Source organism: Cervus elaphus, chromosome 13 (genome assembly GCF_910594005.1).
Source record: "Cervus elaphus chromosome 13, mCerEla1.1, whole genome shotgun sequence".
NCBI classification, from domain to species: Eukaryota; Metazoa; Chordata; class Mammalia; order Artiodactyla; family Cervidae; genus Cervus; species Cervus elaphus.
Genome location: NC_057827.1, coordinates 18,131,491 through 18,203,579, shown reverse-complemented (window position 1 = coordinate 18,203,579; position 72,089 = coordinate 18,131,491). Strand labels below are relative to the sequence as shown.

General features: G+C 49.5%; 1 protein-coding gene across 1 annotated transcript; it reads right to left on the bottom strand.

Annotated features, from left to right (window-relative positions):
- Positions 1-22,955: 22,955 nt before the first annotated feature.
- FAM174B (family with sequence similarity 174 member B) lies at positions 22,956-63,944 on the bottom strand. The gene is made up of 3 exons (XM_043922235.1): positions 63,410-63,944; positions 42,148-42,279; positions 22,956-24,600 (listed from the first exon to the last, which is right to left on the bottom strand). Exons 1-3 carry the CDS (start codon positions 63,751-63,753, stop codon positions 24,597-24,599), a joined length of 480 nt encoding a protein of 159 aa, XP_043778170.1. The 5' UTR covers positions 63,754-63,944; the 3' UTR covers positions 22,956-24,596.
- Between the last annotated feature and the right edge of the window lie 8,145 nt (positions 63,945-72,089).

Below are 72,089 nucleotides of genomic sequence, written 5' to 3'. Positions count from 1 at the left end.
TTTTAATGACTCTCCCCTGGGTGTATTAATGATGGGGCTGGTGGCACTGGGAAGGCTGGGTGGGGGGGGGTGGTTTCTGTTGGGGCCAGCCCTTCCAATCCAGGACCTCCCAAGGGAGTGTCAGTTTCTCCTTTTTTTTTTTTTATTTCTTTGCTCTTCTCCTCCTCAGCCTCCTCTCCTCCCAACCAGAGACCAAACCCACCCACTTGGGTGACCTTGTTAAGCCATGGCAAAGGTTCCCCCCACCTGTCCTAACCCTCCTGGGGCTGGGAGGTCCCACCTTCCTTCCCCTCCATCTGTCTCCAGCCCAGGTCAATCTTGACAAGAGAAGCCGTGAAATACTGCAATCTAAAAACAGCAGAAACCTACGCCGGCCCACGTGGCAGGGTGTGGGAGCTTATCATTTCCAGAGATAAGTTTTGAAGCTGTCATTGAGCACATGGCCCACCCCTGACTGAGCAGCACCTCCACCCCGAGACACATGGCTTCTGATATCCCCGAGATACCACGTCCCCTCCCCACACCTGGAGACTGACCTCCTCCAAATTTCTGCGGCCCCTCCAGCCCTTCCAAGGATAGTGATGAGCAGACAGACTGGACCTCTGCCCTCAGGAGACCAGTCACCTAGAGGAACAGGACAGACACTGATCAATCACCCCGACTCATGTGAGCCTTTCTTGGCACCCGGAGGGAAACAAACACAATGGACAGGATCTGAGAATCAGCATGCAGGTTAGTGAGAAGAGGTGCTCCAGGAAACCCGAGTTCCCTCTTCTCCCAGCTATATTCAATGACTTGGGAGCACTGCTCAGCGTCTGATGATGGTTCCAAAATGTGAGATAACAGGGCCTCCCTGCAGGTAACTCAAAAGGTCCCTTGAGGGTTTCAGTGGTTCCTGGGGCTCCCAGGGGCCCCAGCAAGATCTCCTCACCCACCTGTATCCACGGGTTTCAGGCTAAACACACAGAAGCGTGGCGGCCACCCAACACAAGAACAGTCAACGGCCTTGTGCACGCATGGAGGCTGGGTCCCTCGACGGCTGTTTGTATTTTTTTAACCCTCCTCTGTTCCACATTTCTGTCACTTATTTCCAAAAAGGCCCAAGTGATTTTGAGCCTGGTTCCAGAAATGGAAACCCAAAAAGCACTTTGTAGCAGACCCTGAGAGGCCGTGCTGGCTTGGGTCTGCTTCCCGTCCCTCCGGGTCACGGAACAGGTGCTCGGAAATCCCTCCAGAGAGTCCAATCCCATCACCACGTCCAGTGTGCACTCCTGACACCATTTGCTGGTGTCAGGTACAATCCTGACCCCGCGGGCTACACGGCCCAAAGCAGACCCACCTCTTTTGTGGATCATCGTGTAGGTTAATTCCCAGCTGGCAGGTGACACTCCCCGAGGCAGGTCTAAATGTGTGTCTGCCCCCAAGTAACCCTTTAGCCGAATCTCTTGTGTAGCCTGTCTGGACCCCAGTCAGTTCACCTCTCGAGATGCACAAAGCTCATACAGGTCTGAAGGCTGTCTTCACTTCTCACTCAACACCCTTTCTCTGGGGAGATTCCTTGAGAAGCACCTAGGCTGACGAGAAAAGAGAAAGTCAAGAAAGTTCGGCTTATAGGAATTGATTCTCCCTGCTCTGCCCTTCTCTGATTGACTGGGCTTCTACAAGAGGACTGTGTTGACTCTTGCAAATGTTCGCAGGAAAGAGGAGAGAATGTCTAGCTCTCTCGGGCTGTTGGGTCTTATGGCCATAAGGTGTCGCTGTTGAACATTGACCCTGTACAGACCCTGCATGCCGGGCCTTGGTTGGTTGGCCCCAGAGCAGGACTCAGGCTTCTTAAGAGGAAAATGGTCCCATTCCCTAGAGGTTAAGTTCCTCCTAGGATTCTCCACCTTTGTGCACACACAGGCAACACACACACACAAACACAACACGCACACTCAGTCATTTTCCAAAGCACGTCCAATGCACCTGGCTGGTTGGGCCAAAGGGTTGCTTCCTCCCACCATCACCACAATGTGCTAGAATCTCACCTTCTCCCCCGGTCACGCTCTTTGCACCTTGCTTATTGTTGAGCCTTTATCAGCAGTCTTTTCTCAAGGGAGTGTCTTACTCCTGAGTTTTGGCACATCCTCACCTACCCCCAACGGAGTGCAAGATTTTTGAACATCGGGAATTGGGGGTGGGAGTCTTCCTCAGAAGACCCTAGCTCCTACACATATAATCCATGTCTTCATCTAATTGGTTTTGCATTCACGAGATTCAAAGCAAGTCACAGAAGGATCTACAACAATGAAAATCCATTTTTAAAAAATGACTACTTGCTCTCTCGCTGTTTCTGTATAACTAAGAAGGATGCTCAAGTGGGTTTTTTTAAAAGAAAATATTAGCTTCTTTAAATTTAAAAAAATATTGAAGAGGGTTATATTAACATTCCTTCTGTATGTGTGGTCCATTCTGTCTGCTTGGGGAATATGGTCACCCTTTGGCGATCTCTTATGTATTCTATATCTTCCACTAAAGAGTTAACTATCAAAACCTAAATTCCAAGATTTTTTTTTTAGCATAGGCAATGGGCCTTCCTTATTTAGAGCTGGAAAAGAGAATATTTTCCCATGGGCTGTTCTTCTAGAAAGACTGTTAATCTAAACAGAAAATCCCTTGACCCACTTACCCATAAATAGTACTGATAGTATTCAACTTGGTAAATGAAATAAGTCTGAAAAAATATTAATAAATAAAACCTAACCTCTACTCTAGGGCCACATCATAAATTGTACCATGTTTGCATCTGTTTGTCACTCTTCTTTGGCCTTCCCTGGTGGCTCAGATGGTACAGAATCTGCCTGCAATGCAAGAGATGCAGGTTCAATCAAGGGGTCGGGAAGATACCCTGGAGGAGGGCATGGCTGCCCACTCTAGTACGCTTGCCTGGAGAATCCCATGGACGGAGGAGCCTGGTGGGCTGCAGTCCATAGTGTTGCACAGAGTTGGACATGACTAAAGCAGCTTAGCAGCAGCAGTACCACTCTTCCTTAACCTTCTGTGATATTTGCTTGGGACGATTAGAAACCTGAATATGCCAAACTGTACTGGCCACCTATTCCCTTGGAGCAGACCCTCACCAGCACTAATAAACATCTCAGGCAGGGATTTCTCACCTCACTGCCTATCAGCCCTCTCTGCTCCTTCTAATTAACTCCTTGTGGCTGTTTTGTAATAACTGTTGAAGACCTCTCCACCATGACCCATCTGCCTTGGATGGCCCTACACAGCATGGCTCATAGGTTCATTGAGTTAGACAAAGCTGTGATCCATATGACTAGCCCCCGGCCAAAATAAATCTTTCTGGTCAAATACCACATCCAAAATCTTATTGAATTATTATTACAAATTTCTCTTTGTCCTAAGAAAAATCTCAGGTAAAATAAATGCTTGATGGAGAACCAGAATTTGCCCATCAGATCCAGGGAAGGGAGATGTATTGGAAAGAGGTAAGGGTGGGGTGCAGGTGAATCTGAGCATTAACTTTTTAATTACACATCATTTCAGATCATTTGACACTTCTACAGTAAGCAGTTATTTCCAAGCTTTACAACTGTAAATTTTTATGTTTCAGAAAATGCTGTTATAATTCTTAGTTAAATCCACATACTGCTGTCTTCAGCTCATGCTGTATAAAAGAAGAAGGGATTGAAGCAAAAATGGTCTAGAATCCAATTGGCTTATTTATCATCCCAAGGAAAAATCTTTTACAAATAACATAAGGCTTTAGCTTGTATTGACTCCATTGACAAGAAACACTTTGAAATGTGCTAAATGAGACCAATTCAGATCCCTGCACTGATGTATGTAGGAAGCCTGTACTTTAGTAACAAAGCAAGACGTATAGAAACTGTCATCTATCAGATAAAAAACTCTAGTACAGGTACATAAGAATGTAGTCTCATAACCATTCACATTTATTAGTGACTTAAGACCACTTCGAGATGAACCAGGCACAGGTCCTCCACTGTGGAGGGGTAGGAATAGTTGAACTCTCCTCCATGTACATGACATGATTTCACGGCCATTAATAGACAACTGGCCCTGTAACTAACTCCCCAGCAGCTATTACAAATTCTATCCCCATAACTTGGCTATATTCCCACACTTTTATTTTACTGGGGTGACTTTTTGAAAACATGCCTTTCTTGAAGGATACCGGAAACTTACCTTGCTCAGAGTTAATGGAGCATCTTACCTCAATTAAGTGATTTCAGAAATGTGTCTCTAGGCTAAGGGGGCATCAGGTTACACCTGTTCAGAATGATTCGAGGCAGACGAAAATGCACACATCAACAAATGTGAATAAACACGCATTGTGTTTGGTGTGGTGGAATCAAAAATTAAAAGCTAAGATTGAAATTTAACTACGTGTCACAGCTTCAAAACTAGACCACAGTTTTTGTTTTGTTTTTTTTTTTTAATTGTGTGAATTTTCTGCCAGTATTTACTGGCAGAGTTGGCAATTTCTAGGTTTTGTTTCTAAATGGTAACAGCGATCACGCACATTCCACATAAAACATATCACAGCAGAAGAATGCTTTTACTCCGGCCTCCCTGAAACCCATGTTCATCGTCCTCTTGAAAACGTCCTGGTTTTCAAGGCGACTCTTGATGTGAGAGCACTTCAGAATATTCTTCAAACTAAGGATTTTGATGAGATGCAGGCAACCCAGAGATTCTGGCAAAGGTGATCCTGCAAAGCACCTGTAGAATTATCTTCACTCTCACGCTCTCGTTGACTTGTAATCCAACATCAGGTTTCCCTTTGCTTCCCAATTTTAACTAACAAGTCCATTATGGGTCTAAAGCCAACACCAGAGGACTAAGAAAAAGTGTTTAAAGCTCTTTGTTGGTCAGAAAACACTTTGGCAGCTGGCAGTAATCAAGTGAGAGCTCGGCCCTTAATGACTAGGGTCCTAAAGATGCTCAGAGCCTCTGTGAACCTCCTCCTCCATATGCAAACAATACATGCACAGAGCATCCACACTTTGCCTTAAAGGGGAAGTGTTTAAATATAGCCACAGATTATTTTTTTTTAACCAGACATTTACCTCCTCTAGGCTTGCCAGGTGGCTCAATGAGTAAAGAATCCACCTGCAATGCAGGAGACAGTCCCTGAGCCAGAAACATCCCCTGGAGGAGAAAATGGCAACCCACTCCAGTATCCTTGCCTGGAAAATCCCATGGACAGAGGAGGCTGGCGGGCTACAGTCCATAGGGTCGCAAGGAGTCAGACATGACTGAAGCAATTGAGCCTGCCTGTTACTTCCTTTAATTTCCCCACCTGCCTCTCAGAGTTCAGAAGCCAGCAGCTGGGAAATGTCTCCTAGGGCACCTGACGGAAAGGCACAATGACAAGGACTCTGAAAAAGTTTCGAGTGTTTGTTTAGAGGTGCTTTTGCCTGTTGGCTTGTCTGAAGGGTGACACTGTTCCTACTGGCCTGTGCAAGCTTCCTCAACCTCATGCTCTTCCAACCTGTGGACCTGTTAGGATTCTCGACTTTCTCAGAAGGTCTCAAACCTGCTTTGATTGTTCTGCATGTTAACCAGCATCAAGAAGTGCCCGCATGCATGGGATTCATCAGGGATGACAGACCGTTCAGTTGAGAAAAGGATGGGGACCACCCTGAAATATAGGCCAGCTGATTTGGCATTCCAAAACTGCTTTGTTCAAACCCTGCCCTCATTCAATAAACCCCCAAATCTCATGTTATCTTGTAAAGTTATCTGAAGTTTCAAAATAATCAACCCTATAACTTGAAAACTCAACCCTCAAGGCAACAAGATAACATGCCAGCTTGTCTTCAAACTCTACCTTAGAAAGGAAGACACAGAATGTTAAATATCCATAGACTACAGAATGATATGGACCAAGATAATAGAAAAGCATCAACTTGAAAATTCTTAGTATTAATATGATATTAAGGAAGTGATAAGGTATAAATATGCCAAAATCTCCCAAATCAATACTTCTCCTATATTCCAACAACTACCAGACTATATGGGGAGGATTTGCATTCATAAGAATATCAAAAAATGTATAATACTAATGAGAAATATCCAAGACATATTAAAACACAAACTTCTTATAGAGATTAATAGAAAAAAATTAATTGGAAGATACAAACTTGGATTGAAACATTAGATATATTGATGCCATTAATCCTTGTTGAACTAGTTTTTAGGGTGAAATACAATCCTAATTAAATTCCAGTGGGATTTTTTTTAACTTGGTAAAAGATTCTAAAGCTCATCTGAAAGGAAAAACAAAGATGAAAATAGCTAAGAATTGCTTAAAGAGTATCAAGAGGTCAAGGAAATACTCCCCTAAGAGATTTAACTACGTTATTATTGATAAAGTAAATTAAAACAGTGTGGTGCTGGTGTAAGACTATGAAGACCAATCAATGAAGTTCTGAAATCTATTATATATCTAAAAAAAAATCTGAGGAATCACCAAAAAGCAATAGTTGGGGGCGGGGGCATAAATTAGGAGTTTGAGATTAACAGGGGGCTTCCCAGGTAGTGCTAGTGGTAAAGAATCTGCCTGCCAATGCAGGAGATTTATAATAAGAGGCGCCGTTTCAATCCCTGGGATGGGAAGATCCCCTAGAGTAGGAAACGGCAACCTGCGCCTGTGTTCTTGCCTGGAAAATTCCATGGACAGAGGAGACGGACAGGCTACAGTCCACGGGGTTGCAAAGAGTTGGACACAAGTGAGCAGCAGAAGCAGCAACACTGTCTAGCAAGGGAACGACATTCAATATCTACATATATCAACATCTAGTACGGAAAAGAGTCTGAAAGGGAATATATATATACACACACACACATCTGAACTAACTTGTTGTAAACTAGAAACTTACACAACACTGTAAATCAACTGTACTTACATTAAAAAAAAAAAAAAAAAAAAAGGAATAGTTGAATTGGGAAAAGGGGGGAATCAAATTTTATCTCTCCCTCATACCATACCCCCAAATGAAATCCCAGTATATTAGTAAAAAAAAAAAAAAAAAAAAATCCAAAACCTCTAGAGTTTTGGTAAAAAAAAAAAAAAAAAACACTAGTTTAAAAAAACAGAAAATCCAAAAAAAAATTAGTAAAAAAAATCCAAAACATCAGAAACTGAGTGAACACTTTCTGGGCAGGAAGCAAATGAAAGTGGTGATTGTAACAGAAGGATGAGTTATTTAAACACAATATCAAAAACACCCTGCACAAAATGTAAGGGATAGTGGTTAAAAATATTTGCGAGAAATGAACAGTAGGCTTAATATCCCGCAAATACTTCTCTGCATTGGTAAGGGAAAGAGTCAGGGACAAACTGGAAAGCCAGCCACAGGACGTGTTAGAAGAAACACAAGGCAGTAACTAAACGCGTGATACATGGTTGATCTCTGGTTAATCAGAAAAAGGCACATCAGCAAAACGGGACCATTTTTGCAGCTAATCAATCATTCCACACTTTGACGGTATTCACAGAGGACTGGGTGAGATGGGGTAGCCGAGGGTGGGACAGCCTGCCCGGGGAACAGCTCCAGCCTCCCACACCCTCGCTGCTCCTGAAGGGTCCCTAACCAAGGCTGGAGAGCCAGGAGGCTCCTGGAGCAGTTCTCTCCTGCCTGAGTCTCGGAAACCCGCCTGCTGGAAACTTGGGCTGGGGATCCCCATCCCTGTCGGAAACGTTCTCAAAGTCAGAGGGCAGTCTAAGACTGTCCTACCAAATCCTTTCCCCCCCTGCCTGGCCAGGCTTCAGACCCGAAGGCTCTCCCCCATGCCGGCTCCCCGCCACCGTTTCCCCTTCATGGGCACCCTCCTCCCCAGATCCACCTGGGCGTGTGTGTGTTTCTCAGACACCACATTGGCAGATGAAGTGACACAAGCACTTTTGCACATTGCCGAAGAGCGTGTAAATGAGCACTTCTCAGAAGCTTCTGAACAACGGACTTGGGATACTCCCTCATTCAAGAGACCACTGTGTGGTCCATAAAGGTCAGGTTCAGGGAGAGCTCTGACTGGGAAAATACTTATAATCTTAGCTGCGTAGACTGAGCAGCTCCGTTGACAGCATGATACCAGTGTGATAAATCATCACCTATCACGGATACATACACAGGAAAAAAAGACAGCTAATCCCCCCAGATGTACAGGGTGACTATGTTTGAGGACAGAATGATGATCTTTTTTCCCCCCGTTATACTTTTTTGCCTTTTTCATATTTTCTGCCAAAAGTATACATTCTTTTGTAACCAGAAGATGTTGCTTTTAAAAAAAAAAAATTCAAAGTTAAGCCAAAACAAGAGGGCTCAGTAAATCCGGAGCTTGGTGTTCCGTCTGGAAACCACTGTCAAAGGAAAGAGGATCCCCCTGCCCAGGCTGGGTGGAAAGGGTGATGACGCTGAGACAGGTGGAGTGACCGTGGCCACAGGGAGGCAATGACATGTGCAGAGCACAATCTGAACCCCCAGAAGGAGTGAGGGCTTAGGGAAATACTGTGAAGTAGGGGGAGAAAATAGTAAGACAGAGGTCCAAGCCAGACCAGCGGACAGTCTTCAAGGGAGATGCAAACGAGCCCATGGAAACTGCAGAAGGCTGTGGGCAGGGCCAGTTGACCAACGCTCCTTTCTCTTTAACTTTCCTCAAAATCCCCCAGTTAAACTGTTCACCCACAGGAAGCAAAGATGGCCCTTAAGAGCCAGAAGAAGATCGAGTCTCGATGGTCATGTCTGCTCCTACCTGACTCAAGGGCGGCCTCCGAGAGACTGCGCCCGCAGCCCCGGGAGCAAATGGGAACAAGACGGAGCAGAGCCCCTTCCAATCCAGGGACTCTGGGCTTCGCTGGAAGAGGCTATTTCTTAGGGCTTTGTGTTTTTCTCTCTGGCTCAGTCTGTCTTTCAGATTTGAAAGGGGATGTTTGGAGAAGATTTGGGAGTGCAGAGTACATGGTGGTCATGCATTCTAAGGACATGACTCTGAACATCCTCAAGTTGAAGGATACAGGCTTGTCGTTGCATCCTGGGGTGTGGAGAAACCCCAGGAACCACTGTGAAGGTGGGAGGTCATGAGCCAGGAGAGGTACTAATCTCTGGAAGGGCTCTTGCCAGAGCAGGTATGCCTCACATGGACAAGTAGACAAGCCCTGCCCCAGTCTGGCTTCCTGAACCAAGCCCTCGGAGGTGATCTGAGCAGAAGGGGGCCACTCCCCCTCCCCCGACTCCTTGTAAACACTGGTCCTGCAGAGACTTCTTCCAGCTCAAAAACAGGAGCAAACGAAAAAGAAGGGAAATGGGAAGAGAAAACAAACTCCCAGCCCCAACTTGAAGACTTGGAGGAAGAACACAGTTGTGGGAATGACCTAGGCAATATGTCTTAGCCCTGGTTTATAGCCTGTGGCTTGGGGGAAATTATGACTACGGATCTTCTAGAGATGCTGCAGCTTGGAAAAATAATAGCAAAGCCCTGCTTCCCGTGAGAATGCCTGTGCTCAGGGACCCTCCCTCGCCACCGGTTAGGCCCTTCTCATTTTCTTTTTTGACTCTTAGGACCCTTGAGGACCACCTCTGTTCTCTCTCTCCCTTGCTTTTTCTTTTTCACTCCTGTATCCTGTAGAGAGCCACACCTGTCACACTTAAGACTTCAACCAAGAGCTCCCATTCTGGAAGACTCCCTCCGCCCCAGGACCATTGCCACCCCCAGCCCCTTCACTGGATCTCCCTGGGCCACTGTGGGGTTGACCCACCAGGAAGAGAGCCCCAGTGGCCTCGAAGACTGTCTTTTCCAATCTGCCTCTGCCTGGAGGAGCGGGCGCGGGGCCAGTGCTCAACAGGGAGGGAGGGGTGGAGGGCCACGCCCTGTGGGGAAGACCCCAGGGAGAAGGGGCTTCTCTTCTTGCAGTCTGCACATATCAGAAATTCACAGGGATTCCCAGGATGAAGGAAAGTCCCAGGACATGTAATTTACACTCTCACAGCTGCTGAACGTCTTTTCATTAAATTCCCGAAGGGCGGCCACTCCTCCCCAGGTAGTCTTGGCAAGGCCTGCCCCAAGAAGGGGTCTCGCAAGACTCATGGTGGCCCCCCAGGCCCACACAGGACTTTAGACGCTCCGGAGGCAGGGCAGGTATTTCACATTGAGGCCCGGAAGCCAATAAGAAAGTCCACCCCTTCTTTTGGAAGCTTTTTTTCTTCCCCTCTCTCACTCTGGGCTTCCCTCTCACTCTGCATAACTCTAGGAGTAACCAGGACCAACTGAGATACTCTGGGAGAGTCGTTCAGATTTTTTTTTTTTTAAACCAGGACTACTGCAAAAGCAATAACCTCTTAGGTGGGCTCCCGTAAGAAACACCCGTTGGTGCACCTAAAGATGAAACAGAAGTTTCACCGAGCAAGACTTAACCTATGTGCAGTTCACTCTGTTTTCTATGGTTATTTCACATTGTCGGCACCTACTGAATTATTTCAGGCACATTCTCGGTTGGCAGCTGGCAGTTTTAGAAGTGTTACCCTCAGAGATGGGTGTTATCTATCCCGTGCGCCCCCAGGCACCCCGGCAGCCTCGGCACAGGTGTCAGAAAGAACCAGGACTAGAAGGGACTGGGGATGGGGCTGCCCTCCTTCCCTGTTTCCCGGGGTGTGTCGCAGGGAACCCCTGGGGCCCTGGCAGAGCTGCCAGGCGAGGTGGATGAGACGCTGAAAATTTGCTCCTGGAATCTGGACCGTAGAAAAGGCACGGGATGAGCTGCCTCGGCAGACAGCATGCAGTACAGATGTCATTCCAGAATTTCGTGTTTCTCCAACACTCACCCCTGCATACTTCCTGTCACTTTTTAGGTTGAGGAGGCAAAAATCTCACAGCCCCCAGGTTGGGCGGTGGGTGGAGGGCCAGGCCCTGTGGGAAAGGCCCTGTGGGGAAGACCCCGGGAGAAGGGGAAATTTCCAAGGGACACACCCTGCCTGGAGGTACAGCCCACATGCACATCCCAGGCCAGTATGCCCAGCAGAAGCACCCTTTCTGTTCCCTGATGAAGAAATACTATTCATCCCAGGAGAGGATCACTCAGGGAGTCCTGGGCTCCCGGACCCTGACTCTCAAATAGAACTGAGCTTGTCACCCACTTCCTAAGCGAATGGAATTTAGGGGTACCTGGACACCTTTAAATTCCAGCTTGAGAAGCGTGAGACCCCGACACCCTTGCACTTTGGACACAGGAAACAAGTGATGCCCCCTTCCTGCAGCACCCTCTCCTCTCTCGGGGCAAGGAGCATTGTCTGAGAGGTCCCTGTGGGGATTAAGCAGAAAGGGTGGGTGAAGCTCCTTCCCCAGCACAGACCCCTGTTTCAGCTGCAGCCCTTTCTCATCACCCTGGCTTGGCATCACCCCACCCCACCCCCCATCTCTAGGAATCTGTCGTCCTGTCCATTGAGGATGTTTCTGGTAACATCCCTCAGAGGGCCAGCACCCTGGCGTCACCCCAACATCTCCGAGCCCCGGAGTGCTTGCTGCATACCAGGGTCCGATCCCACCAGAGCTGAGTTTGCTGAGCGAAGTTGGGAGCCCATCCTTTTTGTCCTCTCCTCTTGCTGAGTCTCGTCTTTGGCTCCTGGACACCAGGGACCAGCCTAGTTAGAGGGATTTTTGTCAGCCACCCGCCATCCAAGAACTGAATTCATTTACGTCTCCAGCTCAAGTCACTGTTAGACTCTCCCCCAAGTTCTTAACAACCACCATCGCTCCAAGCATCCACAGAATGCTCACCACACCACATTCAAGCCCCAGGAAGCCTCCAAAGACGAGACAAATTCCCAACAGTCAAAGACGAGACAGATTTCCCCAGCACTCAAGGAGCTTACAATTTCACTTGGAAGACATGGTGAGCGTTGAAACCATGGACATGACAGTCCAAGCAACACAAGAAGTTGCCCACAAGTGCCCAAGATGCAGACCAAGACAGTGAGAGTTGAGCAGGGTCCCTCTGCAACTGTGGGTTCAAAGGCAGTGGTAGAAATGTGCAAGTCCCAAAATAATCAGAGACCTCCTCCCGCAAAGGCCAGAGCTGAAGGATTTGTGTAAGAAAGTTAATGGGATGAGGGGCTGGGGGTGTAGGCAGAAGGAACATGAAGAAGTGGGGTCAGCCAGGCTAAAGGCCTCTTTATGAGGCAGGCAGTTAGGATGCATGTTGCCTTCCCCACCCCCACCCCCAGCATCACAGAAAATAGTAGCCATCCATACAGAAGCAGCAGTGACGATTCAAGCCTCTGCCATTCCCAGGGGTCCTCTGACATCATCAGTGACCTAGCACATTCCTTGGGGGCCCGATGATAACCAAGGCATGGGGACTGCACCATCCCCCAGGACCGCAAAGAATGGGCTTCCCCACGCAAGCAGCCTCTCTGGATTTATTTTCTCCCTCCTCTGTGTCACTAAGTCAAGTGATCCAAAAAAAAAAAAATTTAAAAAGCGTCTGAAAGACGAGACCCCTCCTGTTTTCTTCCCCGAGTCTGGTGCTTATCATGGTCCTTGGAGCCTTTGATCAGAAAATCCACACAGGCATGACCCTGGGGGCCCAGAGCACTCCCAGCAGCAAGATTAGTGCTCGTAGTGGACCAGCCACTGGACAAGGAGACACGAGATCTCTTGTGACCCCCAGACCTGTAAATATCTCTGCTCCCACCCAAATCCAGCCCCTCTTCCGGGGCTGCTACGTATACGCGGCTCACCAGCTACTACTCCGTTTCCCAGTGACGATGGCAGGTGGGACCCGGGGGGCTGCGTTCTCTGCCAAGTGAGTGGACAGGGGGTGAACCTCCTCCAGGCCGCCATGACCCCTCCACATGTCCCTCCTCACGTGCCTGCAGGGGTGCTGACTGTGGTGGCGACCTGGGAAGCCCCCCGTCAGATGCGGCAGAGCCACCGGCGGCCTGGGTCCCTCAGGGAATTTCTAGAGCAGAGAGCTTCCTCTCCCCTCGCCCATGCCAGCCATGCCCGGCTACCGCACTGGACTAGCATGCGAGAAAGAAATAAACGTCTTTTGTGTTGGAGCCCTCATAGTTTGGGTCTATTTGTTATAGCAGTTTGGCCTACCCTAACATAACCTCAAAGGCCTGAGTCTTCCTTTATCAGTCCGCTAAGTGACTAGACACCTGATTCCTCATGAATAAGCAGGGGTGTTGGCAGCCTAGGGACAGAGGCTCCTGGGCGGTGATTTAAATGAAGGGTTACACATTCACACACTCTCTCCTGCACCTCTGGGAGGTGTCAGCCTTTGCCTCGGGTGCGCCTCCGGTCTGAAGGCTGGTTTGGAAGCCCATTCTCGGCTAAGAGGCTTCTCATCGGGTGGGCTGTTTTTCATTTCCACAGCCAGCTCCCTGGACTGGAGACAGAAGGCAGGAAGCCGCTGCCCTGGGCCCCAGCGCGGCTGCCATATCAGAGCTAAGTATCAACAGTTTATTGTAGGACTCCGCCCTTTCCCTCCTCTTGACCCCGCTGGTCCCGGCTCAGGGCACACACCTTGTTTGATTCTGACTGAAGCCGTTAACAGGACTGTGCGGAGTCTCGGGCGGTGCCGGGGCCAGAACCAGGCATTCAGAATGCTCAGCCACACGCCGGTCCTGACATTGTGACCCACGTGCGTGTTTTCAGGGGCCTCCTGGAAACAACAGCGCCCTTTACTGGGCTCTAACAAAGCGATCAAATAGCGAGACCCCACCGATTCCCGCCAGGCCCGTTCCGTCGGCCCTGGAACACACTGACACGGTGCTGACAGGACACGAATAAAAGAGAAAAACCAAGAAATTCTACAGGATGGGCTGGTGTGTTTCCTCTCCACGCTTAGAACGCGCCTTTGGAGGAGAATTGTGTCTTAGGAAGAAAACTGCCGTTCTCAGCCCAGCATCATCCATGACCAGTAGGGAAGCAAGCGGTGGTCTCTCCCAGCTTGGGAGAGACGCTCGCCCTCCGTCAGCTGTTAAGACGCCCTCTAGGATGCTTCCAGAGTTTATACTTTTAAAGCAACACAGTTTTTAAAAGCATGTGTCAGCATGCCATAGAACCTGATGGGATAGCCCCTCCCTGGGCCCCGTTAAAATATCCCCCCAAACATGCCCACACCGGGAACGATGAGGGGACCCTGGGGACCCTGCCTAACCATTCCATTTACTCACGGAGGCGGATGCAGGAGACCAGACAGTCCTCTTGAGTAGAGGTGTGCCTGCCTTGAGGAAGGCACGGGTCCCCCCTGGCCTCACCCGCCCGCCCCTGACTCTGGGATTCGGGAGTTTTACCAGACCCGAGGGGGCTCCCCCATCCTCCCAGGAAGCTGTCTCCTGACGGGCGTGGGAGGCGGGGATGCGGGGTGGGGGGTGGATGGAGCACCTGCCCTGCCCGCAGCAGTCGCCCACATCACTTCAGACAGAAGGGCTACCCGAGGGCCCACATCCGGGTTTAGCAGGTGATGATGCACCTTACCGGCCCCTGGGGGGTGGGGGTGGGCTGCTCTGTGAGTGGACAGCATCTCAGCATCTCACAGCATCGAGCGCCCCTAGGGGCTGGGATATGCCAGCTTAGACTTACAGTGGAGGACTTCTCCTCACAGGACAGGATTGGGGGAGGAGAAATGGTTATGGGGGGCTGGGGGGAAGGGCCCTGGTGACGGTTTCTGAGAACTCTGTGTGGCTCAGCCTGCCACCCTTCCCCCTCCCCAGCCTTGCTGAAGTCTTGGCCAAGTCTACAGAAGAGACCAAGAAATGTCTGGTGGGACTGGTCTGACTGGGGACAATGGGGAAGGAGCTGTGTTTCACGTTTGCTTCCTCAAGCTGCTGTCTAAGGCCAAGGGACCGTGAGAAGCCCCTTTGCGGAACGTGGCAGGAAAGCACAGGTGTGTTTTGGCCCTCTGTTGACCCCTGGCCCGGAGCGCAGGTGGTCACAGGACCCCGCAGGTCGCAGATGACACAGATGGGCGGGAAGGGGCCAGCCAGCAGGCCACGCCCCCACCCTGCCAGTGACAGGCAGGGCTCACAGGAGCTCAGTCACTCACACGCTGGGAGACGTGCTAGACTGCGATCATGCAAATACGGGGCCCATCCCATTTCTCAATGCATGTGATGTGACACAAGAGAGAATGCAAATGAATGCGTCCAGAAGACACTTAGAGGGCTGGATCAAGTCTTTTCTTCAATTGCTGCCTTCTGAAGACATCTAAACCCCAGTGGTGCCAGCATCTCAGGTCACAACACGAGGCTGAATGAACTTGTACTGAGTCTGGGCCGCCCAGGGAATATGCCACAAGCTGCATCTGACCCATGCCCAGGCCACCCCCAAGGCCCTGGAGCCCTGCATTTTCCCCCCTCACTCCACTGAAAGCCTGCTGGTGCCAATGCTAAGCTCTGGTTTCCCTGAAACTTGCCCCCACCCCTCCACCCTCAAGTCTAAACTAGGCAAAGGGGTCCCCCCAGCCCCCAAAGGCTAAGGATAGAAGCTAGAGAAAATGCACACACACTAAGCTGGGACAATACAAGCCCTGGGGGAGCCATCCTTCATCCAGGACCAAGCCAGCCTCATGGGGAGGGGAGGGCTCTGAAGCACAGGGAGAGGGAAGTCCAGCTCTGAGAGTGAAAGATTTTTAAGCTGACCCTCAAGCAGAAAAACGTGTCTGAGAATATGAAATCTGGACCGGCAGGGCTGCTTCCCTCTGTTTTGTTGGCTGGTGTGTCCCCCCTACCGCCCCCCATGCTCACATTAGGGCTTGATGCATAGTAAGTGCTCAGTAAATATTTGTGAAATGAATGAATCAAGACCTGTGCAACTATGACACTGAGGAGGGTCCCTCCCTGCCAGCCAAGCTGCCCAGGGAGGTTACCGGGAGGGCCGGCTGGCTCACTACCTAAGAGCCTCCTTCTCCCTAGAGGCCACAGGAGGACCAGAGGAGGCAGGAGGACCTCTGACTTGGCTTCACAGGCTCAGAAGCCTGGTTTTCTTTGGTATCCAAAACTGATCAACTCCAAGGCCAAACTAATCATTAAAATAAAAAACAAAAACCACCTCCTCCCAGGGGCCATTAGCATGGGCTGTAGACATACCTCCCTAGTATCCGCACCCTCCTCTCTGATCCTCTGAGGTCTGTAAGCCCTTCCAACAATCCTGACTCCTCTCTCCTCCTGGGCTGTTTCCAGGACACACGTACACTGGAGAGTCCGGTGAGGAATCACGGAATCAGAACAAGGCACATTAACAACGGTGCCCAGCTGAGACTCATGTTACCATCTGTAGCTTCTCGGCATGCAAGCTGGTATAAACTCTGTAGGAAAAACAAAAGCAATGGTATAAAATACACCGAAAGCTTTTGCCCTGAGGTCCCCTTTTCAGGAATCTATCCTTCAAAATGATCAGAAAATGCAATCATCAGAGGCTCGTGCAAGGTTTTTCAAAGCATTCATTGTAACAGTGAAAACCTGGAAGAAGCCACACAAAGGTCCTGGACTAGGAGAATATTCCGATAAAAGACAGTGATAAAAGACAGTGCATTCCTCAGGAAACCCCATCCATGTCCTCGGAAATGGGGGATTTTGCAAATTGGCAGGAAGGGTGGGTTTTTGTGGAGATGACTTACATTGCAGAGAGCGTGCAGCGCTTGACACAAAAGAGAAAATATTCCTGTCTTTAGTTTTTGTCCCTGTGTCTCCTCGGGCTCACCCCCAGCCTCCCGAGCACCTGGCAGTCATCTAGACCCTCTGGACTTGGCCTCCTCACTAACTCTCTCTTCCTCCTTATTTGATATTGGTAGTAAGAGAGGCGTAAATACAACACATCCTCTGTCAAATAAGGGACCACTGGCCCAGGTGCGCGTGAGACAAGGCAGAAGCAGACCCTGGGTCAGAGACACACGCTGAGCATCGTAACATAAATAGATAAATGAATGGGTAGAATACATATGTATGGGGAAATAATTGGAGTGAATTTGAACAAATGTGAATGTAATTTGATTTCCACTTGGGTCTCTCATAATATCGCCTAAGTTCAGGGAAAAAAAAAAAAACAAAACAGAATACCCTACCTAAAGGCTTAGGTGGGAGTCCCCTAAAAATCTGTGGGTGCCTTATATCTGCAGGCAATTTGATCCCTCCTCTCTGGCCCTCTGAGTCTGCAGGCCCGCCCAGCATGCCTGACTCTTCTTCTTTCCTTCTGGTTGTTCCTATCCCGAAGTCCCTGAGAAAAATAAGGACTCAATAGCCAATGAATGAAGAGGCCAGTGTGAGAGGCTTCCTTGGGTGGCCCAGCGGCGGGACCCTGCAAACCCTCCCGGGAAGGTGAGCGGGCCTCTGCCCCTGACCTGAGGCTGTCTGTCTGAGTTTTGTCTGCCCCAAAGACCCAGGGCCCAGCCACCTCCCTCTGCCCGTCCCCCACCACAGCTCTGCGGAACACTCTCCTCCCAGGGTGGGCATCTCTGAAGCTGGCCAGGAGCCCCATGGCAGGATGGTACCAAGACAAGTAACTTAAGACTTCCATTGGTGGAAATGGCCCACTAGGCCTTTGAAACGATCCCCTGGAGACAGTTACTTTAAAAAAAAAAAAAGCAAAAGCTAGAATATTATAAAATGGACAATCTTCTTAAAGGCATCAAAGAGATAACAAGATAGTGGGGAATTTACTGGGCAGAGTCATAGAGAACCCAGAACAGTAAACCCAGCTCTCGAAGCTGCTTTTGCCTTGAGGGCACTGGTGGATCCAGATAAATCTGCTCAGAAACGGAGCTGTGCATCCAGTGGGTTTGTAGACAAAAGCCACGGCCCAAAGCCAGGGAGCCCAGTGAGCCCTCCCTCACCTCCTTCAACCCTGACCCCGCAGAAGGGCTACCCTCTGAGCGTAAGGGGGAACCAGAATGAGCCAGCCCTCCACATGCTTGCAGCTCAGCTTCCTGTCATCGAGTTGGTTCGGGCACCTCCGACTGTGAATTTGGATTATGGTAGTCCCGTCTGTCACGGCCAGCAGGTACGTGTCCGCAGCAGAGAAGTCTTCTCCGGAAGAAGAAGACAGCATCATCCTAAGCTTCTAACGTTTCCTACAAAGAGACAGCCATCCTGGAACTTCTTCCCCACCAGGAAATTCTGGTGGGTCCCGCTGCCTAGAGACTCACGGGAGTCACCTGTCAGGGATGCTGAAATGTCTGAGCCTGGGGGCAGACCCAACCTGACACCCTCCCCTCACTGCAGCGGGCCCTCGCTGGGCCCTTTTCTGGGATGAAACTGGATCTAGATGCCTTGCAGGTTGTCTAGGAAATCAGCTAGATAACTTCTGGTGGGCTCATCCTGCCCGGGTGACAGTTGAAAGAATCCAAACTGGAACCATCGGCACCCATCCCCTCTTCTCCCACATTCCTCTCTGCAAGGGGTCATGAGGCACTCTCAGGAGCAAGGTAGCCCTGCCCTTGGAGAGAGGATGTCTGACACGGGGAAATCAGGCTCTCTGGCAGGAAAGTAGCCCCCGTGATGGTCTCTGGACACAGCCCACCTTGTAGCCATTCCTCCTGAGCCTCCCTCTGAATCCTCCCTCCTCCAACCAGAGTCCCCTTCTGTCCCTTCAAGTTCAATTCAGGGCTGGCTGACCACCGCCTGTGCACCATCACCCCTTCGCGCTTTCAGCAGGATGGCAGAATTTTTAGCTGCTGGTATTTGTCTTTTGCTTAGCATAAATTCCACGGCAGCAGAAGCTACGTCTGTCTTGTCCGCCCGGGTGTTCCCAGTTCCTAGAACAGTGCCTGGCAGAGTAGGGCAAATGAATGAAATCACAGCATCTCCCATAAGGCCCAGAGACTCGGGACGGCCAGTGAAGTACTGACCGCAGTGACTACTGCAGTGATGTACTCCCCCCTTCCTTTACAAAATACGGGGGCCCCTCCTCTTAGCTCACTTCATTTTCCTCTTCTTTTGTCTCCTCCTTTTGTGTGAGACTTTTCAGGTGACTGGATCGTGGCTGGGCTTTCAGAGTACTCTTAAAGTGAAAGGCTGGTTGACATCATCCTTCACTCTAAAACTATTTCCAAGGTCACTGATCGCCCAGGTCCTCATACGACCATCATTGTCACTATCAAAAGTGATCACTGCCCCCCCGACCAAGTGCCCAGACTTGGCACACACACATACACAAAGCATTCAAGTCCACGGCCACCCGGAAGCTAGAGCATCATGAGGGAGAAGCTGACTAATGAGTGCTGGCTGACCTTGTGGTTATGTCAACAAGTACGTGGGGGCAACATCAGAGTAACGGCCCCTTTTGAGACAAAGAGTGCGGTTTGCTTGGGGCAGGGGCAGCAAGGAAGGGTATGATCAGGACTCATGGAAGAAAGAGGTGAGGTTCCCCAGAGCCTGAGGGAGACCATCCCAAGGCTCAGTGAAGAGGGTGGACTAACTGCCCCCAACAAGCCAGGGGAGGGTCGATGCTTTTGATTGAGGGGAAGGAATCGGGGGGGCGGGGTGGGGGGAGAATACAGTCAAGAGAGGGTGGGCGAAGAGAGGAGTGTCGGCAAGACTCCATGCGAGGTTGGACGCTGACCGGGGGCCCAGGGGACATTCCAGTGGCAAGAGGAAAGAAGGTTTAAAAGCAGCAAACGTCTGAAGCCCCCTGTAGAAGTGTGTGCACGTGTGCCTGTGACACACAGGGTCAGCCCTCCCCAGAACACCCGACCCCGCCCCCTCGCCCCGTTCCTCCAGAAAGTCAAAGCGCTGCCCCTGAATATTTTATATGAGGAAGTCTTAATGGCTTCTCACACCCAGGGCGACCTGGTAAATAAATATAGCAGATGTGCAGAAGGCAGAAACCAGGAGGCCAAAATGACCCCATGGTCTCAAACCTGCAGGCGACCGAGGACAGTGCGCAAAGGGCGTTGGCCTCTGAGATCCTGCTATCTTAGATGCCTACAGGGCCCGGGCCACCTCGGAGAACAGACGCCTCTGCAGAGCGCCACCCCGGCCACCCAGCACGGTGGGTGATGTCACCACAGAGAAGCAGACCTTGAACTGGATCTGAACTGGAAAGGGACGGCGTGTGGCTCATCCAGGAATCACGGAGGAGGCTGGCTGGATGCAAATTGGGGGGGGGGGGGGGGGGGCGGGCAGGAGCGGACGCTGAGGTCGGCCGGGGAGTTGGGGGGGTGGGCAGCGTGTCGGGGTGTCAGGCTGCCAGCACCAGCCGCGGTGCTCTTTGGGCCGGCCAGGTGAGGTTCGGGGCTTTCAGACTGAGTCTTGGCTCCTGACTGCCTTCAAGAACGCCCTGACGGCGGTCTCCCTCAGAGGCACCGCGTTGTCAATCTGAGGTGTGTTTGTGTGTGTGTGTGTGTGTGCATTTATAGGGTGGCCCGAATCCACCCCCGGCCCCGAGGGCAGTCGCCACAGCCTCTCGAGTCCGGGGGTGCAGGGACACAGCCCCCAGCACCCCCCGCCGCCCCTGGCGGGGCGCCGAGAGCCGCTAGGCGGAGAAGGCGGCGGCCTCCGGCTGGGTCTTGCCTAGGGTTCTGGGTACAGATGCTTCGGGCTCGGCGGGAACTTACCGCCCGTTGGGGCGGAGGGCTGAAGCTCCCGCCAACTCCGGAGCCCGAGTCTCCTCAAGTGTGGACCGACAGTGCTGGACTCTGCGACCCCAACCTGACCCCAGCCCTACACATCCCCGCGTCGTCTCGCTCCGCGGCACTCCATCCCGGGGTGCGAACTTTGGGATCGGATCCGTCCAGGCCCTAGGACCTCGTCCCAAGGATGACCATCAGCACCGCAAAGGTAAGCTGCAAAACTTTCAGCAGAAACCTCTGATGTAGTACATAGTAGTGCGCGACGGAGGCGGCATCCCATGTCGGTGGTGCCCAGACCTTCTGAGAACACGTAAGACTGAACCCAGACCTCCCTCGACGGCCGCTTCCAGGACAGGGCAGCGGGGGCCAGTGCTCCGGAACCACCCCCCTGCGCATCCGAACCACCGGGAACACGTGCTGAGGCCACACCCACGACGGCTGTGGGAAGCCAGGTAGGGCTCTGATGAGTCTGCGGCGCGCAGGTCCGGAGCCAGGGCAGCGGCTGCCCTTTGTGAGCTCCGCTCAGTGACACACGGACGGTCCCCGAGCTGCTCGACCCGGGTGCAGACAGCCGAGGGTCAGAACCACACACAGCCGGGCCTGGGCAGCAGCAGAGATGATGCTACCCCGTGACGAGCCAACTCAGGTCAACCTCACCCTTCCCCAGGCTCCAGGCTGAAATACCGGAAGGGGCCTAAAAGGGAGGAAAGAGGAGGAGGAGAAAAAGAAACTAGCTCTTTGGGGTGCAGTTCAGACCCCAGGGGCCTCACTCTTTGGATTTGGCCAAGGGGCCCTTCCTGTCCTCTATACTTTTGTGGGTATCAGTTAGAGATGGAGTCCCTCGGTGGTGCAGTTCTCCAAAATACAATGCCAAATCTCTTTTTAAAGTTTTAAATATTTGTGGACATGGGGAAATGCTTATGATGGTAAGTGAAAAAATCAGGTCATATGACCCAAATGTGTAGAGAACAGCTGAAAAGGCATAGAAGTGTAAGCAGAGCTGGCTCCTTCCCTTGTCGAGGCTTCCGAGGCCCCATCCACCCCCATCCCTGCCACACCTTGTCACCCTGTAATCCCTCTAGGTCACCATGTCTGGTCTTCCCTTCAGACTCAACTTCCTGAGCCTTCCAGTTACAGAGCCCTGCATAAGTGGGTCTTTGCTAAATGCTTGCAAATGATAGATGCAGATAAATGACCAAAGGAACGAAGAGAGGAAGGAAGAGAGAAAGGAAGGGAGGGAGGGAAGGAGGGAGGGAGAGAAGGGGAAAACACCAAAATGCCATTCAGAGTTATCTGATAAGATATTTTATCTTCTTTATAATTGTCTTCCATAATGTCCCCCATAAAAACATTGCTTTTATAATAAATTCACTTTTAATCAAAATTCGCTTTTTAAATCAGTCTGAAATGTTTTTCTCATAACTTCCAGTCCTATTTTTTAAGTGAATTCAGAAGACACCACACTAGATTGTGTCTCTACAGCATTCACACCTTTCAGAGCTGATGCTGGACATGTGATGGGGCTTCCCTGGTGGCTCAGATAAAGCCTGGTAAAGAATCTGCCTGCAATGCAGGAGACCCCAGGTTCAATCCCTGGGTCAGGCAGATCCCCTGGAGAAGGGAATGGCAACCCACTCCAGTATTCATGCCTGGAGAATTCCACAGACAGAGGACCTTGGCGGGCTATAGTCCACAGGATCACAAAGAGTTGGACTGATGGACTAACACTTTCAATTTCATGCACTTGTTAAAGAATGGGAACTGGGTCTTCAGGATCGGGGTACCCCCATTTAAGGACACCTAAGCTTCCACTGAGGGAGGAAAGCAGAGATGCTGGGGGTGTGGGATCCTTTTGGACCATGGGCCCCTTTCACCATGAAGTCGGCCCCTCTGAAGTGCCCAGGAAAAGAACAGAAAGAGGAAGGAAGACAACCTACCAGGTCTGACATTCCCTCCACCCCAACTTTGCTTTTCCAAGGCCCAATTCACTCTGCTTTTAAGAAACAGAACTTATCTTCATGGAGGAGGGGCTGGATAATGCAGGTAATGAAAGGGTACCCCCGTAGCCTCCTCTCCCCACCCCACCCTCCCTTCTCCCCACTGCCCCGGACCCCACTCCCCCCAGCTCCTGTCGACACAAAGGTTGGCCTGCCTGCCTCACCTTGCCGCCTCTCCACCAGCGAGGGGTGCACAGTGGACAAAGCGGGGCAGTGTGCCGTGCCCCTGGGATTTTTTTCTAAACTCCCAGGACCAGGGACCTGCCCGTGGTCCACCATCTCTGCCCCTCCCAGCCCCAGGCACCCTGCTGGACTCCCAGCTCAGAAAACATCCAAGGCAATCAATGCACACAGTTTGTGCCAGAAGAGTTTTTATTTAAGAGCCCACGGTGCCAGAGCTCTGGCATCCAGAAGGTCATCCTTGGGGGCTGCCTCTGCCAGGCCCGGTGGCAAGCACCTGGTGTTTACGCATCAGGCAGAAAAATCCAGCTTCTCCGAGGATACAAAGGCGAGTGGGAGCCATGGCTCCAGTTCAAAGGGTACACAGCTCCCAGGTGAGTCACCCCCTGCGAGGACACAGTGGATGGCGGAGATAAATCCGGCCCAGTCCTCCGGCAAACAGGGTGGAGAAAGGGAGAAGGAAGGTCAGCGAAAGCAGTGCGGTCCTGGGAGGCGCCAAGGGGCAGCGGGCCCCCATCTTCAGGTTGGCCATCCCCAAGCATCGTCCTCTGTCCCCCACAGGCCAACGGGTCAGCCTGACGGGCCCAGTGGGGCTTGGGGGCCAGGGACCCCAGAGCAGGGCAGCCCCCTTCTCGGGAAGAAATTGAAGAATTTGAATAGAGGAGGCAAGTGGGAAAAAGCTGGAGTTTTCATCCCAAGCAGTGGAGGAGCCAATATACAGGCAAATATGGGAGCCCTGCAGAACGCCAGGAAAGAGGAGATAGAAAAATTTAAAAAACATCCTTCCAGAAAGAACAGAGTCCCCAGGCCCCCAAGGCACTGCCCAGAGACTTTAGCCAGAAGGACACTGGGAAGCGGGAGGCCTCTAGCGTCCTGAGAAGTCAGCCCGAGGCCCCGCTTCCAGAAGCCGGCAAGTGTTGAGCACTGGAGCTATGTGATAGCCCGCCGCCCGGACCCCTGGCCCCACCTGCGGCCGGGTAGGCTCTTGGACCACCCTGGCCTGGACAACAGCAAACACAGTCCCTGGCAGTGGGTTTTTTATCAGCCAACTAGATCACCATTCATTTAAATTATCACAGTGATTTTTTTAATTCCATTTCTAAGACCAACAACGTAAAACGGTGACAGGGTGGAGAAAAAACAGATATTACTAACTGAAGGGGACGAGCACTTTCTCTTCTCTTTGGAGATGGAGAAATGATCTCACGTGTATACACACACACACACACACTCACAGCAAACACAGGTATAGGTCTCTCCCTGATATTCAGAATTCTTTGTGAGCTAGCCATGGCCAATTCTGCTGAGCCCTTTGGAAAAGAAAGAAAAGGAACCACAAGGACTTGTTTACACCTGCTATGAGCTGAGCAGCTCTACGCCCCGCGCTCTAAAACTTGGACACAGCCACCACCAACGAAAGGCCAGAGCTCCAGCAAGCCCAGAAAAACCACACCTAAAACCTCGCTGATCCAGGAGAGTGGACTGTCGGAAACCCACTTCTGATCTCTCTCACTTTTGTCGACAGAGTTGCTTTAAAGTTATTTTAAAAATCAGCCTGTTTCTGCCCCTCAGCAAGGCAAAAGCCCTCTGGGGGAGGGAAGGAAGGGGTGACATTTTAAAGGGGCGTCCAGAGGGTGGTGTCTCCTGCAGTGACACGCAGAGCCGATGTTGCACAGACACACACAGGAGTGCGCCGCAGTTGCACAAATAGTGTTTGTTTTGGTTTCAACACCTCGGGTGGGACAGCTTCCAGATCCTTCACACCCCCAGCCTCAGCTGACCAGCTTGCCACAGGATGCCAACACGCTGGTGCACAGGTTTTACCTAAAAGAAGAGGAGGAACAGGTCAGTGGCCTCTGGCAGAGCCGCACACCCTCTGTGAGCCCTCCCTGACCACGGCCATCCCCCAGGCCACATCATCAGCTGTCAGCCTGGCAGGGCAGGTGGCACCCCCCTTCATGCCCCTCTAGCAGCGCCTCCCGAGCTGTCACCCCCACCTCTATTCCCATCACACCGAAAAGCTGTCTTTTCAGTTCTTGAAAACTCCACCCTCCTCAACCCCAGGACCTTTGAACGTGCTGCCTGCAATGCACACCCACTCCTCCAGGTAGGGCCTTCCCTCCGCTCAGCTCCCAGCTCAGCATCCTTTCCTAGGTCCCCACACAGACCTCTGTACACAACCCCTCTTCTCCTTGTAACCCTCCTTCCTAGCACTCCTGCGGGTATTTATACCAGCGCTTGGAGAAGGAATTGGCAACCCACTCCAGTATTCTTGCCTGGAAAATCCCATGGACGGAGGAGCCTGGTAGGCTACAGTCCATGGGGTCGCAAAAGAGTCGGACATGACTGAGCAGCTAAACAGCAACAATGATATAATCACATGAAAAAATAGTAGGGACTTAATAGAACTTATAAAATAACAAACTTCTCTGCATGATGTTGTTGTTGTTCAGTGGCTAGGTTGTGTCTGACTCTTTGCAACCCCATGGACTGCAACACATCAGCTTCCCTGTCCTTCACAGTCTCCCAGAGTTGGCTCAGGCGCATGTCCATTGAGTCAGTGATGCCATCCAACCATCTCATCTTCTGTCACCGTCTTCTCTCCTGCCTTCAGTCTTTCTCAGCATCAAGGTCTTTTCCTGTGAGTTGGCTCTTTGAATCAGGTGGCCAAAATTTTGGAGCTTCAGCTTCAGCATCAGTCCTTCCAATGAATATTCAGGCTTTATTTCCTTTAGGAGTAACTGGTTTGATCGCCTTGTTGTCCAAGGGACTCTCAAGAGTCTTCTCCAGCAGCACAACTTGAAAGCATCAATTCTTCAGCACTCAGCCTTCTTTATGATCCAACTCTCACATCCATATATGACTTCAAGAAAAACCACAGTTTTGATGTTATATGATCCCAAATATAAATATCAGGTAGCTAATTACTGAAAGATATGGACATCCTATTTTTAGGAAATCCACACTTTATTTGGGGGGAAAGGGACATGATAAATGTAACTTATTTCAAATGCTTCAGAAAAAAATAATCTGAACACACAGAGCCACCATAAGGCGAATGAGGCAAAATATTAAAATAGGAAAATCTAGGTAAAGTGTATCTGGGTGTTCCCTATACTCTGTTTTGCAACTTTTTTAAACTTTGAAGTTATTTCCAATTTAAAACAAAAAGGGTATCCTCATATTGACCACTAGGGTCCCCTACTCAACAGAGTAGAGAAGAGAAAAGATAAATCCCCACGGCCATGTCCACGCTGTGAAGGCTGGCTTTCTTGGATCACCTACATGCCCCCTTCTCTGGGTTGGGGAGTGGGCGGCTCACTCCCACTGACTGACATCCATAATCCGCAGAGCCCAGGCACTCACCCCCACTCTACAGACGCAGCCTGAGGACCTCCCAGCGGCCCTGACCCCCACCATCGGGCCCTCCACTGCATCCGGCTGCAAGTTCAGCGTTGAGCGTGAGGGGCAGGGGCCAGGACACTGGAGACAGAGCCACAAAGGTTTCAGAAAACAAGAATCAGACCAGAGTAAAGGGACCCAATTCCCAAGAGCTATCCCTGAGCAGACCTGCAGGTAAACAAGCATACACCAGCGAACCTGCTGAATCTGGAAAAAGCAGACCGTTAGCACTCTGTCAGCAGAGATGTGAACTTTACATATCGCCAACACGCTGAAAATTCCCTTTCGCTGGCATCCCCAAAATGCCATTTAGTTGAACTGCATCTTCCGGATGCCCTGAGGGCCCACCCCCTGATTCTCTGATAGGTTCTCTGCCTGCACCCCATCCCCCTGCCCCACATACACCATGTGCGGCTGTTGATCTCTCGTGCTTCTAGGAATAAACACCCATGTGTGTACATACACACAGAGCCAGTGGAACTGGATCAGGAGGAGGGGAGCCCACGAGGAATCAAGCACATCTCATTCCTCAGGCTCCCTCAGCGGAACTAAACCTTGGGGGGCTGCTCCCAGACAAAGGGAACAGATCCGCTCACCCACCCCACGGGGAGCTCTGGAGGCACGCACCAGCACCCCGGAGGTCACCAGCTCTGGATCTCAAGTCTGAGCACTGTGGTCAGCTGTCCTGCAGACTCCGGTGCTACCGGGACTTGGGAAGTTCTGGGGAAAACCAACATGGGGATTGGGGTGAGGAGGCTGGCGGAAAAGTCCCCGCTCTCTTCTTCCCACCCCGCTGTTTCCCTGAGGCCGTGAAGCTCTGGGGTGCTCCCCTGGGGAGGGTCCTGGGTTCACAGCTGTGGGTCATCTGGCTAGCTCTGTGTGCTTAAGGTGCCTTCCATTGTGCCCAACTCTTTGTGACTCAAGCTCCTCTGTCCGTGGGATTCTCCGGGCAAGAATACCAGAGTGGGTTGCCGTGCCCTCTTCCAGGGGATCTTCCCGACCCAGGGATCGAACCTGCATCTCTAACGTCTCCTGCATTGGCAGGTGGGTTCCTTCTGGTTGGCGCCACCTGGTTAGTCCTACATCTGCTCAAACCTGCACCCCTCGACATGCTATTATTTCTTCCACCAATGCCTTCACGCTCCTCCCTGCCCGTTAATCAGCTCTGCGTTCGCTCCCTGGTCCTCCCTAACCCCCTGTAAGCTTCATCTCCACTGGGAAGAGGTGCCAGGGAGATGAGCCCCTCCTGGCGGCCCATAGAGCTCTGTTCTTTCTTCCCGGAGGTGTTGGCCAGGTCCTCTTGTAAGAGTCCATGTTCCTGCCGTCTCCCCATCTCAGCCCAGAACCTGCGCTCACCGTGATCTGGGCACACGTACAAGGTGATGCGCAGAGATTTCCAAGAGGGCTCTCTAGGTCCTTTCCCTCCTCCAGAAGAGCCAAACCACTACTGACATCCTTGCTTTGTCATTAAGACCAACCAGAAAGGGGGTCCATTCTGACCCCGTCCCCACCCTCCCTGGACACTCCAGGTGAAGTGAAGGCATGTTTAGGCACCATGAGCAATGTTTATTCCCTTCAGATTGGTAACTACCCTGTATGACAATGCTGGGTTATAGCCATCCCAGAAAAAGAGAGAGACATTCCCCAACCTGTCCCTGTCCCCTGCTTCACAGGAAGCTCATCTGTGGGTACCAAGAGCCCCTCCACAGGGGAGCAGCTGTCTGGGAACCAGGATGCCTCTGAAAGACGGCGCGGCAGCCACGGGAACAGAAGATGGAGAAGCTGAGGGGGAAGCTGGGCTGCCCGTACTGAGTGCTCCGGAGACGGCCAGATGGGAGGACCCCAGCACCCCATGCCAGGGGCCCTGGGCAGTCCCCCTGCTTTCATGCCACCGCACCAAACACAGAAAAGAACCACCGAACAATGCGGCAAGCTTCTAGAAAAGCTCTGCTAGTTAGGATTATGTGTGTTCTTTCCCTTCCCCCCCCTTTTTCATGCCTGATTCTCACACAGCACTGTAATCTGTATATGCACGTAAGCAGCGCACTAAATCAGATTCACTTAAACACGGGCAGGCCTAGAGATTATCCTACGAGGTGAAGTAAGTCAGAAAGGGAAAGACAGACGCCATACAATATCACTCAAAAGTGGAATCTAAGAAAATGATACAAATGAATTTATATACAAAACAGAAACTGATCCACAGACACAGAAAACAAACTTATGGTTATCAAAAGGGAAAGGAAGGAGGGAAAAATCAGGAGTCTGGGATTAATATATGCACACTACTATATATAAGGGCTTCCCTGGTGGCTCAGAGGTTATAGTGTCTGCCTGCAATGCGGGAGACCCGGGTTCGATCCCTGGGTCGGGAAGATCCCCTGGAGAAGGAAATGGCAACCCACTCCAGTATCCTTGCCTGGAGAATCCCATGGATGGAGGAGCCTGGTAGACTACAGTCCACGGGGTCCCAAAGAGTCAGACACGACTTCACTTTCACTTTCACTTTCACTGTATATAAAACAGGGGTTCCCAGGTGGCGCTAGTGGTAAACAACCCACCTGCCAGTGCAGCAGACGTAAGAGGCGTGGGTTCGATCCCTGGGTCGACAGAAGATCCCCTGGAGAAGGCAATGACAACCCACTCCAGTATTCCAGCCTGGACAACTCCATAGACAGAGGAGCCTGGCGGGCTACTGTCCATGGGGCCGCAGAGAGTCAGACAGAACTGAGCACAAAGGTATATATAAAACAGACAACAACAAGGATCTGCTGGACAGCACAGGGAACTATACTCAAGGTTTGCAGTAACCTATAAGGGAAAAGAATCTGAAATAGAATAGATACGTGTATCTGCATAACTGAATCACTTTGGCCGTACACTTGAAACAAACGCCACACTGTAAATCAGCTATGCTTCAATAAAAGAGTCACTGAGCAGTAAATTTTCATCACCACACAAATTCCTGTTTGCACAGTCTCCCTCCTCATAGACATAAAACTCAACCAGTTTTAAGGGGCACAATACCTTAGCTGAGAACTGCCCCCAGAATGCCAGCATTGCAATTCAAACAAACAAAAAATGCCTCAGGAGACACTCATTTACATACAACAGGTAAGTTCCACGTTCTGCAAGCAAGAGGGCTGGCAGAGAGCTAGTCAGACTGCTTTGGGGATGGCCTCCGAGGCTGTTTCAGGTCCAGGTAGGACACTCTGGGGGAATCCACCTGCCAAGGCAGAAGATGCATGTTTGATTCCTGATCGGAAAGACTACCCTGGAGAAAGAAATGGCAACCCACCCCAGTACGCTTGCCTGGAAAATCCCATGGACAGAGGAGCCTGCTGGGCTACAGTCCAAGGGGTCTCGAAAGAGTCGACATGACTGACAGACTCAAGAACAACAAGGATGCCCCAGCACCGTTGTGGAGCCTGCAGGTCCTCGGGTCCCCTCGGATTCCTCCCAGGCCCCAGCAGCTCAGGGTACCCACTGCCTCTGCAGCTGTGCCCATGCTGACACGCCAACAGCCTCATTCCTCGTCCTCAGGAGATGAGGGCTCGTGGAGCGAGCCAATGGGCCTTCCCAGCTCAAGGATTCTAGAAGTCTTTGCCCTGAGGGCACTGAGCAGGGACTTAGTTGTCACTACCCTAGGGTGGCCATGGGGACCCAGGTCCCGGGCCTCAGTCGAGGATAAGCAAATCAAATCTGTTTTCCCCCTCTCCTACCACAGCCTCCAGGGGCCTCTGGCTGCAAACAGCCACTGAATGCGCTTTGTTCCAAAGATAAGATGATGCTAGGCACAGCCCCCAGAGGTGCAGGGGACATCTCGTGCATTTCTAATTATATTCCCTCCGGTAGCCCTATCCAGGAGAGGGTGGGTGGCAGGCATCTCTGGAACACACATCTGCACTCCCACGGGTCACATCTTTTCCAGACTTAAGATGCGGAGGGACTGAACCCTCCCTCCTGGCCCCGGGGAACCGGTGTGTGTTCTCCAAGAGGAGCGCCTTTGGGCTGCGCTGGTCACAGCTGCTGGTGCCGCCTACCAGGTGGAGAAAGAGTAGCATCCGCCTCGCCCCTGGGGTTGCCCAGAGGATGTCACATAAGGCTTCAGTAATAAACCGGGGAGGTACAGAGGCCCATAGCATCAGCTACCAGTATACGCGAGGCCAACCAAGCTCAAATGCATGCAACCAGGATGCAAACGCCTTTTGAAATAAGGAACCATTTCAAAGCCCCAGGGTTCTCTGCAGTCCACTGAGCCATCATTTCTCTCTTCCAATTAGCCTTTTAAAGTACAGAGTTGGAAACTCATCTCCAAAGACTCTTTTCCCTCCCCACATGTGCACGTACGTGGGCTTAGTCGCTCAGTCGTGTCTGATTCTCTGCGATCCCATGGACTGTAGCCCACCAGGCCCCTCTGTCTCTGGAATTCTCCACACAAGAATACTGGGGTGGCTAGCTATTTCCTTCTCCAGGGGATCTTCCTGACCCTGGGGTTGAACCTGTGTCTCTTACGTCTCCTGCAGTGGCAGGCAGGTTCTCTACCACTGCACCGCCTGGGAAGCCCCTGCCCCTCCCCACATCTGGCCCTAAACGTGGGGGCCTAACCTCACACGTTGTAACATCTCAGTGCCATGCGAGCCTTTGAGGAGGCTGCCCACGGAAGCCTTGCCCTGTCTGCCTTTTCTCCGCCCCACTTCCTGGCTGATGCTCACAGGCTCCAAGTCAGGACACGTTATCCGCGAGCTAAAGGTGTAATACAACGCAGGGTACCACCTCACTGCCGGGCGCCAAAACCACGCTTTTCCTTATTGCACTCATTCATAAAACCAACCAAGGTCATGATTCAGCCACATCCGATTTAAATGTAGTCTGTTTCCCAGGGCGAACCAAAAAATTAAGCTGAGCTCTGTCTAAACAGGAAAGACGAGGACCAGTGAGCAGACCATCACGTGCAGACAGAGAAGGTCTCAAAAACACTAAAGCCTACATAAAACCGGCCTTAAAATCCTTGTCCTTTCAAATGTATTGACCTGAAAAGCGGTTTGTGACATGCCGTTCAGGTGGAAAACCGTTCCAAAGCTGCATGTGTAACACAGTCCTATTTCTGTTAAAAAAAAAAAAAAGAGGATTCCACAGGTACGTACTCACACACACTCTAGTGGTTATCGTTAAGTAGTGAGATTAAACATCATTTTATTTTCCCTTTTTTTTAATCTGTAATCTCCATACCATACATTACATCTGTAATAAGAAAAGCTATGACCCAGTCTTTGTCTTTTTCAACAACCGAAGGTCTTTGAGCCCGAGGACTAGAGTGGTCTCGTGACGGGTGACTCAGCCCCAAGTTCACTCACATTCTTACAAATGGCACCACCTTCTCACAAGAACCACTTGAAGCCATTGTCCTTTACAACAAACAAGAAGGCAGGGTAGTGCCTGGCACTGATAAGGACAGCCTGAGGGAGGCAGCTGAAGTAGATAAGATTACAGAATACTGCTAACATCAAGGCAGCTGAAAATAAAGGAGCTAAACAGCCAACGGAAGAAGTTAGGAAAAAACAGAACAGAATGCACTCAAAGAAAGTTAAGGAAGAGAAGCAGAAATGAACTGAAATCAAAAATGATAATATAATAAAAAGGATCAAAGAAACCAAAAGTTGGTTCTTTGTACAGATGGATAAAATTAAATGTACAGCAAGACTGAACAAGAAAAAGGAGAAAAGGTAAACATAAGCAATATTATTATTGGAGAAGGAAATGGCACCCACTCCAGTGCTCTTGCCTGGAAAACCCCAAGGATGGAGGAGCCTGGTGGGCTGCAGTCCATGGGGTCATGAAGAGCCGGACACAACTGAGCAACTCCAGACCTAATGAGAAGGCAATGGCACCCACTCCAGTGCCCTTGCCTGGAGAATCCCATGGACGGAGGAGCCTGGTGGTGGTGCAGTGGCTAAGACTCCATGCTCCCAAGGCAGAAGGCCCGGGTTCCATCCCTGGTCAGAGAACCAGATCCCACGTGCTGCAAATAAAGATTACATGTGCCACAGCTAAAACCTGGCAGAGCCAAATAAACAAATACTTTATTTTTTATTTTTTTTTTTAATCTCATAATCTTCCAGGACATATGCACACACTCCAAATAGCACTTCATATCCATTAAGCAGACATATAAACTAAAGTATGTTAGTCTATGTTCTACATTTTAAAAATATTAACATGTTTTTCCCTCATCAAGCCAAAACCAGAGTGAGCCAAATTAGGAGTTTGTGTTTTTTTTTTAGTTGGCTTGGTTTTGTTTTTTTTTTTAATTTATTTATTTATTTTTTCAGTGGGTTTTGTCATACATTGACATGAATCAGCAATAGATTTACACGTATTCCCCATCCCGATCCCCCCTCCCCCCTCCCTCTCCACCCGATTCCTCTGGGTCTTCCCAGTGCACCAGGCCCGAGCACTTGTCTCATGCATCCCACCTGGGCTGGTGACCTGTTTCACCATAGATAATATACATGCTGTTCTTTCACAACATCCCACCCTCACCTTCTCCCACAGAGTTCAAAAGTCTGTTCTGTACTTCTGTGTCTCTTTTTCTGTTTTGCATATAGGGTTGTCATTACCATCTTTCTAACTTCCATATATATGTGTTAGTATGCTGTAATGTTCTTTATCTTTCTGGCTTACTTCACTCTGTATAATGGGCTCCAGTTTCATCCATCTCATTAGAACTGGTTCAAATGAATTCTTTTTAACGGCTGAGTAATATTCCATGGTGTATATAAGGTGAAAAGACAGCCCTCAGATTGGGAGAAAATAATAGCAAATGAAGAAACAGACAAAGGATTAATCTCAAAAATATACAAGCAACTCCTGCAGCTCAATTCCAGAAAAATAAATGACCCAATCAAAAAATGGGCCAAAGAACTAAACAGACATTTCTCCAAAGAAGACATACAGATGGCTAACAAACACATGAAAAGATGCTCAACATCACTCATTATCAGAGAAATGCAAATCAAAACCACAATGAGGTACCATTACACGCCAGTCAGGATGGCTGCTATCCAAAAGTCTACAAGCAATAAATGCTGGAGAGGGTGTGGAGAAAAGGGAACCCTCTTACACTGTTGGTGGGAATGCAAACTAGTACAGCCGCTATGGAGAACAGTGTGGAGATTTCTTAAAAAACTGGAAATAGAACTGCCATATGTTCTGTGCCCCCAGCTTTCCTGGGTTGTTTGGGCCGGCACCCAACTGGAAGGGGCCCCTTGGTCCAGCGTGAAGCCTGGGGGCCTGTGGGTCACAGGACCGTGCCCCCAGCCACACCCTGGCTGCACTAATCCTATGATGTGAGAGCCACCAGGTGGGGGGTCCCCATGCAGATGTCCAGTGTTCCCAGGAGTCCGCACGTCTGGGGCCAGTTTCCTCCGGGAGTCAGAGGTCTTCAGGAGCTGCGGTCTCTCTGCCAGGTGCACTTTGCAGGAGGCCAGGCAGGGCTGGCTCCCATGTCCAGAGGTCAGGGCCTTCCTGGTGGCTTGGGGGCTCCTTCAAGGAGCAGCAGCGTCACCCCCCGGGGCTGCGGGCCTGCCCCAGGGCCTGAGTGCGGCCAGGAGCCTCCTGGAGCGGGTGGGGTGGGGGCCCTGCTGGTGCGAGCATGTACGTGAGGGAGTGTGTGTGCGTGCGAGCGTGTGAGCATGTGTGTGGCCCTGTGTCCTTCCGCCCTCTGCGTGGCCCACCTTCTACACTAAGGTTTAAGATGTTGCCTCGTATTGTACATTCTGGGGAAAGCCTTGGGTGTAAATCAGTGTAAACTTGGAGGAGAGATTTTTCTATCATGTAGAGTAGGTATTTTTTATAGATTGAAGGTTGATCAATTTTTTAATACTTCCAAGAGAGAAAACTATCTGTGTATACACATGAAATATATATATATGTACAATAATAAAAAAAAAAAAAAAAAAAGAACTGCCATATGACCCAGCAATCCCACTTCTGGGCATACACACTGAGGAAACCAGATCTGAAAGAGACACGTGCACCCCAATGTTCATCGCAGCACTGTTTATAATAGCCAGGACATGGAAGCAACCTAGATGCCCATCAGCAGATGAATGGATAAAGAAGTTGTGGTACATATACACCATGGAACAAATACTTTAAAACAACAATGAGAAAGAATGAAAAGGGGACCATGACTACACATGGGACAAAGAATACAAAGATGATAAAAAGAGAACGTTGTAAGTAACCTGAGGAGGATACATTTGAAAACTTGTATGACAAGGACAAAATCTCAGAAAAATAAAACCCATCAAAACTATCCCAAGAACAGGACCTCCCTGTGGTCCAGTGGCTAAGACTCCGTACTCCCAATCCAGGGGGCCCAGGTTCCGTCCCTCGTCATGGAACTAGATCCTACATGCCCCAAGTAAAGATCCTGCATGCCCCAACAAGACTGGGCACAGCCAAATAAATAATTTTTTTTTAATTGCCCCAAGAAGAAATAAAGACTAAATAGTCCTGTAACTATTCAAAGAATTAGACATCAATAGTGTTTTCCAGTATTCAAACAAAGAAAGCATCCGGGCCCAGACAGTTTTAGCAAATTCTACTAAACATTTAGAAACAAATAATTCTAATTTGATACTATCTCAGAGAAAAGGAAAATAAGGAACTGCCTCAATTTGTTTTATGAAGCTAGTAAAACTTCTATCAAAGCCTGACAGTTCAGTTCAGTCACTGAGTCGTGTCCAACTCTTTGTGACCCCATGGGCCGCAGCATGCCAGGTTTCCCTATCCATCACCAACTCCCCAAGCTTGCTGAAACTCATGTCCATTGAGTTGGTGATGCCATCCAACCATCTCATCCTCTGTTGTCCCCTTCTCCTCCCATCTTCAATCTTTCCCAGCATCAAGGTATTTTCCAATGAGTCAGTTCTTCACATCAGGTGGCCAAAGTATTGGAGCTACAGCATCAGTCCTTCCAATGAATATTCAGGGCCGATTTCCTTTATGATTGACTGATTTGATCTCCTTGTAGTCCAAGGGACTCTCAAGAGACTTCTCCAACACCACAGTTCAAAAGCATCAATTCTTTCACGCTCAGCTTTCTCTATAGTCCAGCTCTCACATCCATACATGACCACTGGAAAAACCATGTAATGCAGGCGTAAGTGGTTTAGCCACTAAGTCATGTCTGATGCTTGCGACCCCATGGACTGTAACCAGCCAGGCTCCTCTGTCCATGGGATTCTCCAGGCAAGAACACTGGAGTGGGTTGCCATTTCCTTCTCCAGGGTTCTTCCCGACCCAGGGATCGAACCTGGGTCTCCTGCACTGCAGGCAGATTCTTTACTGACTGAGCTACGAAGGAAGCACCATAAGTTTTGACTTGATGGACCTTTGTCGACAAAGTAATATATTTGCTTTTTAATATGCTGGCTAGGTTGGTCATAGCTTTTCTTCCAAGGAGCAAGTGTCTTTTAATTTCAGGGCTGCAGTCACCATCTACAGTGATTTTGGAGCCCCCCAAAATAAAGTCTCTCACTGTTTCCATTATTTCCCCACCTATTTGCCATGAAGTGATGGGACCAGATGCCATGATCTAAGTTTTCTGAATGTTGAGTTTTAAGCCAACTTTTTCACTCTCCTCTTTCACTTTCATCAAGAGGCTCTTCAGTTCTTCTTTGTTTTCTGCCATAAGGGTGGTGTCATCTTCATATCTGAGGTTATTGATATTTCTCCCAGCAATCTTGACTCCAGCTTGTGCTTCACCCAGCCCAGCGTTTCTCATGATGTACTCTGCGTATATGTTAAATAAGCAGGGTGACAAAATACAGCCTTGACATATTTCTTACCCAATTTGGAACCAGTCTGCTGTTCCATGTCCAGTTCTAACTGTTGCTTCCTGACCTGAATACCGATTTCTCAGGAGGCAGGTCAGGTGGTTTGGTATTCCCATCTCTTGAAGAATTTTCCATAGTTTGTTGTGATCCACACAGTCCAAGGCTTTGGTGTGCTCAATAACGCAGAAGTATATGTTTTTCTGGAACTCTCTTGCTTTTTCTATGATCCAACAGATGTTGGCAATTTGATCTCAGGTTCCTCTGCCTTTTCTAAAACCAGCTTGAACATCTGGAAGTTCATGGTTCACATACTGTTGAAGCCTGGCTTGGAATATTTTGAGCATTACTTTGCTAGCGTGTGAGATGAGTGCCATTGTGCGGTAGTTTGAACATTCTTTGGCATTGCCTTTCTTTGGGCAAAGCCTGATGAGGATATGACAAAATAGGAAAATTACAAACCAATCTCAGTCTCTAAGAGAAAAAAGAAAGTCCTAAGCAAAATATCAGCAAACTGAAGGTGGCAACGTGAAGAAAAACATGACCAGGACCAAACTCCTTTTATCTCAGGAATGCAAAATTGATTTAATATTAGGGGGAAAATCTATAATTATAAGTTCACCACCTTAACAGATTAAAGGAAAAAGTATAATATTCTCAATAGAGCTAGGAAATACATATAATAAAATCAACATTAGCAAACTATGAATAGAGGGAAGCTTCTTGGAAAAAAACCTACAAACCCTAAATGGTTTGTATAGTATTTACAATAGCAAACACTGCTGTCAGTGTCAATACTGAAAGCATACCCGTTAAGATCAAGAATAAGCCAGGATGCCTAATACCATTACTTCTATTTAACAAGGACTTAGAGACCGAGAATGAGTATAAAAAGGCTTAAAAAAAAAAAGGGGGGGTAAAATGATGAAGGACTTGAGGGAAAGGGAGGCACTCCTACTAGTCTCACGTGATATATTGACACAGAAAACTCAAAAGAATCCACCGTTACACTACTAGAATTGATAAGAGTTTAATGAGGCTGCTGGATATTTTTTAAATCACTATTTTTAAAAAATCAACTGCATTTCTAGACACCATGAACAGAAAGTTAGAAAGCGACATTTTATAAAGGAGGCTCAGATTGAGGTCATGATTCACGTGGCAGCAGCTTGCAGAGGTACTTGTCTTTGAAGCTGTCCCCAAAGGGACAAAGAGAGAAGCCTGCAGCCCCAGAAGCAGAAACGCGGGCGCGGAGGCTGATCCGGTGGGACACGGGGGCCATTACGCTGAATGATCAGGGATGAAAGACTAACACGAATGGACTTGCTGGGCCCCGACTTTCTGCCCAGAATGGGGGTGGAGGAGAGGCACAGAGGCGCCTGGGGGACCTTAAGTGATTCCTGTATTAAAAATCACCACGGGTGAAAGGGCCCCATGCCACTGCTCTGTGATTTAGGGAACGGGGGTGGGGGGCGGGGATGGCATGACTACAGTGGCCAAAGAATACACTCCAGAGCACGCCAACAGACCAGGGGGCAGACTCAGACTCTCAAACAGCAAAAGGATCATCTGCTACCTTAACACCTACCATGGTTCCATGGAATCATCTGCCTAAGTGTCCACTTACAGACGAATAAATGAAGTGTGGTATACACACACACACACACAAAATGGAACACTCCTCAGCACCGAACAGAAAGGAATCCTGCCATTTACAATGCCATGGACGGACCATGAGGGCATCACATTAAGTGAAGTAAGTCAGACTGAGAAAGACAAATACTGTGTGATCTCACTTATATGCGGAATTGAGAGAAATCAAACTCATAGAAAAGGAGATGAGATTTGCAGTTATCAGAATCAGGGCCCTGGGGATAGGAGAATTGGGCGAGGGCGGTAAAAAAGGTTCAAGCTTCCAGGCAGGAGACGAATACATCCTGGGGAGGCGATGCAGAACATGACGACTACACGGAACACTGCTGTATGACGGGTCTGAAAGCTGCCTAGAAAGTGGATCCCATAAGTTCTCATCACAAGGAAAAAAAGTCTTTCTAACTACGTTAGGTGCTAGATGTCAACTACACTTATTGTGGCAATCATGTCCCAATACATGTACGTCATATGTATTCCTTCAACTTATACAGTGCTGTATGTCAATCAACAGCACAAGAAAACTGAAAAAAAAAGTTTTAATTTTGCCTTTGCAAAATTATCCATCATTTAGCATCATTTGCCTCTGCTGGTGACTGTCCTAGCCAGGAGCAATGCCAATATAGCACGAACTGTTCCTAGGAAAGGAGCTGGCTCCATTGTCTGAAGCACTGAGATTCACTGGGGAAGGCTCTTGGTCTGACAGTGGGCTCAGTATGTTCCTCCTCCTCATGCCATCAGACGCGACTTCCACCCAGCCGTGTTCAGACCACAGTAGTACTTACATCCAGACACTCTTCCCACCTACACTCAGGAACAAGCCTACAGTAAGACTGTCCAGACAGACTATTCTATTTCTTTCCTCAGCCTTTTCTTATGCAGTCAGACCTGGGGCTACCACAAAAATCACTCCATCCATCGCAGCCCCCAAGGAGTCAGCTCAGACACCAAATACAAATGAGATCCCATTCCATGGCTCAGAATCAAAACAGTCCGTGATCCACTAAAGCCATCCAGGGCTCCCTATTGTACAATAACCCCAGCAGGCCTGCGGGACACAGCTTTCCATTGTGACTCAGTGAAGACAGCTCTGTCTTCACATTTCATTTCATTTTTGTGACTTGAATGTGAGATAGATAAAATAACTTAGCAATAAAATCAGTATAACCACTTCTTATGTACATAGTATTCTGCAGTACAGATGCACATTAGTAATTGCTTTGATTCTTCTTAAAGGGGGTCATTATTTACCTAAAATGCAAATCATAGTTAATGGTTTGTTCCTCTATATGTAACCAACCCATGTCTTAATGTTGTGCATTCTCTGTAAAATTTATGTGTGATTCATTAATAACTCTTTTTCTGATATCAGTATGTACGTGAACACAATAGTACATTTTTTTCAGACATGAGTATAAATAAAATAGCATTTGAAAGTAAAATATATGTATATATCAGAATAAAACCTTGGAATATATCTAGCAAAAATTCATAATACATTAATGGAGAAATTTTTGAAAGACATTTCTTAAAATACCTAAATCAATGGGAAGTCATTCCACACTCATGGATGAGAAGAGAGAACATAAAGGGCCTGATTCTCTTTATTTTTTTTTTTTATTGAGGTATAGTTGATATACAGCATTATGTAGGTTACAGGTATGCAATATAATGATTCAAAATTTTTAAAGGAAAAACTTTTAAAGGTTATACTCCATTTATAGTTATTATAAAGTACTGGCTATATTCCCCGTGTGGTGCAATATATCTCTGTGGCTACTTTCATATCTAGTAGGTTGTATGTCTTAATCCCCAGCCCCTATCTTGCCCCTCCCCATTGCCCTCTCCTCACTGGTAACCACTAGTTTGTTCTCTGTACCTGTGAGTCTGCCTCTTTTTATTTTGTTATATTCACTACTTTGTTGTATTTGTTAATTCCACATATAAGCGATATCATATAATATGTCCTTCTCTGTCTGATGTAGTCCACTTAGTATAAAGGGCTGATTCTCTTTAAATCAATCTACAGAGTCAACACAGCTCTCATCAAAATCCCAAACACTGCTTTCTCGAATCTAACTCATTTATAGCCAAGTACACCCAAGGTCATGCTAGAAAAGGACAATTCAGGAGAGATATGGACAGCCTATATTTGCTCCCTGGAAGGAAAACTATGACCAAGCTAGACAGCATATTAAAAAGCAGAGACATTACTTTGCCAACAAAGGTCCATCTAGTCAAAGCTATGGTTTTTCCAGTGGTCATGTATGGTTGTGAGAGTTGGACCATAAAGAAAGCTGAGCACCAAAGAATTGATGCTTTTGAACTGTGGTATTGAAGAAGATTCTTGAGAGCCCCTTGGACTGCAAGGAGATCCAACCAGTCCATCCTAAAGGAGATCAGTCCTGGGTGTTCATTGGAAGGACTGATGCTAAAGCTGAAGCTCCAATACTTTGGTCACCTGATGTGAAGAGCTAACTTATTGGGAAATACCCTGATTCTGGGAAAGATTGAAGGCAGGAGGAGAAGGGAACAACAGAGGATGAGAGGGTTGGATGGCCTCACTGACTCGATGGACATGAGTTAGAGTGAGCTCCAGGAGCTGGCGATGGACAGAGAGGCCTGGCATGCTTCTGTCCACAGGGTGACAAAGAGTCAGACAGGACTGAGCGGCTGAACTGACCGACTGACTTTCTCAGTTATGGGAAATCTGTGTGGGATGTGACTCTTAGGGGTCAACCTGACTGGGTGACACGGTTCCCAGATATTCGGTCCAACAGTAGTCTGGGTATATCTGGGAGGGTGTTCCTGCCGAGATTAACAATTGTCTGGGTCCAGTCAGTAAAGCAGATTGCCCTCCCCAGCGTGGGTAGGTCTCATCCAACCTGTTGGAGGCCTGAAGAGCGCAAAAGGCAGGATAAGGGGAGATTACTCTGTGCCGGTGTTGAGCCAAGACGCTGGTCTTCTCCCGCGCTCCCACTGGAACTCATACCACGGGCTCTCCTGGCTCCCAGGCCTTCAGACCTGGACCTTTGTAACAAACCTCCTCCTGTATGCACATATCCTATTGATTCTGTTTCTCTAAGAACCCTGTGGGGGAGGGTGGACTCTCCAGATTGGGCCCAGCCTGCATTTGGGTCTCATCTTTGCCACTGAGACCTGAGACCTTGGCCAACCCAGGGCCCCTCTCTGGGTCTCCATGCCCTCATCTCTAAACTACGTTCACCAGAACCTCCCTGGCAGTCCAGTGGTGGGGAGTCCATTTTCCACTGCAGGGGATACAGGTCTGATTGCTGGTTGGGGAGCTGGGATCCCACATAGCTCAGGGCAGCAAGGCCCACACATTCTAGCCACTGAACCTGGGTGCTCTGGAGCCCATGAGCCATGGAGAGCCCTGTGGCCCCACTATAGCGTCACACCCACACTCTGGAGAGCCCATATGCCACAGTGAGGGCCAAAGACAGCCATAAGTAAATAAATAAACTCCAGTCATCCAGCTTTCACACTGAGAATCCCACGGACCCAAAAGTAGTACACCCCAAAAGAAGCCAAAACCAAAAAGACAATCCTGAAGTCACACAGTCATTCTGACTTTTCCATAGGCCACCTTAAAGAAACACGCCTGCCTTTGGAACTCAGCAGTCAGTTCCATCCGAGGAGTAGCCCCCACCCCCCATGCTCTGTCACCTGCTAAGAAAGCCTGAAAGAGCGGTTTCCATTCATGTGCATGGTGTGAGGCACATGAGGCTGCGTGCACCAAACCCCCGCCAGCCTGTGCAAGGCAAGCTAACGGTCTGAAATCCAGCTCCCCTTTTGCTCCGGTGAAGCTGGCTGCTCCCAATGAGGGAGTCCTGGGTTCAACCCCTGGGTCGGGAAGATCCCCCAGAGAAGGAAATGGCAACCCACTCCAGGATCCTTGCCTGGAGAATCCCATGGACAGAGGAGCCTGGTGGGCTACAGTCCATGGGGCTGCAAAGACTTGGACAGGACTGAGCGGATCACACTTTCACTTTCACTTTAAAGTGTTAGCATCTGGAAAGAGCTAGGAATACCCACTTCCCTGCTGGCTTTCTGGGTGCTGTGCATTCCCAAAAGGGATCAGAGCACTTCTCCCCACATAAGCAGAATGCCCCAAGGTCAAAGACAGCCAAAAAACAAGATTATACTCCTGGCCACTCAGTGTCTTCAAAGGGGGACCACACCACCTTCCTGAGTCTGTGAGCGCAGGAGGAAGCCCCTGTCCCCAACCAGCTTCTCTTGTTGTTGTTCAGTCACTGAGTCGTGTCCACCTCTTTGCGACCCCATGGACTGTAGCCCGCCAGGCTCCTCCGTCCATGGGATTTCCCAGGCAAGAAAACTGGAGTGGGTTGCCATTTCCCTCTCCAGGGGCTCTTCCCTACCCAGGGATCGAACTTGCATCTCTTGCTTGGCAAGTGGATTCTTTCACCACCAAGCCGCCAGGGAAGCCCCCCAGTACCTGTATTTGATGTCAAATACTGTGGAGTCCTCGTCCTCATCATCCTCTTCGTTCAGCGGGGCCATTTCCACTCGCTCGGCGGGAGTGGTGATGATGTCATACTTGCGGGTCTTCTTCAGCCTCTTCCCGGACCTGGACAAGGATAAGCACATTCCTGAGACCCAGGCGATGCCCACTGAAGTCAGCCATACTGCCACCCCCAGCCCAGCTCCCAGGAGATCTGGCAAAACCCCACCCAGCTCCTCCACTTCCGACCATGGGACCTCGGGCAGGATCCTGACCTCAGCATCCCTCGTTGGTCCTCACCCACAAAGCAAACAGGTGCCCTGAGCGCCGTAAAGCCCTGGGATCAGGATCCATAACACCCAAATACAAGATTTTCAAAAGGCAAAGTAAAGCAAAGAAAACCCACGACGCGCCAAAGATCAGAACGCTCACCATGGATGGAGCTCAGCCAGGCCCTGGGCCAGCCCTGGGCAGGCCAGGCCCTGTGCCCTCTGCCCCCGACCCCGCGCCCTTGTCCCAGCTCTGCTGTGTTGCAGGTCACTGCTCCAGGCACAGCCATCACAGCCTGGTACCGCCGTGTGTGCTGCCCACGGGCCGGCCCGGGCAATCAGAACCCAGGCTGGGCCACCTTCTACCTGTGTGGTCACAGGCCAGTCGGTCAATCTCCCGAGGCCTCAGCGTCCTCATAAACAAAATGGGCTGAGGACAGGGTCTGTGCCTCACAGCCCAGGGAGGATGAAGTGAGACGAGGCATTCAATAAGCCCACGCAGCAGGCTCTCGGCAAACAGGACTGCTGGTGAAGTGAATCAACAGGGAGTGACTCCCCTTGTGGTCCGGTGGCCAAAACTCCGCGCTCCCAGTGCAGGGGGGCTGGGGTTCAACCCCTGGTAGGGAAACTAGGGCCCACATGCCCCAGCTAAAAGATCCTGTGTGCCACAACTAAGACCCAGCACAGCCAAACAAATAAATTTTAAAAAACGAATCAACAAAGAGGAGCTAAATGCGCTACGGCCTCTCTCATATGACAAGGACTTGGACACATCAGTACTGCTTCCGTCACAAGGATTTACGAGCATCGGGAGCTGTAACCCTAGGCTTTTACCTCTGGGATGGTAGACAGTCACCAGGGGCCCCCGGGAAATTGCTGAGCAAGGTCTCTAGTGTCAGACCTTCTATATGAAGCATGCAGCATTGATTAGGCCACGCTGAGAGTTTATGATGCCACAGGGAACAATATTGTTTTATGACTACTGATGCTCTAGGCATTTATTTCCCCACTATTTTGAACTTTATCCCAAATGCCTTGTATCCTCTGATGTCCCTCTTAAAAAAAAAAAATTGAAACTGTCTATGAGAAACCAGTCAAACCACCACCACCCCCAAATCACAAATAGGGCACTGAAGAATCATATTCTCTAAACATGCTTCCCACAGGCCATAAGCCATGTGCGCATAGAGACCATGTCAAAGATACGTGCAGGGTCTCTTTGTCCCCAGCGCACAAAACTCCTCAAGAAGTTTGCAAAACAGTGAAGACAGAAGTTCACCTTCAAGTAAGAATTTCTTAGGAACAGCAACTTGCTCTTTTCTTGAAGAAAGAGAGTGTTAGTCCCTCGGTTGTGTCCAGCTCTTTGCAACCGCATGGACTGTAGCCCGCCAGGCTCCTCTGTCCATGGAATTCTCCAGGCAAGAAGACTGGAGAGGGTTGCCATGCCCTCCTCCAGGGGATATTCCCAACCCAGAGATCGAACCAGAGTCTCCACCATTACAGGCAGATTCTTCACTGTCTGAGCCACAAGGGAAGCCCAGGGAAGCTCTTTTCTTGCCTAGTATTATTCATCAAAAACATGGTTTGTGAAAGGATTATTTACATAGAAAATATATATATTTATCTACACCTTTGACATAAAGCCTACATAGCCGACAGTATTTGCTGCCCGTGGTTCTCTCGGTAGAGACTTTGGGGCATCAGGTATACAGCCTGACAACCCCCTAGCCTCATTACAAAGCAATCTGTCATCCTGCTTCCATCACAGGCAGTGTGTGTGTGTGTGTGTGTGTGTGTGTGTGTGTGTGTGTGTGAAACCACATGGATTTCAAGCATGATGCAGCAAGGTGCAAACGCCACGCCAGGTGGTTAAGAGATAAGAGGGCCACAGGACAGCAGTATTTTGGAAGCAGATTTGTGTGGGAGCTTAAATGCTAACGTGATAAACCCCGCTAGTCCAGATTCTCACCATCAAGATTCTTGTTTTCCCTCCACCTCCTGGCAATGGAGTAAAATAGATCTTTTTATTCTGCCTCAGAGGAGTTACAAACCCTGCCCAATTTAACCTCCAACACCGGATGGAGACATTTAAGCCCAGAAATGGCTCCATACGCCCCAGGCAACCCACGATAAAGCCACAAGGAAAACCACCCACCCCTGAGCCCTCTAGACTAGGGTCAAGCCCCGAAAGTATGCTGACCCACACACCACTCCTTTCTCCGGAAGTCTCCTATCTCCACCTTGATGGGTCACAGCTGTTGGGAGGATCACCTGACTTTGCAAAGGACCTGCCCTTCTGGTAGCTGTGTGCAGAGCAGGGCTGCCCGCTGGGCACACACGCCTGCCAAAGCCTCCGGAACACTAGACCAGGAGACAGCCCATGGACCCGACGGCTCAAGAAGGATCCCATAGATGCCCAGAGAGACTAGCACCCAGGTGATTTCTGGATGAAGTCACCACTGTTGGGAACCATGTTTCAAACATCATGAGGCTGACAGAATGCAAAATCTGGACAGTAAACCTCAGGCTGCACTTGGAACCTGAAATCTGACTTAGTCACTGGTTCTGGAGCAGGACTGGCTGCTGACCCTGGGAGAAGGTTCTGGGGGCTCTGACTTCAGCCCTGCTTCGCGGGAATGAATCCCCATCACCCACAGAATCACCTTCCTTCTTCCTGACTGCTTTTACAGAGTCTTGTGATGAGAAAATTAACCTACTGAGCTTAAAATAAGACCCCTGAACACTTACCCATGGGAGAAGCTGGAACACAACCCAGCCTCTAGAACACCATGGCCTACTTACTTAACACCAGCCACTCCAAACCAGGTCACCTGAGAAGATAATTTTAAACCTCAAGATTACACCAAAAGTGTGACAGTTAATTTTATGCATTGACTTGATTGGGCCACAGGGTACCTCAATAAACACTTAAGCACTATTTCTGAATGTGTCCTTGAGAGTGATCCTGGAATCAGTAGACTGAGCAAACCATATTGCCCTCCCCAGTGCAGCTGGGCCTCACCCAGTGAGTCAAAGGCCTGAATAGACAAAAAGGACTGACCTCACACAAGGAAGAGAGAATTCCTCTGCCTGGGGGCTGGGACATCACACTTTTTTTTTTCCTGCCTTCCTGCCTAATTGAAATCTTAGCTCTTCTTAGATTTCTGGCCTGTATGTGTACACACACACACACACATACACAACACACACACACTCTCTTGGTTCCATTTCTCTGCAGAACCCCATCTAATAACCCTCTGCAAGAACCCTCACGCATACATCAAACACCAGCTCTGAAACAATGAAGACGCTGCATTCCCAACAACTCTCTGAGACACGACACCCTTCACAAAAGAGGAGTAATTCCTGCTGTTTTGCTACTGGGTCTGTTAACAAGGGGAAACCAGGGTTGGGACATGTTGAAAGACTCAGCTTCACCCGTGGCAGGAGCTGTGAGGCTGGCAGAAGAGAGCTCTGGAGGGAGACCATGGCATACAGCTGGAGTCGGCAGGGATGGGGCAGGGGTGGGGGTGGCTCGCGTGCTTCTCAGATTGAAAGGTGGGCTGTTTCCTTACCGTGTGTGAGTCAGAAGCAGGGAAATGCATGCACAGGGTCGATCGGCATTTCCTGCAGACCCTCTGACTCTTGAGCCTCACTGTCCTGGAGTCAGAGAACGGAGTCATTCTGCCTCGGGGAGGAAGACGTGAGATAAGGGGAAACAGACTCGCTGAAAGCGTATACAACTGCTCCGAGGCCTGCTGTCTCTTCAGAATGCCCTAACACAGCCATCGCCAACCTTTTTGGCACCAGGGACCAGCTTCATGGAAGACAATTTTTCCATGGAAGTGGGGAGGGGCAAAGTAGTTTTGATTTCACCCACTGCTCATCTCTTGCTGCACAACCAGGTTCCTAACAGGCATGAGCCAGTTAGGGTTGGGGATCTCTGGTCTAACTCGTCTTTTTCCTAAGAGGTGAGCTCCTCCTGAGTGCCAGCTAACCAATTAACATTAAGATCACGCGCAAAACATAAATCATCCTATGAGGCAACGGGCTTCCCATGTGATGCTAGTGGTAAGGAACCCATCAGCCAATGCAGGTTAGACACAAGAGACACGGGTTCAGTCCCTGGATTGGGAGGATCCTCTGGAGGAGGGCATAGAAACCCACTCCAGTATTCTTGCCTGGAGAATCCCATGGACAGAGGAGCCTGGTGGACTGCAATCCATGGTGTCACACAGAGTCGGACAGGACTGAAGGGACCCAGCACACACGCACACACATAAGGCAGAAATGCTATCTCTGTGTTGCTCAGAGAGGTCGATGTCCCCACGACAGAGAACCAAGGGCTGCCGCAGCACAAACCTCCCTGGAAGGTCACCTTGAACCACCTCACGCCGGCCAAGAGGAAGGCTCCAGTTCTCCACTCACTCTTTCTGCAAGCTCACTCCACACTCCACTAGAGTCCGCCTCCACTTAACTTTAACACCAGGAAACGCTCTGCCCTTGGTATACATTTTTCTGCAACTTGTTGCTTAACACAGCTCACACATTCCTATTTCAAAGCAATCGGGGCAGACTGCTTATAATAAACTCTTTCTAATGCTGACTCCCTCCAGACATGAGTTGGTTTGGGACAGGCCATCCTCCATCTCCTCCCTCCTTTGGGCATCTGTATCCTTTGTGAATCCCCCTGCCCCATGGTCCCTAGGGGATGAGGAGGCCTGACCACTGGCCACACCCCCAGTTCCAGGAGTGGACCTGGGCCTTAAGTCTGAGTCAAAATCAGTGAATTGCAACCCCGAGGCCATGACTGGAAGGTTGGAGGGAGTATGTGACTAATCAGAGCCAGTGACCTTTGCTAGGCAGGCAGGAAAGGAGGCAGGGGATCACCCAAGTAAGAGCCACCTCGCCACCTTCTAGAAATGGAAAATATCCTTTTCCGGTAAGCAGTCTCTGAGGTGACCTCTAAAAACGGTTTGCTATTCACCTGACCCAGAAAACCCCACAAAATCATGTAAATCAAGAGGTTCAAATCTCCGCGTTCACTTTAAGAACACCCGTGAAGCTGCTCAGGCCATGAAGAGCATGCACATCTGGAAAACCACCATGAACGTGACGGATGTGATTTCAAAGGCGAGATGTGTGTCATTCCAGTGACACAATGGTAGAGCTGGCAGGCGTGCAAGGGCCAAACAGTGGGGCTGGATGAAGGGTCGCTGGTGCAAAAAGAGTGCTGAATTTTGACAGCACAAGCTCAGAAATGCAGAGAGTGGTGCTGAATTTACACGCTTAGATGCAGATTCTCTGCTCATGGAGCAGGTCCAGGCAAACCAAGCCCCCAAGACGCAGAGCAGGAGGACTTGACAGAACCCAGGGTCGGATCAGCCTGAGCTCTCCCTGCCACACATAGAGGACCCACACTGAAAAAGAACAGAGTGTTCCTAAACCGGAAGAGGGGGTCAGACCGGAGAAAAAGATACCCTGGAAGATACTCAAGAAATAAAAACTTAACGGCCCGGGAATAAATGGCACAAAAAAAATGCAAATAAAAGTTGTTTTTGTTTTTGTTTTAAAAGAAACGGAAAATAAACCAACATGGAACAGGAGAGACTGGAGGGAGAGACCCTGCTCCAAATCTCCTATGACGCCAGCCCTCCTGACACCAACAAACTACCCTCATCGTCACCAAAGCCCGTCCAGCCAGGGCTTTCGGTCACACACAACCAAGGAACTCTGACCGTCACCGGGTCTCAAAGGAACGTAGGCATAGCTGTGATGATAAACACCGTCTTCTGATTCTCCCAAATTTTAACAACAAACCCGCGTGTAAGTAGAATTTTCCCATTTTGTCAAGCGCTTTAAAACCCCAGGACCCTTGTATTTCTGGTTCTAGAGGCAAAGAACCATACATGTGAAGGATCTCGGTGACGATGCCATCCAAGTTCTCGATCAGGGCCTACCGGTCAACTGGTTTTCCAAAATGACCAACAGCCCCTTCCCACGGGGCTATTCACCAGCACCCTGGTCTGAGGAAAGGGCAAAGGGGACGTGGCTACAGGGAAGCTGAAGTTCCCTGAGAGTCCCCAAGGGGCAGTGGGTCGGCCTCTGGGACACAGCTCGAGAGGGAGCATCTGGTTCTAGACAGAGGCCCGGGCCAGAGTCAGACTTGGGTTCCTATCCTGGTGTCTCTAGTTATGGACCTGCTTCCTCTGGACCTGGGGGCAGCCGCGGGGAGAGGGGAAGACCAGCAGGAGAGCAGCTTGCCACAACAGCCACAGCACCCCCTGCCCAACAGCGGGGAGATTCAGGGAACAAGGAAGGGAAGTGAGAAATGACATGGCTGGCCCATGCTCAACAGCACACCCAAACAGCACGCCCCTCTGTGGCCATAATTTTTCTCTTCTGGTGCCAGGTCCTGCGAGACCAGGAGGCCTCCAGAGAGAGACAGCGAACGGCGGTTTAAAACAAATGCCTGTGTTGTGCTCCACAGGACCCAGCAAGACCAGAGAAGCTCTAGAAGAGACAAAGGACCCTTCCACTGGGGCCGAAACACACATTTCTAACAAGACAGAGGAGAAGTCCCAATTCCTTTCCTCTGAAATGTAATCCTACAGCCAGAGGGTTTGTTTACTCAAAGGCTCGCTGGACGGCTGCTCAGAAGCTGGTCTCCCCATGCGCCCTGGAGGCTGGGACGCGAGGGGAGCCCAGAGGACCAGCGTGGACAGGGGCCTGCTCGCCCAGCCTCCCCTGCGAAGACACACAGAAGAACGCAAAGCCGAATGGGCTCGTCTACTGCCAGAAGTTCAATCTGGGGGCACAGCTATTGGATCCACAGGCTGAGTGTCCAGAGCCTTGACTCCACCTCAGTCCTTCCAACTCCTCTGTCTGGGAGCCTCCGGCCAAGTCCTCACCTTGAACCTGAATTTCGTATCCACGTTGGCCACCTGCCAAGTGCAGCTGGGTTTCCAGGAGCAGATCTCACCGTGGTGGGGGGGGGGGGGTGGGAGGGAGACAGGGAGTGAGTGCAAACGAGCTCGCATTTCTTTCTGGAACGATCTTCTACCACTGACCGAGGAGATGGTGCACAACTCCGTGAACGCACTACAAAACCATGATCTGGGCACTTTAAATGGGTGAGCTGCAAGGCATGTGACATCTTACGAAGCTGTCATTAAAAACAGGAGAAAGAGAGGGACTTCCCTGGTGGTTCTGTGGTTAAGAATCCGCCTTGCAATGTAGGGGACGCAGGTTCGATCCCTGGTCGGGGAACTAAGATCCTATGAACCTCGGAACAACTGAAGCCCCTGTTCTGCAACTGCTGGAGCCCACACACTCTGGAGACCGTGTGCCATAACTAGAGAATCCGCGCACTGCCAAAACATCCCACAGGATGCGAGGAAGAGCCTGTGTGCCACAGCTAAGACCTGACACAGCCAAATAAATAAATACTAAAAAATAACAGGAAAGATAGATATATCTGTATGCATGCATATCTACCACATTCATTCATTTCTGTATTTATAAAATCTCTCTCAAAAGAGTCACAAGAAGCTGACAGCATCCGGAGAAGGAAGCTGGGTGGCCCAGGGACAGGGCTGGGAAGGAGCCTGGTCACTGTGCACCCTGGCTCCTCATGAATTTCAAGCCATGTGAATATATGAGCTATTTTTAAAACACAAAAACAAGTAAATAAAATTCAAAGGCAGTAATTCAGGTAAAGATTTAAACAGGCCAGGGGTGTGTCAGGCCTGCCTCTCAGGCAGGAGGCCCTTTCCCTGGAGAGGCCCATGGCCCGTGACGCCCCCCCACGGCCTCATCCCACCCAGAGGCTGCCTGCCGCCTCCTGCTCACCTGCTGACAGGAAGAGCCAAACCCAGCATCTCTGGCCTCTCCTCCACCCGAGCTGTGCCCGCTGTGAAGCCCAGTAAAGTCAACAGCTCTATGGCCCAAGGGCCAGCTTTCTGCTGAAACCACACTACTCGTTCCAAGGAACACGCCACCTTTGACATTTGGAAAATTAATAAAGAAGATGAAAACGGAATGTGTAAGGGAGAGGCCGAATCGAGCAGCTGCTGAGAGTCAGCTGCCCGCCTTCACGCTGGGCCGAAGCTTCCGAGGCCCTGAGGACACAGGCCTTTCCTGTTTTTAATGTTTTTGGCTGCACTGGGTCTCTGTTGCAGGGCAATCGCACAGGCTTCAGTGGTTGTGGCACGCGGACTTACGTGCACGTGGGATTTTAGTCACCGGACCAGGGATCAAACTCGCGTCAACCACAGTGGCAGGCAGATTCTTAACCACTGGTCCACCAGGGAAGTGCCTAACCTCTGACCTCTACCCTACATCTTCTCCCTCGGGACGTGACATAACTGAGCCTTCCCTAGACAGCCAAGCAAGCTTGGAAAAAGAACACGACCCCCAAACCCACTTTCCAGCCCCACCACGGCGGGAAGAAGCAGGCGCAGGAGAGACAGCGACAATAGTGCTACGTCTCCCAAGAAGGGGCAACGGCCTGGCATCAACCCCGGGATCAGTGGCAAACCCAAGGCTGGGGAAGTGAAAAGGGAAGTCGCTCAGTCGTGTTGACTCTCTGCGACCCCATGGACTGTAGCCTGCCAGGCTCCTCCATCCAAGGGATCTTCCAGGCAAGAATGCTGGAGTGGGTTGCCATTTCCTCCTCCAGGGGACCTTCCTGACCCAGGGATCCAAGCTGGGTCTCCCGCACTGCAGGCAGACTCTTTACCGTCTGAGCCACCAAGGAAGGCTGGGGACTGGGGGACAATTCCCAGTCACTGGCCTCCTCCCCATCCTGCCTGGGGCACGGCCCCCAAGCTCTGCCCATCACCTTCCTTTGAAAGCGGCTTAACCGAGCCCAGGCCCGGGGTGATCTGAATCTCACCTGGCTCCGCTCCAGAGAGGCAACTTGAGGCCCTCGGTCACAGAAGACAAGAGAAGCAGGAGCTTTAGGTCCTCGGGCAGCCCATCGCTAACAGGGCTCCGGCCAAGCCCTGCAGAATGCAGGTGTTGCAGAGCCTTCCGACCCCTGACCCAGGGCCTCCCCTCCCCACCTCTCCGGGCTCTCTGCGCCAGTGCAGCACCCGGCAAGAGGAACCACGCAAACGCCCCGAGCCGGAAGGCACAGGCGCAGTGCAGCCAACGCTCCGCCCTGGGGTCAAGAAGACGCAAAGACTGGGTCTCGCAAACCCAGATGAGATGGGATCGCACCTACCCAGCTCCTTCCACCCCCGCACACCATTATTCTCACTCGCTACAGGGGCCTCGTGTTTCCATAAATATTCCCATCTGTTGAAAAAAGCAGATCTGGATATTCATGTGAAGACTCCCAATTTGAAGTGTTCTCAATTATCTCAGTTGTTAAAAACACTGTGTGTTTATGTGGAATCTAAAAGAATGACACAGATTAGCTTATTTACAAAACAGAAATAAATTCACAGACTTAGAAAACAAACAGTTACCAACAGGGAATTATATTCACCACAGTAAGTCCTCTACACATAAACAAGTTCCATTTCAAGAGCACGTAAGTCCAATTTGTTCATAAGTCCAACAAAGTTAGCCTCAGGACCCAACTAACACAATCGGCGATACAGCCCTGTACTGCAATACGTTTATAATATTCTTCACACAAATAATACATCAGAAACTAACACAAAAAATAAAGAAAACATTTTTAATCTTAGAGTATAGGACTTGAAAAGTACAGTAGTCAGTACAAAAGCTGGCCTACAGGGGCTGGCGTGGAGTGAGCCGGCCAGAACATTTCCTGATGGAGGAGGGAGCGGAGCTGGGAGTCGATAGAGCTGAAGCGTCGTCGGCAACAGGAGACGGAGGGCCAGGTGCAGGGTCGCTCACGCCTGATGTGACTGGACATGCAGATGCATGCATGCATTTTAGAAAGTTTGCAACTTGGTTCATATATAGGGGACTTACCATACCCTGTGATAACCCATAACAGAAAAGAATCTGGTAAAGAATATATAGATGTGTGTGTGTGTTTAACTAAATCACTTTTCTGTACACCTAAAACACTTCAAATCAACTCTAAGAAAAAAATTAAAACGGTGTGCTGATCAAAACAAAACACAAAAACACACCTGTGGGCCATCAGTCTGCAACCTCTGACTTAGCTTCCTGACCATGGTTTAGTTGGCCCTGGGTGCCACGCATGAGTGATAGAGAACAATACAGTTAAAATCATGGGCCCAGAGAGGCGGACTGGTACGCATGGTCACCTGAGGTCTGGGATCTGCTCAGCAGCAGCTCCAGCACCATGAAGAGGTGCTGGTCATCACCTGTACAGCTGAGCAGTTCCTTTCCTCTCCTGGCACCGTCTCCAAGGGACTAACAAAGTGACACCATCGTCAGCTGAGCTCAACACCCGCCTGGAGCCCCAAAGGCCCCGTGTTCCTGGGGCTTCCATTCACACAGGACCAGAGGCAACACAGGCCAGCAAACCCCAACCAGCTCAAAGACGGGCCTTGGGGCTCTTCTTCATAACACCTCAGGGTGACACCTCCACCCGCTCCCCGTTCCTTCCCCCGGTCCCTGGGGGACAGATCCACCTCTCATCCGTCCAAGAAAAAAAGAAGCATGCCCCAGTCTGACCTGTTTGAGAGTCACGTGAAATGTGCCTGCTAACAGCAAATGTCCCAAGACCTGTTCCTCCCTCCAGCTCCCCAAGTGTGTTTGCAAAGGGTTGGGTCCACTCTGCCCACACGGGAGGTGCCAGGCGAGGGCAGTGAGGCTAAAGGCAGGGGGAGGAAGCCCCTCAGGGCAGCTCCGCTGGTTCACGGGCAGCAGCACGAAGACCAGGAGGGACTCTCTGGTGGACCCACGGGGCCCACACACAGCCCGGAAATTCTGGGGTCGCTGTGCTTGTGACACACGTCTTCAGTGACCCTCTCAGCATCCGTGTGCCCCTGCCATGCGGCAGTGAGTCGGCCCTTCCCTGACCACTGTGTCCCCCACCAAAGTCCCTGGGGCTTTGATAGGTCCTTTTGCAACTTCTCAGTACTGCTTTTGACACATGACTCCCTACAGAATTGGACTGTTTTTAACCTGCCAAGCAAAATCACACAAAGGCATCATCCCCTCTCCCAAACTGAACTGGAAACCCCTCACCCTGACTTTTTCTTCCACCACTTCTAGTCCTCCAGTGAAAGTGTTAGTCACTCAGTCGTCCGACTCTTTTTGACCCCATGGGCTGTACCTCTGTCCATGGAATTCTCCAGGCAAGAATACTGGAGCAGGTTGCCATTTACTTCTCCAGTCGGTCTCATTAAACACACTGGAAGGATCTCTCCATCCACTCGGCCATGCTGTCTGCTGGCTCCTTAGCTGAGCTTCAGGGAGACCCAGATGACTGGGCTAAAGCCAAGCCTACCACATCCTGGAGGCCCAGAAAGGACCAGGCTGAGCATTAGCACACCTGGTCTAGAGCCTTACTCTTCCTGCAAACTCACTGAGTGAGCATGAGGAACCCTTCCCATTTCTGGGCCTCAGTTTCCTCATCTGCACTATGGGTAGAAGAAGCAACACCAATGGAGTTCTGAGTGCAAAGAAACCCCACACCCCAGAGAGTACAAGCCCCCAAGGCCCTCCCAGGCCTGAGGAGCCTGTCCAGGCTCTGCTACAGCCCCTCTTCTGCTCCACACCTGCTAACGAGAAGGGACTGCCTTCTCCCTGCACCCTGGGGATGAAGTCTGGATTCCTGGCAGATTGCCTTAGATTAAATCCAGATTTTTTTAAAGTGAAACCATGCCAACATGATTCTAAACTGATGGTTGCAGAATTTCCCTTTGTAAACAGAACCAAAACATCAGCCACAAAACTAAAATTCCACTCACAGCCCATGAAACCTTCTCTGCTTAAATCCTGGAGGGCTTCCCTCCTGAGACACTCTCCTTACAGAATTTCCTGCAGACACTGACACTGGAGACCTCCACCCCCACCCCTACTGGTGGCCCGCCATACCTCAAGAAGAGCCTGTGTTTGCAAAACCCCCAGACTCAATGGGTACGTGGACATGAGAGTTTGTGAGCAAGTCAGCTAATCCGGAGGGCTCAGGTTCAAATTAAAGAGGGATTTTCGTCCCTTTCCGATTTGATAGAAGAACTCAGCAGCAGGCCCTGGGGCCCCACAGGCCTGTTAATAAGGACAGTCATGAGGCACTCCTTCCCCAGGGAAATTCAGTAGTGGGGGGGACAGACCCTCTGTGGGGTCCTCAGTGTCCAGGGAGGCTCACACAGGCTAAAGAGTCACCAGTTTCATTTCTGAAAGCCCCAGAAGCAGATTCATCTGTCTGACGATCCTGGCCATATGGCTGAATCCTCATTGACTGGCAGAAGCAAGACCAAAAGGTTGGGCATAAATTACGTCTGCTTTTAGGATCATTTTTTCAATATAATAGGAGACGCCTGGCTGCTCAAAGGTGAGCCAGGGACTTGATGGACCCGGTCTCACTGCAGACACCCCGACAGCCCTGAGCAGCAGGCACTTTAATTAGCCCTGGGAAGCAGAAGCAGAAAAGTCAGGTGACCTGCTCACGGAGACTACCAGGAGGCGCCCACCTGCACCACTGGTGTCTGGGGCTGGCATCTCTGTTGAACGGGTCTGTCCTGGGCACTGGGGGTGCCCACCAGCATCACCTCTGGCCACAAAATGCCCCCTACCCAACATGACAACCAAAAACGTGCCCAGAAACTGCCAGATGATTTGAATTTGGGAGATAAAATAGACATATTTTGGTCTATAGACATATTTGGTCGTTTGGGACCAAATGACCCCAAAGCAGGCAGAATCCGCCCCAGGAAAGAAACACTGAGAGACCTTGTTCCTCCCACATGCAGTGACTTCCTCTCTTTCTTTTAAATTTTCATTGGAAGAAAGTTTTACCACGTTGGCGTTAGTTTCCACTGTTACAGCAAAGCGAACCAGTCAAATGTACACCTGTACCCCCTGTTTTTTTAATTTCTTCTCATTTCGGTCAGCACAGAGCCCTAGGTAGACCTCTCGGTACGGTCTGACTATACAGCAGGTTCCCGTCAGCAATCTGGTTTATTCTGCTGTTGCTGTTGATCAGTCACCCAGTCGCGTCTGACTCTTTGGGACCCCACGGACTGCAGCACTCCAGGTGACGAAGGTCCCTCACCACCTCCCGAAGTTTGTCCATTGTGTCGGTGATGCCATCCAGCCATCTCATCCTCTGATGGCCCTCTTCTCCTTCTGCCCTCAGTCTTTCCCAGCATCAGGGACGTTTATACCATGTGTAAAACAGAGGCTATTACACGGAGCATCAACAGTGTATATACGCCAACCCCCAATCTCCCGATTCCCCCACCTCCCTTTTCCCCTTTGGTGTCCATGCATTTGTTCTCTTCCTTCTCTGCATCTGTGTCTCTGCTTCTGCTCTGTAAATAAGATCATCTTTGCCAATTTTTTTCAGGTTCCACATATATGCATTACTGTACTACATTTGTTTTTCTCTTTCTAACTTACCTCACTCTGGTTGACAGTCCCTTTTTTAACCTGGTAGAGATCTCAATCAAGGGCATGCTCCCTCCCCTCTTTGCTTTTAATCTGGATTTTTACTGGGTTAGACCTATTTAACAGTTTCTTCACTGTGCTGTATAAAATTAAACACCCATGGGAACTGAATCATAGTACAAACTTCCAAGAAGACCAGTAAGTCCTGGGGGTGGAGCGGGAACCGCGACTATAGCTAACACTGCTCTGTAATAGACAGGCAAGTCTCTAAGAGAGTAGACCACAAAATTCCTTATTACCAAGAAAAAAAACTATCTCTTTCCTTTTCGGGTATCTATCAGAGATGATGGATGTTAACTATGTTTATTGTGGTCATCATTTCATGATGTAAATAATCAAGTCATTATGCTGTCCATGGAAACTTACATAGCGTGGTATGTCTGTGTTATCTCCACAGAACCGGAAAACAAGGGAAAAAAGGAAATCATTTTGCAAAGCAAAAACTAAGATAGATATGTTTCAGAGCTATCACTCTTCCCTTAATTCAAAACTTTAGCCAAGCAATTAAAAAGGACCTCCTGATAAACAAGAAGGTACAGTACAGGGAACTGTTTTCAATAGCCTGTGATAAACCACACGGAAAAGAGTGTGATAAAGAATATCTATGTGTATAACTAAGTCACTTTGCAGCACAGCAGTAATTAAACACAACATTGAGAATCAGTCATACTTCAATAAATTTTTTTTAAATGACCTCCTGGTGCTACACAAGCACCACAAACCCAAAGTCATAAAAAGGGGTTTAACTTTGTAACCAGGGCCCTGCCCCAAACTCTAATTTATTAAAATAATATGTATACACTAATGAGCAATAACTAAAAACATTTCAGAATACTTGCCCCCAAATCCTGAAAGTATTAAGCTTCTATATTTTCTATTAAATAACTTTCATTCTCAGGACAAACAATAGGAGATGTGGGGATCCCAGGAGAAGCAGGAAATGTTCTGGCTCCTTTTCAAAGACCTGGCTTAGTAATTAACTAAGCTCCCGCGGTTCCAGCGTCTTCAGGCTCTGACGGCGTGTATCTTTGCCATTGATCCAAGTGCGACAGCTGGGCAATAACAGATCACCTAGAATTTGTCTTCCTCCTCATCCCCCAGGAAGCACCAAAACAAACCCTCCTTTCAGATAGGACAATTTTACAGAGCTTTTGAAATAATGGGGTGGGCATGCAGCCAACAGAGATCTGGGGGAAACCTGGCCTGGCAAGAGAGCCGGGAGCTCCCCAGGACGAGGGAAGGAGCCCGTGGCCTCAGGAGGCACTCTGCGACCTGTCTCCACCTTGCTCGTGAGACACCAGAGTAAAGTCAGATGCCCCCTGGCACTCAAAGGGTAGAGCCTGATCTCAGAGAGTGTGGGGCGGGGGAGGGCAAATGGTTCTGATCAGCAGCTACTGGGCTTTACACGCATCATCCCCAGGTCCACACAACCCCAGGAGAGGCGTCCTGACATCCAAACCCGGAGGAGTTTTCTACTTCCTAAACACAGCTTCTTTGTTGATTTCCTTCCAGCTCTCATAGCCATGTAACCAGTAACAGACCCAGGAGGGCAGGTCTACTGTGAGCCAGGCAGAACTGCACACACACACACACACATACACATACACATACACACACATACACACACATACACACACATACACATACACGTACACATGCATACATACATACACACAGATACACATGCACACGCACGCATACGCACACATACACACGTGCATACACACATACACATGTACACGCACATACACACACATACACACGCGCGTGCACAGGCACACATGCACATGCACACACACACACACAGAGACACACATACACACATACACATGTACATGCACACACACACATACACACACGTGCACAGGTGCACACACATACACACATGCACATACACACACATACGCACATGTACACATACACACACACACATACACACATACATGCATACACACGTACACACATACACACAAACACACTCATACACACACACACCCATACATACATACACACATACACATACACACATACACACGCATACACACATACACATGTACACACATACACACACGTACACACGTACACACACATACATACACGCATACACATATGCACGTGCACACACATACACACACGTACACATGTATACACACACATAACACATACACACTCATACACACACATACATGCACACACACATATGCACACATACATACACACATACACATGTACACACACATGCATACACACATACAGATACACGCATACACGCATACGCACGCACACATACACACACATATACACACACGCACGTACACACGCGCACACACATACACATACACACGCACACATGCACGCACACATATACACACATGCACACATACACATATGCACACACACATACACACACACACACACACACACGAAGGTACCCTCACCAGCAGGTACTAAAACTGCCTTTCCCTCCTCCAAGTTTCTCTCCAGTCTTAAAATAGTTTTCCATAATGATTCCAATACATGAAAAAGCTGTAAATGATTCTGCAGATGGGACATCAGATTGATTAATACGTATGGGAGATAAATTTAATTATAAAAAGAATATGAATGGGAAGAGATGGCGGCTCAACCTCAGAAAGAAGTGGAGATCTGCAAAAGCAAGCAGAGAGGTGCCCAGTCACGCCCGGGGGCTAAGACAGCAGACCCCGAAAGTTCTCACTCCCAGGAAAAAATCTGTTTTTTGTTGGAAAACATTGTGAGATAATACTAAGCATCAGATATGATGGGAGGATCTGAGAGCCCCAGATACTGATGGTGGGAGGGTAAGCTGACACAGCCTCGAGGAAACCAAGTTAAGAGCACCCCTGGGACCCAGAAGCCCCACTGCGAGGGATCCACCCCAGACTCTTACACAGGCTCTCAGGAGAACACGTTTCAGGGAGCAGCAAACAGTTGAGTGCACAGAGAGAAAATGAATAAATGTCCATTGAAAGGAAATTCAGGCAATGTAGAAATATACCATAAACAATAAGTACATAATAAATAATAAAGAACCATGCGGACATAGAGAACAGACGTGTGCACACGGCAGGGGAAGAAGAGTGTAGGAATTGAGAGAGTAGCACTGAAACATACATTATGTTTACGTGTGTAAAACAGACAGCCAGTGGGAAACTGCCGTATAACACAGCTTAGCCCAGCGCTCTGTGACAACCTAGAGAGCTGGGGTGGGTCGGGGGTAGGAGCGAGGTTCAAGAGGGAGGGGACGTATGTATGCCTAAGGCTGATTCATGCTGACATACAGCAGAAGCCAACACAACGTTGTAAAGCAATTATCCTCCAATTAAAAAAAATTTTTAAGTATCGCCCACAGTCACATGTATACACACAAAAATTTCTTTGCACATTCATATATACAAATTTCTTTATCTGATGAGCTCATACTACACAGCTTTTAGCAACCTGATCCACTTAACAGTATATAGTGTTACACCAACATCATTTTTCTCAGCTGCACAGTATTCTGTTATAAAGACTACCATAATTTATGTAACCAACTGTTAGATACCAAGCTTACTTAAACATTTTCACTATTAAACAGAACTGCTCTGAACTTCATTGGTCATGCCTCTTTGCTTCCTCTTTGAGGTAATAAAATTTGAAGCAAAGAATAGATATCGCAGTGAACAATGTGTGTACCTTAGAAATGGAATTGCTTGATAAAAAGTATATACCTTTCTTTGCTTCTAAGTTTAACAGTTTCCTTGGATCCATATTCTTTCTGCTGTCTGGTAAAGTGACTCATTCAGGGAAAACGGACACGTGGGCTGGGGTTCTATATAAGCAATAACACATACTACCCTCTTCCCCTCTTGTCCGTATCCATCGTCATGGAAATGGTGGCCCCCATCCAGACAAACTCCTACTCACAGGCTCCCTGCACCAGCCACATAGCTCATCACAGAGACATTCTAGGAAGCACCAACAAGGCAAAATACTTAGGGGTTCATTCATTTGCTAAAAATATCCGTATTAGATGCCAGCTTGGAGCCCCAGGAGGCGTTAGAGAGGCACAGATGAGTACGGGCCAGTCTTGTTCTTAGGAGCCCTCCCCCGGGACCTTCAGTGACGCTCTTGACTCCCGAGTAGAAAATTCAAATCTCGAGTGTGCTCTGGGAGCACCAGGGGGCCCGGGCTGGGGGGCTTCTCAGAGGAGGTGACGCACAGGCAGGCAACCAGCAGTGAGCTGGTCACGAAGTCTTGACGGCAGAGGGGACTTGACGCAGATGATCATCAGAGTGACATGCGGTCCTAAGGCCACAAGACACCCCTGGAGAACCCCCGGACGTCCAGCAGGGCTGGGGCAGCCGGCAGAGCTGAGATGGAGGCTTGAGAGGGAGCAGGACCCCAGGTGCGAAAAACCCGCTGGTAGGTACACTAAGGAGCCTATGCCTGCGGGGATGGGTGGGCAGAAGGGATGCACGGGAATGGGGAAGGTCAGCTGCGGGAACACCAGCCTGAAGGGCACTGCTGTGACTCTGGAGACAGAGCGAAGTGAGCCGGAAGCACTGGCAGGTGGGGGGGGGGGGCGCCCCGGGGGAGGGGTGTGGCCCAGGTGAGATGTCTCAGGGAGACTGGGGGGGCAGAATGGCCAGGAGGTGTTCACTGCAGGCAAAGCAGCTAGGAGGGTGCCCAGCCAGGGCAACAGGCCTTCAAGGAGCCTGATGAAGGCAGCCTGCAGGGTCCCGTGGAAAGGTCACAGAACAGACCCTGGGCTTGCACTGTTCTAGAATCTACTGCATAACTTACTGCACTCCCTGGGCTTCCCTGGTGGTTCAGACAGTAAAGAATCTGCCTGCAATGCAAGAGATCCAGGTTCGATCCCTGGGTTGGGAAGATCCCCTGGAGGAGGGCATGGCAGCCCACTCCAGTATTCTTGCCTGGAGAATCCCCAGGGACAGAGGAGCATCGTGGGCTATAGTCCATGGGGTCACAAAGAGTCAGACACGACTGAGCAACTAACACTGTCACTGAGATGCAATTTTCTTCTCCACCAAGGGGCACATGGGGCCCGACTATCTACCATCAAGGCATTTCCCAGCTGTCAGATGCTGTAAGTCCCCGTCCACATCAGAACCGGGGTGCCGACTGTCCCCCCTGGAAACTCGACCCCACAAGAAAGCCATACCGGCCTCTCCTGAGAAGTCAGACCCCCTCTCCGCAGTCGGCTCACTGGCCGGCAAGGGCCCATCCTCTCCAGCTCAGACGCGCACCCTCACATCTGGCCGCAGGCTGCTGACTGTTCTCCCCCCTCTCCTGGGTAATAAGGAGCAGACTGGCAAAATAGTTCAAATACCTTCTGAAAAAGTACACCGCCTTATGGGCTGGGCGGCCTATTTTGAGCAAAATGCTTCAAACCCCCAGGCTCAGAGCAGCTCTGGGGCATCCATGCTCAACGCAACTGAGAGATCAGGAAGGCAGTAAAGGATGACGGCCACATCCGATGATGGGCAGGCCATGCCTGGGCACGGGACGGGACGTGCCCACCCTCCAGGACCGTCTGCTGAGCGTAGGAGCCACCAGCCTGACGTGAGAAGGGCCGTCTGGAAGATGAACAAGGTTGGGGCTGGGGGTGGCCAGGAAGGGAAATGACCTCCTGGCTCCGATGTGCAAGAAAACAACCCAGAGGAAGGGGTGTGGGAGCCGGGCCCTGCAGTCAAGGCAAGCGTGCAGCAGGGCCAGGCCCAGGAGTGGAAAATCCACAAGCCGGCAGCCGGGAGTGTAAGGAGAGAAGTGACAGGCGGTCCAGAGGGCTGGTGGATGGCCTCAAGGTGCTCTGGGGCTAATTTCAAGGCGCCCGAATGCCACACCCAGGTAGTGGCTACAGGGAGCCACTGAAGTTTGCAAGCAGAGGAAGGAGGGCAGGGGGAAGGATGGGGCGCAGAGGGGATCACGGGATCAGCACAGAGAGGAACAATGTGGCCGGAGCCAGGAGAGGGGAGGAGAGGGGAAGGAGGAGGGGAATGTGGGCCCACAGTGCCCCCTTCTCCATTTTTTCAGGACCACAGGCATATTTAATCCTGTGGACCCACAAAGAAACACCTTGCCTCCAAGTCACACACTGATCAACAGCAAACCTCAAGGGACAGCTCCCAGACCTTGCCTTTGCAGATCTGGTTTCTGCTCCTGCCCTGAAAATGCTCACAAGCCCCTGGCCCCAAACCTCCAACAGCTGATCAAACACCCAAACACTCTGTGTAAACTCGGAAGGGGAGGGAACAGGCTGTGAAAAACTGACACACATACGCCCAGATTTCCCGGAGGCCCGCCTGAGTAACAGGATACATTTGGTTCATTTCCTGAAAAACTAGAATTTCCCAGCCATGGGGGGAAATGCAGCCCTCCCTGCATCGCCTGTAGCCCTCTCCAGCGCCCTACTCCAGACACTTTCTCCCTGAACTTGAGCAACCTACAACAGCCGCTCTAAGATCTCTCACATCCCTGAGAATCTTCACTGCGATAGTTCATTCAGGCACAGAGGTAGGCAGAAAGTCACTGAGGCCACCAAGGGCCACCAAACGTCCTGGAGCCCAGCTCCAACTCTCTGGCTCAAAAAGTGTGCCTCCAAGGTATCCTGGGATCAGCCCACCCAACAGACACTGCTTTTTTTGGTAGCAGAACCAAAGAAAAGAAAAAAAGCAGGTGGCACGTCAGGGACCCTCAAAGGAAACAGAGGGTGGGGTAGCAAGGTGGGTAAGGTGGACCTGGGTTCGGATCCTACTTCCACCATTGAGTTTACTTGGATAAGCCACCTTGCCTCTCCGGAAAATGTTTCATCTGTGAAACGGGTATAAAAATAAGATCTGTGTAAGGCTGTCAGAATTTGAAGCACTACTGTTAGTGTTAAGCATTAGTGGAAAGTTAAAAGGAATTCAATATTTTATATATGTATAATTTTACATATACATATGCACGTATTATGGGCCACCCCGAGTGGCGCTAGTGGTAAAGAATCCACCTGCCAATGCGGGAGACCTAAGAGCCGCGGGTTCAATCCCTGGGTCGGGAAGATTCCCTGGAGGAGAGCATGGCCAGCCACTCCAGTCTTCTTGCCTGGAGAATTCCATGGACAGAGGAGCCTGGTGGGCTACAGTCCATGGGGTCGCAAAGAGTAGGACATGACTGAGTGGCTGATCACATATCTGTATATATATACATATGGGTACATTGATCGTTCAAACGGGAGAAAACTCCTAGTGTGCCACAGGGAAAAAGCCTGCGGGGCAGGGCCGGAGTCCCAGGGTAGCACAAGCGCAGCCAGGCGCCGGGCCGGAGCGACTGATGTGCGCGCTGATGCCACGGGCGCGGTGACAGCGGGGCGGCGGGCCGGGCTGGCCCGCGGGGCTGCAAAGGGGCGGCGGACCCACCTGAAGACTCGCAGCAGCAGGCAGGCGATGAGGAAGGCGGTGAAGGCGCACGCCACGATCACGGCCGCCTTCAGGGTGGGCAGGTCGCGGAGCAGGCTGGAGATGCGGGTCACCAAGGCGTCGCCGCTGCTGTTGGAGCCGCCGCCGCCGCCCGCCGCCTCCCCGGACCCGGTGCCGGTGGCGTTCCCGGGCCCTGGGCCGGGCGGCGGCCGCGGCTGGCGCTCGGCTCCGGGCTGCGGAGGGCCGGCGGACTGGGCTCTGCTGGCGCGGGCGGCGGGCGCGCCCAGGAGCGCGAGCAAGAGCAGCAGCGGCAGCAGCCGCGCGGGAGGCGGCGCGGCGCGCATGGTGCGGGCGGCGGCGCGGGGGCCGGGCTGGGCGCGCGCGGCGGAGCCCCGAGTCCCGCAGCGGCGCCGAGGCCTGCCCCGGGTCCTCCCGCGGCGGAGCCAGGCGGCTGCGCGGTGCTTGGCAGGAAGCTGCGGCGCCCGGAAGAGTCCGCGCCGCCCGCGGCCGCGGCCGCCGCCGCCACCAACACGTTGCACCGAGTCATTCGACGGGCCGCGGCCCCACGTGGGCGGGGCAGGCCACCAGGCCGCGTGCGGGCTGCGCTGTTCCCCCAGGGACCTGGGACACCCTGGGAGAAGCAGCAATCGCCAGGAGCTGTGCGGCACGTTGCACATTTTATCTATTTGATATCATCAGCCCCCTTAGGAGACAGGTATTGCTGTTACCCTTCTTTAAGAGTTGATTTAGCTCCCAGCAACTCAGATTGTGCCAGACAGAAAATCAAAGACTTCATTCTACACAGGCGGAAACTGAAGCCTCCGAAGTGAATGAAGTGTGCGGCCGAATGCCCTGTGCACTGCGTGCGTTTATAGTTCAGCATCTCCCCAATTAACTTCTTTTTTCCTAAGAGTTTCCTATCTCATGGCTTCGATATTTCAGACATTTTTCACCTCTGCTTCTGAACTAGATTGTGCTGCGTGCTAAGTAGCATCAGTCGTGACTGATTGGGACCCTATGGACTGTAGCCTACCAGGCTCCTCTGTCCATGGGATTCTCCAGGCAAGAATACGGGAGTGGGTTGCCAGGCTCTCCTCCAGGGGATCATCTTCTCAACCCAGGGATCCAACCCAGGTCTCCCGCATTGCAGGTGGACTCTTTACCATCTGCGCCCCACAGAAGCCCATTCCTGCCTTTGTACCTTTGCTGTAGAATAGTCTTCCTCCTAGGTTGAAGTTTCAGCCCCCAGGGAGTAATTGGCTTGCTGCCTCTAGTTTGCAAGCTAGATGATACTTCAGTGGAGAAAGATAGTTGTGGATGTTCCAGTGTGAGGCCCAAAGGTGGGAACTGATGGAGGGCACAGAAGGCCTTCCTGGATCACTAGGAACTATCCTGCAGGCCTCAGGTCCCGCCTTTCAGCATGAGGCTGGATCCTGGCCAGAAGCTCTCTGGTGACATGACAAGTATTCAGTGATCTTAAACAGCTCACTCCTGGTCCTATTTTGTAAAAAAGCAACAGGTAAATAAAATATAGTACAATGTATCAGTTAGCTATTGTTGCCTAACAAATAATCCCCAAACTTCTCAGCTTAAAACACATACACATATTTTATCAGGGTTTCTGTGGTTTAGGAATCTGAGCATAGCTTAGCAGGGTCCTCTGCTTCAGGGTCTCTCACAAAGGTGCAGTCAAGGTGTTGGGTGGGGGGGTGGGTGCTGTTGGCTGGAGTCTCATCTGAAGGTTCAACTAGGGAGGGATCGGCATCCAAGCTCAATCAGTGGTTTTTGGCCAGATTCAGCTCTTTGTGGGCTACTGGTCTGAAAGCCTCAGTTCCCCACTGGCTGTTGACCAGAGCCTGCCCACCGTTCTTACCATGTGGCCTTTCCAGCAGGGCAGCTTGCCTCATCAAAACGTTCATGTCTCGGACTTCCTTGGTCCAGTGGTCGTGAGTCCACCTGCCAGTTCAGCGGCCACAGCTTCCATCCCTGGTCTGGGAAGATCCCACGTGCCGCAGAGCACCGAAACCCATGTGCCACAATTGCTGAGCCCAAGCTCTAGAGCCTGCAAGCCACAACGACTGAGCCCACATGTCCTAGAAATCATGCTCTGCCACAAGAGAAACCATCGCAGTGAGAGGCCAAAGCACCAGAACTAGAGAGCAGCCTCCAGTCACTGCAGCTGGAGAAAGCTGGTGTGCGGCAACAAAGACCCAGCACAGCCATAAATAAATATATTTTTTTAATATGTAAGTCTAGAAGGCAATGGAGAAACTCTGTTAGCAAGACCGAAATCGTTGTCTTAGGAAACCTGACCACAGAAGCAATATCCCAACACCTTTGCTGTATTCTGTTGGTTGGAAGCAAGTTACAGATCTCATCACAAGGGGAAGGGGATATACAAGGGTGAGAGTATCAGGAAGCAAGGATCATTGGGGGCATCTAAGAAGCTGCCAGGAGACCCAGGTTCAACCCCTGGGTTGGGAAGATCCCCTGGAGAAGGGAATGGCAACCCACTCCAGTACTGTTGCCTGGAGAATTACATGGACAGAGGAGCCTGGTGGCCTACAGTCCATGGGGTTGCAAAGAGTCAAACATGGCTGAATGACTAACACACACACAAGAAGCTGCCTGTTTCTTATAATGTGGTACATTTTGATTTACTGGGATGAACAGCAAGCAGGTTATCAGAAGTCAACACCCAGGAGGTACTATTTGAAATGCATACTATAGTCCAGCATGCCCCAGTGGTGAGAAATTTGGACAGATCACAAGCTTTAGGTCTCTTCCAACTCTAAAATACCACTTTATGTCAAAAAATGTTGTGCTGATAGAGAGCCAGCATTTTATCATATCATCATGACAGAATTCAGAAAAGAAATTTCTTAAAGAACCACTGGTGATGTCCATGATTTTGCAGGACTGCCCTCTAAGGCATAAACCTCAGATATCACAGGCTTAGATTTTTGTCCTTATCAGAAATCCCTGCACGGAGAGTTAAAGAAGTCCTGGGTTTTGGAGCCTCTATTCAGGATAAGAGGTTTGACCACTGAGTGGCCTTGGCTGAAAACTTACCCACAGAATCCAAGTGTTTAATGTCTAAAGTGATGATTGTCATAGTTAGCTCAGAAAGGTCACTGGAATTGTCCCTAAGAAGGGAGAAAATATTTGTCTCCTTATCTTTCTTTTGCCACAATTCATGGACTGGGGTAGACTTGCTTAATTGTTTAACACCAAGAATTACATAACTTACCACCAAGAATGTACATAAATGTTAGATTATTTTAGTAAAGTGAAACTTTAGAACCTTTCCTTCTTCCTGATTACTTACTGTGCAAATCATCACAATGAAGAACTTACTTATAAACTGCGCCAAAGTTCCTTAAACATTTTGAATCAACTGTCGACTTAAAAAATATTCACAACCTAAAAGTTAGAGTTATGTTTTATTCAGTGGGAATTTTTAGGACTTCAAGCCCAAGAGACAGCATCTAAAGTGACCCTGGGAGAACTGCTCTGAAGAGGTGAGGGAAGGAGCCAGGTTATGTAGAGGTTTTGCCACAAAGTCCAGGGAGTCTGAACGTCAAAAGATGATTGTTGATTAAAGAGAACCAGATATCCCACGTTAAGGAATCTAGCACTTCTCTGTGTATGGGAAGTTGCAAGAGTCTGGGCTCATTGAAATCATTCCTTTTCTATGCACCTCATCTCTCTGGGGCCAGTATCCTGTGTTTTTTTACATCCTGAGCTTCCTTGGGGTTCACTGTAGGGAGTGAGCAGGGAGTAGCAGGCTAATGCCTGCCAGCTAGCGGGTCTTCTTCTCCTTCCTGGGTGTCCTTAGGGCTCACCAGCTCATATTGGAGGGCTGCAATTGCTGATGCCTGTGACATCCTTACTTACTGATAGGGCAGGAAATGCTTCATTTCTCACAACTAACCATAAACAATAATATTTTTAACATGGAACACTGGTGACTGGCAACTGATTTCAGGAAAAGAGAGTTTATCGGAAGCATGTTGGATTGTCTCTAGAATCAACGGCAAGCTAAAGCAGAAGTTCTAAAAGTGTCGTCTCGGGCTCCTGGGGTCCCTGAGACCCTTCCAGGGAAACTGCAAAGTCAAAATGAATGCTTTAATAACAGTAAGATGTTATTTAGCTTTTTCATTGATGATACAAAAGCTATTGTGATGAAAACTGATGCTTTAGCATGAATTAAGACAAACTATACTCATAGTAATTGCATTCCTTATGACCATGCACAGCAGGAAAAAAAAGAGTCACTTTCACTTTATTGTGTCCTTGATAGAGTCATGAAATGATTAAACCCTGACCCTTGAAAAGGGAACATTTTGCTGTTAGATGTGATGAAATGAGAAGTATGCATAAACCACTCTTGCCGCATTCTGAGCCATGATGACTGTCTCCAGATAAAGCACGTATGCAACTCTTAGAGCTGTAAACTGAACTAGCCACTTTTTTCATGGAATGTCATTGTTAATCAAGAGTGCCTGACAAACTTCAGACCTGGTCCTTGGCAGTGCCTGCTGAGTCGCTTCAGTCATGTCTGACTCTTTGCAACCTGTAGACGAGCCTTCCAGGCTCCTCTGTCCGTGGGATTCTCCAGGCAAGAGTACTGAAACAGGTTGCTCTTACCTCCTCCAGGGGACCTTCCCGACTCAGGGATCAAACCCGCATCTCTTATGTTTCCTGCCTTGGCAGGCAGGTTTCTTTACCACTAGCGCCACCTGGGAAGCCCCAGGTCTTTGGCGAGCACTTTCTCAAAAAATGAACAAGAATGAGTCTGTCCTTTCAAGGATAGTTACTGATAGTATTGTAACCAATGATAAAATTCAAACCTTCAAGCTAAAACCTGAATTTTGGGGAAAAACTTGTCAATTAGGAGACTTTCTGCTGTAAGCTGAACAACTTCCTAATACTGCAAGACTTTTCTGATGAGCTTGGTGGTATCTTTTATATTATATAATGAAATACGTCAAAATTTGGAAGATCTGCTTAAGTCAGCAAGCCAATTCTTTTCTACGTGGCCAAAACACAATGTTACAAAATTATGTCTGGCTGAAAGTTCCATTCAAAGTGCAAGATAGACCCATGGATTTCAAGGAAACAGAGTACAAAATTTCATTGATATGGTTCCAGACTTCACAGTAGAACTAATCTTTAAGAAACTTCTTTAAGAAACTACTGCTCACAAATTTTGGTGTGAAATTAAAGGACTATATCCATACTATCTGAAAAGGTTATTAAAATCCCCTTCCCTTTTCTAACTGCATATCAGGGCAAGGCTGGATTTTTTTTTTTTTTTTCATTTTTCAACCCAAACAACAAATTGCAACACAATGAATTCAAAACTGAATGTGAAAACCTATTTTCTACTGTCAGACATTAAGGAGTTTTACAAAAAAATGTTAAAACAAGGCCACTCTTCTGGGGTTTTAAAGAAAATATAGTTATTTTCATAACCATGTGTCAATGTTAACACATTTATTACTTTGTTTCTAATTGAATTAGTATTTTTAGGATGTTGTTGTTGTTCAGACAGTAAGTTGTGTCCAACTCTTTGTGTTCCCATCAACTGCAGCACGCCAGGCTCCTGTGTCCTTCACTATCTCCCAGAGTTTGCTCAAAGCCATGTCAGTTGAGTCGGCGATGCTATCTAAACATCTCATCCTCTGCTTGTGCCCTCAATCTTTCCCAGCATCAGGGTCTTTTCCAATAAGTCAGCTCTTCGTATCAGGTGGCCAAAGCACTAGAGCTTCAGCTACAGCATCAGTCATTCCAGTGAATATTCAGGACTGATCTCCTTTAGGATGGACTGGTTTGATCTCTTTGCAGTTCAAGGGACTCTCAAGAGTTTCCTCCAGCATCACAATTTGAAAGCATCAGTTCTTCAACACTCAGCCTTCTTTATGGTACAATTCTCACATCCGTACATGACTACTGGAAAAACCATATTTTTGACTATATATACCTTTGTCAGATATGCAGATGACACCACCCTTATGGCAGAAAGCAAAGAATTAAAGAGCCTCTTGATGAAAGTGAAAAAGGAGAGTGAAAAAGTTGGCTTAAAACTCAACATTCAGAAAACTAAGATCATGGCATCTGGTCCCATCACTTCATGGCAAATAGATGGGGAAACAATGGAAACAGTGACAGACTTTATTTTGGGGGGCTCCAAAATCACTGCAGATGGTGACTGCAGCCATGAAATTAAAAAACATTTGCTCATTGGAAGGGAAGTTATGACCAACCTAGACAGCATATTAAAAAGCAGAGACATTACTTTGCCAACAGAGGTCCATCTAGTCAAAGCTATGGTTTTACCAATAGTCATGTATGGATGTGAGTTGGACTATAAAGAAAGCTGAGCACCAAAGAATTGATGCTTTTGAACTGTGGTATTGGAGAAGACTCCTGAGAGTCCCTTGGACTGCAAGGAGATCCAACCAGTCCATCCTAAAGGAGATCAGTCCTGGGTGTTCATTGGAAGGACTGATGCTGAAGCTGAAACTCCAGTACTTTGGCCACCTGATGCAAAGAACTGACTCATTAGAAAAGACCCTGATGCTGGGAAAGATTGAGGGCGGGAGAAGAAGGGGACAACAGAGAATGAGACGGCTGGATGGCATCACCGACTCAATGGACATGAGTTTGAGTAGGCTCCAGGAGTTGGTGATGGACAGGGAGGCCTGGCATTACGCAGTCCATGGGGTCACAAAGAGTTAAACACAACTGAGGAACTGAACTGAACTGAACTGAACTGAACCTTTGTCAACAAAGTGATGTCTCTGATTTTTAATACGCTGCCTATGTTTGCCATAGCTTTCCTTCCAAGGATGAAGTGCCTTTTAATTTCATGGCTGTAGTCACTGTCTACAGTGATTTTAGAGCACAAGAAAAGAAAATCTGTCACTGCTTCCACTTTTACCCCTTCTATTTGCCATGAAGTGATAGGACAGATGCTATGATCTTAGTTTTTTCTTTGGTGCTGAGTTTCAAGCCAGCTTTTCCACTCTCCTCTTTCACCCTCATCAAGAAACTCTTTAGTTCCTCCTCACTTTCTGCCATTAGAGTGGTATCATCTGCATATCTGAGGTTATTAATATTTCTCCCAGCAATCTTGATTCCAGCCTGTGCTTCATGCAGCCTGGCGTTTCTCATGATGTACTCTGCACATAAGTTAAATGAGCCGATGACAATATACAGCCTTGACGTACTCCTTTCCCAGGTTTGAACCAGCCCTTTGTTTCATGTCCAATTGTAACTGTTGCTTCTTGTCCTGCATACAGTTCTCTCCAGAGGCGGGTCAGGTGGTCTGGTATTCCCATTTCTTGAAGAATTTTCCAGTTTGTTGTGATCCACACAGACAAAGGCCTTAGTGTAGTCAATGAAGCAGAAGTAGATGTTTTTCTGGAATTATCTTGCTTTCTCTATGACCCAATGAATGTTGGCAATTTGATCTCTGGTTCCTCTGCCTTTTAGGAATCCAGCTTCTACATCTGAAAGTTCTTGGTTCACATACTGCTGAAGCCTAGCTTGAAGGATCTTGAGGATTACCTTGCTAGCATGTGAAATGAGACCTCTTGCAGTGTGAAGTCAAGTGGGCCTTAGGAAGCATTACTATGAGCAAAGCTAGTGGAAGTGATGGAATTCCAGCTGAGCTGTTTAAAATCCTAAAAGATGATGCTGTTAAAGTGTTGCACTCAATATGCCAGCAAATTTGGAAAACTCAGCAGTGGCCACAGGACTGGAAAATATCAGAGAAACTATAAGAGAAGTAATTTAGTCCCATAAACCTGATATGCCTCCATTTCCTCACCAATAAAATACACACAATAAGAGAACCTGTCTGATGAGAGGATTTTCAGAACTAAATGAGTTAACACTTAAAACATGCTTAACACAATATCAAAGAAATGGCACATGATCAGCATATGTTAATTATTAAGATATCAGAGCAATGAAGAAGGAACATTGCAATAACTGAAAATACTTAACTATAAAATTGTTTTTCCAACCTTCAAGTCTCACCAATACGCAAGGGAGAGTTTCCAATACCCTGCATGGGACACCTCCAGGGACAGCCACGGTAGAGCAAAGCTAGCTACCTGAGTTAATAATCTAGATTCCTTGGATTCAGAGCAGGAACAACCATGGGCAACTGGCACCGACTCTTGGTTTCACATATGTCAGCCCTGAGGAAATGGATCTCAAGCAAGTAACCTAATCCTTCAAAAGATCTACATTCTCTTTTCCCTGGGATGAACAGGGCTTCCCAGCTGGCGCTAGCGGTAAAGAACCCACCTACAAATGCAGAAGACATAAGGGACATGAGTTTGATCCCTGGATAGAGAAGAATCCCATGGACAGAGGAGCCTGCCAGGCTCTAGTCCATGGGATAGCAAAAAGTCAGACACGACTGAAGTGACTTAGCACGCCTGTAACAGCTGACTTAGAATGGAAGGATGCTCACGAAAAAATATTAGAAGGAAATATATCAACATGTAAACAGAAACTATCCTTAAGTGTGTGGTCAGTGTGAAAGTGAAAGTGTTAGTCGCTCAGTTGAGTCTGACTCTTTGCGACCGCATGGACTGTAGCCCGCCAGGCTCTTCTGTCCATGGGATTTTCCCAGGCAAGAATACTGGAGTGGTTGCCATTC

Excerpts from the sequence above, each read along its gene's own strand:
- FAM174B (XM_043922235.1), bottom strand. The coding sequence starts at position 63,753 with ATGCGCGCCGCGCCGCCTCCCGCGCGGCTGCTGCCGCTGCTGCTCTTG. Across the intron at positions 42,280-63,409 it reads CTGCTGCTGCGAGTCTTCAG|GTCCGGGAAGAGGCTGAAGA; the intron begins GTGGGTCCGCCG and ends ATCCTTGTCCAG.